We start from the raw sequence: 72,089 nt of genomic DNA, 5'->3' as shown, positions 1-72,089 counted from the left end.
AGGCAGAGGACAAACTAACAGTAATTCCAACATGTTAGGGTAATGAATTATAGTCACTGCTTACCTCTTGCCCAATCACTGATCCTACCTTTATTTTGCATGTTTTTTTAACAACAACAACAACAACAAAAGAGTAAGACACCTAGATTATTTTCTAGATGCCTTGGAGAAATCAAAACATCTACAATGTGTGGGGCAGTTTGATTTCCAGTTATGAAATGTGCATTTGGCTCTGAGCGCCTTGGAGTCTGAGTAAAGGTTAAAAATTCATAAATAATATTATTCCTGCAACTTTTGCAAAAATCTTTGAAAGATGAATTTAGCAATATGTGGCTTTTACTGGTATTACATTAAACAGCAGGATTTCCATATGGCGTGAATCTGCTGGATTGTATTGAAAATGGGGACTTTGTTCCAAATTTCTATGCCATTCTGTCAGTGTGTCATGAGCTACCCACAAGCCTTTGCTCCAAATGAATGTGCCAAGTAAAATAATCTTGAGTTTGCCTTCCAAAGGGACAATACTGGTACTGAGGTTTGAAATTTCCTAGCCCCCGACTCCTGGAAACATAGAGATTTGCAGCAAGTTCTTTTATCAACAAAGAGTTAAATGAAAATGTGTCATTTTCATACTAATAATGTGTTTTATATTGAAATTTGTTCTTCACATCTTTTCTTTTTAGTATAAGTGTTGGTGTGTATGAGTGATATGAGGATAAGTTTGCTAGGGCAATTACCCATTATTGTTGAGTAGCTGAGTAGTCCCTTGAGCAAACTCATGCATAATTTGTTTGTGCATAAGATATAGCAGAGCTGAGGCTGCAGTATCTTACATGCTGCAGCTTATGGGAAAATGTAAGTTTTTTTCTCACTATTATGCATTTCTTCCCCTATTGTTTGAACTCAGACCATCCTTCTTGCCCCCTTTATTCTGCACCCCACCATGGAGCAGGATTTTCATAATAAGCAGGTGAAGGTCAAAAATACATTATACGGAGTGGGGGGGTGAAAACAGTGAATTTCTCCTACAAGATACATTACAATATTCATGTCCAAAATCATCAACAGAGCCCTTAAAATAAGTCCTACTCTCATTCATTCATGGTGTCTCATCCTATCTGCATATCCGTGTTATCTAAGGAAAGCACTTTTGTCTGCAAAGGTGAGGTTACCTTTCTCAACACAAGTGTGGAATGGTCTTGGATTAGACAGGATTGGTCTGATATATAATCATTATGCAAAAAGAAAAGGAGTACTTGTGGCACCTTAGAGACTAACAAATTTATTAGAGCATAAGCTTTCGTGAGCTACAGCTCACTTCATCGGATGCATTTGGTGGAAAAAATTTGGTTTTTTTTTCCACCAAATGCATCCGATGAAGTGAGCTGTAGCTCACGAAAGCTTATGCTCTAATAAATTTGTTAGTCTCTAAGGTGCCACAAGTACTCCTTTTCTTTTTGCGAATACAGACTAACACGGCTGCTACTCTGAAACCTGTGATAATCATTATGTAAAATGATTTTTTTAAACTCTGACCTTTTGCTTTTTGACATTGCTACCCTTCCCTTACAAGCGGTGAGTTCTCTTTTCAGCTGTCCTTTGTTCAGATTCCCCCTGAAGAAGAATCCTGTACAGACAGCAGAAATTGCCCATTTGAAATCTTGGATACCTTCTGTGAGCGGGGTGAATCACTATGGCTGTGTGTCCATCACGTGGACCTAAGGTTGGGATTACTGAGGCCAGAGTCACCATCCTATACCTGTGAATGAAGGTGTTCAGCTATCTCTGGTCCAGAATAGGGAGCTAGCCCCCTTTCTTTTTGGGAATAAGAGAATATGAGTAAAATCCCTTTCCTCAAGTCATGATCTTGAGGTACTTCTTTCACTGGTCTGAAATTTAGAAGTGATTGCAACTTCTGACATAGCATGCACAAGTTGAAATTCAGTGATTAGCAACTCAAAGTCCTCCCTATTGTCTTGGGGAGTTGCAATTCAAATAATCCTATTTTGCCAACAGGGCCTGTTAACTGGTGATTCTTATTTGGAGCCTTGATGTAGAATAAATGTTTTCATCAAAATAAATCAATGTCAGGAACTGGGAAGTGGGTGGTTTGACTTAGTGGTTAGAGCCAGAGGCCAGCCCAGTGGTCAGATTCAGAGTCAGGAACTGGGCAAATGAACAGGGCTGGAACAAGACAGGAACCAGACTGGGAACAAGGCAGGCAAAGGAGAGACCTCAGCTGTAAGCATAACTGTTGAGCAACTGGCGACCTGCCACTGCAGATGAGCTTAAATACGGGCCTGTTGGCGCCTGGTAGCCAATCGGGCAGGCTGGCCAATCAGACGATTCTGTCACAGCCCTGCTGGGCTCATTAACTGGCCTGTGGGCTGGGCTTCCTAGCCCCAGGCCCTGCTGAGGAACTCAAGCCCATAATTCCTGACAACCTAGTTTTATGGGTTCCTTGTCTTTTGGTGTCGCTTTGTGTTTGCTCTGTCTTGATCTCTCATTCGCCTCAGAGACCACTAAAGACCTGGGTGTGGGATGCAAATAAAAATTGTTTGAAGCCCTGGAAGGCACTTGGTAGCAATGGCCTGCTCTCTTTGAGTTTGGTGCCAGAAAAGCAAGCATCTGCCAAAGCAACTTTTCCAGCTCTAAAAGCCCCTTGCTGACGGTCACTGCAAAAAATCCTGTTCTGGATGTGTGCAGGATGTCCAGGAACCTGAGAGATTTTTCCTGGATCACCTTGACTGGAGTCTCCAGTATGTCAGCCATTTCATGTAACAAGTCCTGGAACATCTCGTATCCTCTGGGCTCTAGATAGATGATGCAGGAACCACAGCCTCACCTGGAGATGATGATAATGATATGTGAGCCAGGATAGATTGTCTTCTGCTTGTGACAACTCATCAGAGCCATGACCAATCTGTTCAGCTGGCAGTAGAGCAGCGCAGTTCCAGCTGCAATCTGGGAGTGCCCTCACAGTGTGCTGTCTTTGGTACCACAGGTATGCTTGATAGCAGTGCAGGAATAGCAGTCTATACTGTAGAATTCACCTTCACTACTGCTAATCGTGGGGAGTCCAATAGGTCTTTTAATGCCAGATAGGACTCTGGTACCAAATACATTAGTGCCAAAAAACAGATGAGTAGGTGGCATAGATACCGAACAGGAGTACTGAGAGGCCAGTACTACAGAATTTATGCAGTACTGAGGGATCTGGTCTAGAGACATAGTGACTGGTGCCTGACTGGGTACCAGAGGGATCTTTATGCTACCCTTTTCATTTGAGGCTCTACAGGATTTATGGCTCCTCGAGGAAGGACCTGGTAAAGGAGACCTAGTTCTCTTCCCTCTGGTGACTCAGTAGGATGGTCTTTAGGATCAGGTACTTCATCTCCATTCACAGAGGAGCCAGCAGGAGAACTTTTAGATGACAAGTGCTCAGACTTTTCTGTCTCAGGTATCCCAGAGTCTAATGAGAGATGCATTGATTTCTCCAGAAGGAACATTTTCAACCAGACTCCCTAGCTCTCTGGGTTCTTTGAGATAAAGATTTACAGATGGCACATCTCTCAGTAATGTGCTCCTCACCCAGACACAGCACACATCTGGGATGCCCATCATTGAGAAGCATTAAAGTCTTGCATGAAGGGCAATTTTAAAGCCTGTAGACTTATGTTCAGTCATAATGACTGATCCTGGTACTGGTGCTAAAACTCAGGGAAAATAAACAAGTACATTTCCTTCTAAATGAAGAAAGGAAATGCTATCAAAAATCTCTATCACTAAACCTAATGACTAACTGCTAACTACCTACCTATCGACAAAGAATAGACCACACCTTGAGCAAAGACACTGCAAGTTCCAACTCATAGGACTGGGCAGTGAGAAGGGACAAAAGAATCTGAGCCAAAGTACACTGGGCACATGCGCACCAATGGAATATATATATACACCTAGACAAGTCCTTGAAGAAGAACCAAATTGTTATACAATATGAAGAAACAATTTGGTTATAGTTAGTATTAAAGGATTGATCCTGCACTATTGAAGTCAATGGGAAATTTTATAAGTGATGACAATGGAAGCTGGGCTAGGCCTTAGAGCTTGTTAGACATATGCTAGGAAAATACTCATTTAAAATGCTGTATATTAGTATTTATTTGCTAGTTGTCTTCACTATATATAAGAAAGAATATAAGAAAGCATTTGACTATATACTTAGGAGGATGGATACCTTTAGCCTATCAGATAATTATAGAATAGAGGTTATTATGCATTGCAAAAAGAAAAGACTCTGTAAAAACACAATAAAATTAAGATATAGTTCCTACTGCTTAGCTCAAAATCCTTTCCAGTAATTTAGAATAACAATATAGCTTTTACACCAAATTTCTGTAACCACAAGAGGTAAAAGAAGCAATGATTCTAGCCACTTGCAATGAGGAACCACTATTGGAGAAAATAGAATTTTAATGGGGCATAGAAGTTGTTTGGGTAACAATGGTTGAGTCCTTTTGGCTCTATTTTTCCTGAGAAAAAACACAGGCTAAACTATATAATGGCATAGCTGAATATGGAAAATTCCTCTGCTAAAAATATCCTGTGTAAAATTGTATGCAAATTAACATCTGGGTTTTTCAGCCATAAGGTGTGAAAAGCTAAAGGAGCTCTTGTACTGGCCGGTTTTGTATTTTTTTTGTTTTGTTTTGTAAGCAAAAAACTCATAAGAACAAACAGGACACTTGGGATTCACTTGGAAAATATGGCTTGCAGTTAAGTCCTTGATCAATCAGTCCAGTGAAAGGAGTAGTAAAGTTAATTAGATACTAAGAGTGCTGCTCTGGAAAACTTTGAGAGTGGATAGTGTAAATCATCAATATGTCTCAACTCTAATTTCCATTAATTATTAAGAATTTCTAGGCAAGCTAAGCTGATATTCTTGGATGCATACCTAAAAATTGTCCACCTATTAAAAAAAATAAAATTATAAGATAGGTTAGGCGGCCCAATGAGTTCCTTTAAAGGTCCCAGCCACATCTCACTGATGTCAAATGAAAAATTCCCATAGTCTTCAGTGGGGTTTAGGGCAGGTCCAAAAAAGACAAAAGGAAGGGGAGAGAGAGGAATGAAGGAGAAGGGAGACATTCTGCAGGAATTGGTTGGTTTGTTTTGGGTGAATGGAAAGGCAAGGGTGAAGCTTTTTTCCAGCTTGGATTTTTATGTTAGAAATTTAGGTCTTGTTTACCCTGTTTTTTCCTGATTCTATGGACAAGTGAAGAACAGAATGGATTCTGACACAAGAGATGCCATACAAATGAAAACAGCTTGAGAGCTTGATCCAGAGTCCATGAAAGTCAATGGGATTTTTTCCACTGACTTCAACGTTTTTCAGATTGGGACCTAAGTAACAGAGGAACCTATTTAGTCTGACTGTTTAAAACCCTTTGGCTTGGGCTAATTGTTTTAAGTCCTGTGTAATTCCAATTTCCCAATAAACAATTGGGAGAAGAGCTGTTTCTGTATTATTTTTTTTTGTTAGATTCAAGATTTCCAGCTCTTCCAGTTAAGGCTAAGAAAAGTTCCACAACCCATGAGACTTCAAAAGAGTGCTACACTAAAACTATGCAGCACCAATTAGACATTCCTGATTTTCCTAAGGTAAATTACAAGCAGCAAAAACAAACAAACAAACCCCCTACAGGCTCTGTACATTATAAAGAGGCAGTGGAGATGGCCAAAGGTCATTTTTTGTTTCCTTTGCAGGCCATCTTTCAACCTAGTTCATGGTGCGATCTCCTTTAGTTTTAAATAATTCTTAAGCTTCTTCTTTTGGTAGAAACGAAGAAAACCATAAAGACCAGCTGTCTAAATGTTTGAGGGAAAAGAGAGAGAATGGCAGACTATAGATTTGTATACAAACCTTTAGATGTGATGAAATGTACCCAAATAAAGCTTCTCAATTTTCTATTATTAAAAGCAAGATATAACAATATTTTGGACACTCAAGACTTTGAGCTGTTGATTCGTTTTCTTTCTTTATGCTTTTTTCCCCTGAGAAACCTAACAACTGAAATATAGCAAGAGTGCAGAATATTTATCAGGGAAAACAAGCACTTAACAGAATTGCAACATTCCAGCTTCTACACTGTCAGAGAGAAAAAGCAATAGACAATGACTCAACAAGCTGCTGATACTGTATTTACTCCTTAGAATACTGAGACACAAGAGAAATTATTTGCTTTAAAAAAAGAAAATTAAGTATATAGGAATAAAAATGATAAATCCAAGTTTTTCTTTCAAACTACACTCTTGAAGGGGCTTTAACCACAGATCTACAAACCTTCTTAAAAAGAAAAGGAGTACTTGTGGCATCTTAGAGACTAACAAATTTATTTGAGCATAAGCTTTCATGAGCTACAGCTCACTTCATCGGATGCATTCCGATGAAGTGAGCTGTAGCTCACGAAAGCTTATGCTCAAATAAATTTGTTAGTCTCTAAGGTGCCACAAGTACTCCTTTTCTTTTTGCGAATAGAGACTAACACGGCTGCTACTCTGAAACAAACCTTCATGTTCTCCCATTTTGATAATATTTGAAAATAAGGTCAATATTGAGAAGATCTATCTAAGGAAAGAACTAGTTCAACTGAGTTTCAAGTATTCCAAATATGGAGGGTATCCTTAGGCCCACAGGTACCACTTATACATCATCTTCCCACTACTTATTATGGCTGAGCAAATTAAAATGCTTCTGCACAGGACCAGGGCCAGGGCAGACACTGTGCTGACAGGAAATTAAGCAGACAGTCTGCTTCCTGCCTCTTTTGGGTCTGTATTAATCTCTTCTGTGCTTTAACGGTACAACTCCATACCAATCTCTAATATATTTTTTGTACCCAGCCTTCTGCCCTTTAGAGATTTAAATTATGATAATTTACACACAACTACAACCCTGCCAATATATAACTTAAATCATTTACCTCACATATGATTTTTGATCCATGAAGTGCTACATAAGCATATTGTATTGTCTGTCACAACACAAAATAATTGCAAAGCCTCTGCAGCAGATTTCATGAGATTTACTCTAAAACCTTGAACAAGTAATAGTTTGTTCTTTTAAACTCTATACTTTAGCAGCACTTGATCAATGCAGATTTGTGCTATTGTCTATGCAGGCGATAGTCTTCTGCAAATTTAGACAATTGGAATTTTTTACTACGATAATGTTAAGAAAAGAAAGTAGATGGTTCATTTATTTGATACCACTGAAGGAACCAAAAAATTGCTACATTTTATCTATTCAGTGAAATTTCTAATACCAACTAGCTGCTGGGAAAGAGTGGTTTTCAAAGGGACTAGTCACGGTAGTAAAGTTAAGCATGTGTTTGCAGGATAGAGGCCATAAGACGTAAAATTAAACTCAGGGCATACTTTCAAACTCCAGAACTGACTGGGGTTTTCCTCTGTTGTTGAAAGTGTTAGTATGCACCATCAATAATTAACTGCATGGTAGAGTAGAATGCTATTTAGGCCCCAATCCTGCAATGAAGTCTGCCTGCATGGAGCTCGTTTAAGAATCAGGGCCTAAGAATGCCTAAATGCAAGCTGGAAAAACGGGTATAGTAAATACTAGCTCCCTTACCAGGTTCCCACAATGTGCTAAGGTATATGTAAGCTTTAGTGGAACAAATGCAATAATACAATAAGCTTGGAGCTTCATTTACTATACCGTGAAATCAGATGTGACCAGTTTGCAGCAAAGGTAAAATAAGAACAGCAGCAGCCTGGAATTACATGGTGAGAAGGAGAGAGAGGCTGGAAATAACTAGTGTGTAGAAGGTAAAGTAGAATAGAAGTGAACTTGCTAGTAATATGCTGAATGTCATAATCAAGGCAAAGAGTAATCATGACAATTTCTGGGAAATAGGATGGGGAGCTACTTCGCTGAACAGCATTAAGAAATCTGCAAACCCATGACTCTCCCTCTGACACTCCATGGGATCAGAGTTGAGCTAATTGAACTTTGCTATGCGATGGCTTTATTTTTATTTTTTTAAAGCTCACTGTGCTGGGTTGTAATAGTTTGTATTAATAACTCAATATATATTTTTGGCTGTATGGACATCAAACCCAACTGTTTATATGTTAATGGGCCTAATCCTATTCCTTTTGAAGTCAATGGGTGTTTTGCCATTGACTTTAATGGAGTAAAATTGGACTCAGAATGTTATATATTTATACATTGTTATATATTCACTTTTTAACATTCTTGCTCTGCAGAATTCTAAGTAAGTAAACGTGACTTCTACCAGAATCAGTTAAGAAAAGGAGAGGACTGTAAATTTGCGTGTATTAAACAATATGAAGCGGTGTAAACCTACAGCAGAGAATCTCATGAGTATAAGATTAAAGAACATACTGGCATGTCTACTCTTACCTCCAGAGTGATCGATCCAGCAGGGGTCGATTTATCGCATCTAGTGAAAACACAATAAATTGACCGCCAAGCGCTCTTCCCTTGACTCTGGTACTCCACCGGAGCGAGAGGCCCAGGCAGAGTCGATGGGGGGACATCAGCAGTCGATTTATCGCAGTGATGACACCACAGTAAGTAGCTCTAAGTACGTCGACTTCAGCTACGCTATTTTCATAGCTGAAGTTCTGTAATTTAGACCAATTTTGCTCACCCCTCCACCCCCACCCCAGTGCAGACCAGTGCATTTTTGTTTAATGCCATATTTTGCCTTTGCCCTACCCCTTCATCAGTAATAAGGTACACATAGTACACATTAAGGGTCAGTGAAAGTGAAAGCAGTTTCCAGATGCAGGATTAAGGGTATGTCTTCACTGCAGAGTTAACTTGAGTTTCTACAGCTGAGTTTCTCCACTCAACCTAGGCTAGCTCAAGTGAGAGCATCCACACTGCAAAGGATAACTCATGCCATATTCTAGTTACTACATCCTCACATGCTGAACAAAGTAAGGAGCTGAGCCTTCTGGGAGGCTTATCCCTTGCTTTTTAGCACTGCATGAGTGTGAGATGCTCTTTGAAATCTTTCAGAGGGTACTTCAGAAAACGTTTTCTCTCTTTTTTAGGCACATGAGAGAAATGGTGTTAGACCAGCAGCTCATTATAGTACAACTACTTCTGATTTTGTGTTTGCAGCCTGCATTCTGGTGCTAAGGCATAGATCCCGCTCAGAATGATGACCTGTACCAAATGTTGGCATTAATGGAATTCTCATTTTGGGAACAGGAGGCAGATACAGGGCATGAGATGCAGAAGAGTCCTTTTGGCAGTGACTTCTTGCTATCAGAATAGGGTGACCAGACAGCAACTGTGAAAAATCTGGATGGGGGAGGGGGATAATGGGAGCCTATATAATTTAAAAAAATCCAAAAATCAGGATGGTCCCTATAAAATCGGGACATCTGGTCACCCTATCTCAGAAGGTGGCAATGTGTTTTATCTAGGACAGTGATACTCAGACCTCAGTGGTTCAGGAGCCTAATTAGCTATCAATATTATCCAAAGGAGCCACAGTAATGTGAATAAATTGTTCCATTTTTTTACTATTTTATATATATATTATAATTGATAAAATAATAATACTATAATAATATATATTATTCTCACAGCAGAAGACTGACCAAGTATTGTTATTTTATAAACTACAATAGGTTAATAACATAGTAAAAGCATCCTGACTGGTTAATAACTTAGATTGGTTAATAATTAAATCATACAGTTTTTTCATATCACGTGCTGCAAAGAGCGGCAGGAGTCACATTAACAAGCCACTTGCGGTTTGTGAGCCTCAGTCTGAGTATCACTGAGCTAGGAGATCATATAGGTGCATTTAGACATCACGGAAGTGGAGACAGCCCAGGCAGACTTTTATAGCTGAGAAATCTTTTTATGCTGATTGACGGTTGTGAATCAGACCACAAGCACAGAATGGTGGACTACATTGTCATGCAGACCTCAGATGATCAGCAATAAGGTGAGGAAGCAGGGACCAGGAACAAGGCAGGCTCTGTTTTAGCAGCAGGTCAGGAATCTGCCTTATTGTAAAGACAACTTCCTGGTGCTCCTTCCAGGCTTAAATAATAAGTTTGTGACAATCAGAGGTCACAGGAGGAGCTGCCAGTTACCTCTACTGTGGGCAGCACTTCCCACAGTGACTGATATCCCAGGATGTATGGTGTGTTGACCATAGCTCTGCCCAGGCTGCCTGATGGCAGCATGGAAGTGCTACTCATTCAGAGCCCTGCACACCCAGGTTCAAGGCCCATGAATCCTTACAGAGAGTTGCCTGTTGAGCCTGGCCCAAGACCTGTAATGAAGTGGACAAAGAGGCAGGTACAGTGATGGATTACTGAATTTACTTAATGTGCTAGACTCTCTTTTCCACTGATGTTTCCACTCTGTAAGAACAATGTTTTCAGTTCCCTGTGGGTGCTGATCCTCCATGCATGTTAAAGGGCCAGTGGTGTACCATAGTAACTGGAGATGCAATAAATTGGTTTAACCTGTCACAGCTCTCCAGGCAGATGTCACTGTAATGGCATCTCATTGAAGGTCTGATGGAACTATGTGTGCTAGCACATACAGACTAGAGGTTAGTCAAGCAGCTACTAGTAATATGAATGGCCAAATTCAGCTGAGCATGGTGGCTGGGACAGCAAACTGCACAACAGTATTCAGCTGGAGTAAACATCAGGGCCAATACAGATGCACGAAGGACCAAAGGGTTGGAAGGTTCCTGATTAATTTACATATCAAGGCAGTGCAAAAAGATCTTTATTTTCAGGTGTTTCAGGTGAAGCCAGTATGTGAGACTATGGTTGAGTTTTACTCCCAAGCATGTGACAACTGATTGGAATGGCAGTAGCGGTTCTTGTATATGGATGAAGATGCATTGATTGGCAGGATGATTGTTTAGATGGAAAATAGTTGCCATTGTCTTGGTTTCTTTGAAAATTAGTCTCCATTGCTGGAAGTAAAAGGTCAAAATATCCATGTCTTGGCTGAGATTCCCTTCAATCCTATGGAAGTCATTTCCTGTGTCAGGAATACAGATGTCGTCAGCATACACACACATCTCAGCCTTCGTGTCAGGAAGGTCCTATGTGTATACGCTGAAGAAAAGGGGAGCCAAAACTGGCCCTTGTGGAAAGCCATTACAGAGATGTTTAAGGCAACTGATTCCCCCCCCCACCCAATTTGCAGGATAAAGTGTTAGTTATTAATAATTTCTTGGATGAAAAGCACCAACTGCCTACAAGGAATAACTTGTAGCAGTTTGGCAGTCAGCCTAATATATCATACAGTGTCATAGGCTTCCATTAGATCAATAAGAACTGCACTAACTTTATTTTCTGACTCAAATGTGGTTTCTAGGTCTTGAGTCAGACACAGTACATGATCTTGGATGAATCGTCCTCACCTGAATCCAGCCAGAACTCAACAGGATTAGCCTATCATCTTATAGGTAACATACTGTGGAGAAATTGGTTGTGTCTGTCAGTGGTTTTTCTGGCTTGGGAAAAACCTATGACATTTGCTCTGCACCACACTTTTGCGATATTGCAATCCTGGGTATAACAAATCAGAAACTGAAGCAGCCAGCTTTCAATGACTGGGTGAAAGTAAGAGGCACACTTGTGGATGTTATATAGACCAGGAATCTTGTTAGGCTGAATCTGATGTATAACCAGATGGAGCTCTTGATTAGTAAAAGGGGCCATCAGGTTCGTCTCCACACTTGGAATCTGCAGTCTCTCAGCAACCATTTTAACTGCATGGTTGAAAACTTAGTCTGGGTTAGGTACTCTGCTGTTGGCACTAACTGGGATGTGATGGAGTTTTCTGTGAATGGGTATCTCTTTTGCCCAGACTAGAATTTCAGATCAATCTCTTAATAGTTCGATGGGCTTTGTGACTGGAATACATGAAGTTCAGTTTGTAAACAGATTCTTTCAATAACTCTTACTTGGTTTGGTCTGGAAGGTTAAGAAAGGTCTCTAATTTTGTAAAAAACTTCTTGTTAGTTCTTGGCAGATTTAAATTTGTGATATAGTGTGGTTGCATCAATGATATACAGGAATGAATTGTTGATTAAATAAATCCCCAAGGTATATATTTCTTTGTAGGAGCTAGAACTTTACCACATAAAGTTTGGTGGATGGCACTAATTTTGTTCCAAATAGCTGATTCCAAGTCTCTATCCACAAGAGACTCCCAACATGGATAGGAACAGATCCCACCTTGCTTTCTGGAAATTCCAATGAGGTTTGTGGAGGCTGCTAGTAATTGGAATTTGCATGACTGTTGTGATCAGGCATGACCAATGCTGGGATTGAGGAAATATATCAAGCACTTTATGCTTGATAACCATGGGAGGGTGTTGTTCAGTTGTAGAAAAGGTTAGGTTGGGAAAAGAATGTGAGGTCCATCCTTTGCTATGGAAAGTGGGTGGCTGTTAATGGTCATATAGAAGCTGCAGGTCCACCATCGACATCCACTCCTCTAGCCTTACTCTAGCCACATCATCATCAGGGTAGCTCCAATGGGAATGGTGTGAATTAAAATCTCCACAGTAGAGTGAAGGACCTGAGAAGATGGTATGCCAAAGTTCCTCCTCTGCCTTGGTGAATCCTGCGCTTATTGGCAGCTTTGCTCACCTGAGAAGTTCACAGCAGCCCTCAGTTTGGCCACTTTTGCTAGTGGCTCAAACCTGCCATTCACTCAGCTAACCTCATCAGTGGCCAGCATGGGGAAAACGAAGGAGAACAATTCCTGCAGTTTCTGCTGGTCCACCTAGTGAGTCGGGGAACAGACCAGGGACCTTCCCCTCTGGTGGGACCCACAGTCCAGGTCAACTCCTTTTATATCCAATAAGGAGAAGGGGATGGGGGGAACCCGGGCCCACCCTCTACTCCGGGTTCCAGCCCAGGACCCTGTGGATCCAGCTGTCTACTGTGTTTCTTGTAACAGCTGTGTGACAGCTACAACTTCCTGGGCTACTTCCCCATGGCCTTCCCCCAGCATCTTCTTTATCCTCACTGCAGGATCTTCCTCCTGAAGCCTGTTCATGCTTGTACTCTTCAGTCATCCAGCAGCACACCTTCTCACTTGCGTGCCCTCCCCACTAACTGATGGGAGGTCCTTTCTAAACCAGGTGTCCTGATTAGCCTGCCTGCCATAATTGACTCTAGTAAGTTCTTAATTGTCTCTAGGTGTCTTAATTAGCTTGCCTGTCTTAATTGGTTCTAGCAGGTTCCTGATTGCTCTAGGGCAGCCCTTGCTCTTGTCATTCAGGGAACAGAAAACTATTCATCCAATGGCAAGTATATTTGCCTTCTACCAGACTCGTGTACCCCACTGGTCTGGGTCTGTCACAATGAGTAAGACAAGAGTTGGCCAGTTGGCAGATGGAGTTTTGTAGATATTGATAAGTCATTTGCTTCACTTATATAGCCTGTCATCTGATAACATCATTTGGTCTGATGTTGAGACTGGAGTCACTGGAATACCTTCCCTGACATAGGATGCCATCCCGTATTGCCACTCCCCTGGCTCATGAAGCCCTGTAAGAAAAAGGTTTAATTATACACCACTAAGCAAGTGCAGGAGAATGGTGGGATCTGTCTTTGTTCAAATGGCACTCCCCACAAACCTGTTTGGACTGCAGCATGTATAATGCCATTCATGTTCTTGTGTCTGAAAAGTAGAAATCTCAAAAATATTAATAGGTTTCAGAGTAGCAGCCGTGTTATTAATGACTTGCTAATCTGAAAAACAGTTTAGATCAGGTCAACCAAACGTTTCATTTTTATAGTTTTGAAATGTTTCATTTCTATTTTTACCTTTCTATATTTATTTTTACTTTTCTATTTTAAATTGACTAAAAATTTAAATGAAAGTTGTTTCTAACTGAAAAAAACTTATTTAAATAATGTTAAAATGGTATTTTTGACAATTTTGAAACTTATTTCAAAAAAAATTTTGAATGGGAAAATTAATCAAAACTGACCCTTTCCTACAAATAATTTTAGTTGTGAGGAACTGGCATTTCTGAGGGAAAAAAAGTGTTGTTGATAAATTCCCAAGAAATTCTAGCAAGTGCACAGGCAGTGCAATACCATGTCACAGTACTGGAAGTGGACATCATTAGAGTAGCTGCTACCCCTCTACCACAACTGCACAGGGTTGGAATGAATAGGATACAGTTGATCATGTGCAAATCCATCCATGGACTGGCTAACGTCCCACACCGAGGTTACTGGTTTCAGGATGTGGTAGCATGGAGGGGATGCCATGATAGGAGGCTTGGGTGGAACACCTCTTGTGGCAGGGGGACCAGAAGTGGCCAAACCACAGAGTTTTAGGCTGGGACCATGAGGCAGAGTTTAGTCTCCTTGATATCATTGAAACATTCTGAGAACTGATGACATCTTCCATTATCTACCTATAGGAAATCAAAGACCTAGAATTGGTAACAAATATATTCAGCACCATTTTTTCTCCCATACAGCTGTAGTTGGTTTTATTTTTGACAAACGCTGATAGTTATGTAAAATTATTTTGTTTTGTATTAATTGTATTTGTATGTCTCATGGTTGTTTTTGAATTATGCGGCATCATACATTGAATCAGAAAATTCTGATCTTTCATCTACACTCCAGAGAATGAGCTGAACTTTTTAAAATGAAATTCTATAACATTTATGAATAAATGGTCCTAGTTTAAAGCTACAGACCCCCCTCCCCCCAGTTCTTCTGCTTTCCATTAATTTGGGGTTGTATTGGTATTCTGCTCCAGTTAGACTCTGTTAGTGCTTCAAAGCTTTATCTTATCTGCAGATAACATTAGAGATGAGAGCTTCCAGTTTTAAATTTGGTTTGTAATTATTTTAAAGATACAAAGGCATCATTTGTGAATAGCTGATCAAATGTTAGAATAAATATCTATTCTGAGATCCAAAAGGACCAGAAAACTATTTCCTTTTTTGAAGTTCAGTTTCATTTAAACACGGGCCTGATTTTCGGAAGTGCTGAATTCCCATAGCTCCTGTTAACTTCAGCGGGTATTGTAGGAGCTCAGTAACTCTGCAATCAAGCCATGTTTCTTTAAGGATGACTGGTGGAAAGTAGTTTACATAAAAGCAGTGGTGAGCTGGAGCCGGTTGTTAAAGGGGGTGGATAAAGTCCAGCCCACAGGACCGTCCTATCCGGCTCACCTGAGCTCTCAGCTGGGGAAGCTCCCCTTAGAATCCCTTTTTTAATTTTTACTCACCCGGCGGCACTCCAGGTCTTCGGTGGCACTTAAGCGGCAGGCCTTTCACTCGCTCCGGCTCTTCGTGGCACGTCCTTCAGCGACTGCAGGACCCGCTGCCGAAGTGCCGCCGAAGACCCGGAGCGACTGAAGGAACTGGTTCTTCAGCTTTTGGCAGCTCATCACTGCATAAAAGTGCAAAAAGTCAGTGGAGAGGGAAAATGCTTAGGTCTGATTTTCTTCCAGTTTAAAATCACAGTGCTTTCACTGAAACTAAGACATATGGTATGTCTTCACTTCAGAGCTGGCTCAAGTTATCTACACTCCAGCTAATTCCTCTTGAGTTAGTCGAGCTTGAGTGACAGCAGCCACACTGCAAAACACCACTCAACCTGAGTGGATTAACATCACAGACAGCTGTGTCCCCTCTGCATTGCTAACTTGAACAGCCATGTTCCAGCTTCAACCCATACCCCTATAAAGGTCAGTTAGCTTGGGTTTAAAGTGCCACCTAACTGAAGCTGAAGATTTTTGTGTTTGGATGGAAGTCAGATTGGGGGCAACACTCATGTTACACCTCAAGCTAACACTGCAGTAAAGAGAAGCCCATTGAGGTTAACTAGCCAGGAAGGAGATGGCTGGAAAATGTAGATGAAATAGACTGTGTTAGGAGAGAGGAAGAATAAGAAGGCCAGATAACAGAGAGATCAAGAAAGAACTAACACCTGAAAGAGCAGGCAGAGTTTACAGGTGGGTAGTTCACTGGACTCTTCGTTAGGACATCTCAGTTTCATTCCCATCTTGGCCACTGATCTGCTGTGTGACTTTGGGCAAACCGCTTCACATTTCTAAGCCTCTGTTTTTCCTCTTACCTCCTTTGTCTGTCATCTATACAGATTGCACACAGGTTGGGAGAGAAAGCTCTCTCTTGTGTAACTACAACACCCAGCACAGCTGGGCCCGGATCTCAGTTGGTGCCTCTAAGTACTACTGTGGTTCAAATGATAAGTAATAAAGGAGAAATGGACTTGGCGGCAAAGAAAACAAGGCTTAGCACTTGAAAAGACCTTCTGCTCTCATAGTTGCTGTTGCCTCTTGAGACACAAACACTTAGTTTGCATCAAGCTGGGATGTGACTACCCCATATTAACCAGTACACACTAACTGTCCATGTGGACCCTACTGACATGCACTAACAGTTCTCTGTTATAATGACCCACCTTCAAATGGGAGCAGATCAAAGCGCACTAAGGAATTGATAGTGCGTGTCATGCGGACACTCAGTGCATGGCAGGGGTTGATTTACATCCCAGCTTGCTGTAAACAAGCTGTTCATGTAGAAATTGGTATTTTTCTTTTTAATTTTACAGTGGGAATATGGGAGCATTTGGGGTATTTTTCTCCTACTGCTTCCTCTATGACATTAGTAACCTCTGGCTAAACTTCTAGTGCAAACCCCTACAAATGTCTATTCCCCATTTCCCCCTCTTTAAACACAGTACCACACGTCACCAGTTTGCTATGCAAGTGAGTAACAAAGTAAAACAAAGTTCCACAGCTCTCAATGAGGTACATAGAGTTTCTGCAAAACTCTACTGTATAGAAGATTGCTTCTCATTAGCTTTCTGAAGTTCTGCAAAGTCCTTATTTTCTTTGTACTGCTTAGAGTGGTTGCAATATATAGAACATTTGTTTGATATCTCAAATTTGAGGAGATCTATACAAACAAGCTATTTTGCATTTGAAACATTCACAAGACTGGATGGTGTGACTGAAAAGATCACACACGGTACATGAAGTCACCAGAATAATTTGGCTGTACATTTTTATATGCACACAATTTAATATTCTACCTACAGAAGTGTGATTAAGAAGAGAGTCCTTAACTCTGACAGGACACATTATACTATATATTATTGGAAATGATCATGGAAAAAAAGTAGCAGAGGAATGGAGCTTCTCATGCAAATTTACTGTAGCATGGGATTTTCCAAAGCTACAAAGCACCGCTTGCCAGCACACACTGAGCTGGCTACATGCTGTCAATATAAGGCAAAAGAGAAATATAACTGCTTGACCGAATGTGGTGCTTTGGACATTTCATGTGGTTGTTGATACAAATGTCACCATTTACATGACCTCTCTCGGAAACGAAACCACTAGGGATATACTTCATATATTCAGATAAAAGTCACAGAAATATAATGTTGACCTCTTTGCCATCTGGATATACCTAGGACTCTTAGACCTTTATTCCTCACTTAGATTCAGAGACTGAACATGGTCCTGGACTCTTGACCTAACATTAAGCATGTGAAGCAATCCTGACAGTTTGGAGATTTGATTGTGATTGAGATGAATTTTTTCTCTGGATTTGATGGATACTACAATCTATTAAAGGATCCTTTTCTATGAAGTCCTTGAATGCATTCCTAGTTGAACAGACCAGAAAAATAAACTCTTTTATACGGCTAAATTTCAACAAGCATTTGATGCAGTACATTTATCTGGCAACAGATTGATATCACATCTATTTTGGCATGATGATTATTTTTTTATCCTCCATATAAATGCCTTATTTCATAATCTGGAAGAAAAGGAACAAGTGATGGCCCATAGACATTTAATAGCTATAAAATAAAACCTATAAAATAAAAATGAAATGAACGATCAACCTATAAACTAAAGTTCAGCTGCTTAAAATGGGCCATGGCTTTAAAAATTCAATTACCATTTTAATAGAAACAAGTCTACTCAATATATTAACTACCTTCTTGCATAATGTTATTTTTTTCTCCTCTTCAAAGCCTAACACTGTTGAGAATGAATGACAGCCAGCCTTTCCTCTAACTATTTTAAGACTGATTAGGAAATGAAAATATTGATGCATTCATCCAAAATAATTAATTGATGCCAAAAATTGCACACAGGAACATGTCTCAGTTGAAAACTAGTTGACCAGGATAATAAAAGTTTTCAGTTAATGTTCCTGGATAGAAAACATATTAGGACCATTCATTGAAAGTCAGCAATGGAGAACACTTTGACCAGGAAATTCTTCTGACCTTCTTCTGAACCACTTCGGAGGTTCCTTCTTTTGCTACATATTAAACCATAACTTAAGTTTTGTGTCCTACGTATATTGCGCTATTATTTTGAAAGGGATCCTATAGCAAAGATCAGAGGAGACTTTTCTTTCTTCTGTTATAGAATACATGCCCCAATTTATTTAACTTTTTTTGACAAACAGAATCCTTACAGATGATGGGGGAGACATTTGCCAATGGAATGTCGATGACTGGCAACAATACATATATTTTGGATTCCAGAAGATAACGCCTGCCTGGGAATACTTTTGAGGTGTGGTAGTTCTGGGGGTTGTTTTGGTTTAAGGACTTTGACAAAATCCCTAGAAAAAAGCACAGCCTGAATGGATACATCTAAATGGGTCTGTTTCTAATATATTTTAAATCAACCAATCTCTTCATTTGACGTGGTACTTCCTGATAGAACACTAGCACCGGCCCTGATCCTGCAATCAGATCTATGTAGGCAGACCTATGCAAGTCTAATTGATTTCAGTGGAACTCTACACAGACACAGGAGTCTGCCTGCAACAATGTGGATCCAATTGCGGTATCAGCACCGCTGTTTGTAGATTCCAAGCACTTGCCTCTGTTCCCCACCCAAAGTCACAGGTGTAACCACATGAAAAAGATGTGTGCGTGTTGAAGAGGAAAGTCAGGGGGTGAGAACACTTGACTCCTGAAGTTCCACCCAGGATATTAAAATGCCAGTGTGGACATATCCCTTTATACCTCCCTGCCACCCAACCAGTGGTTGCAGTTATTCCCAAATTACCCTGTTTAAATTATTTTTTTAAACCAATGCGAGTCTCATCCTTGCATCATGCTGATATATAATAAGAACCTAATCTGCATTTCACAACTAGCTAAGGATGGTAGAAGAATCTCAGTCATGTTTGCAAAGGAGGTTTAAAAAGAGAAAGAAACAATATTTTCTCCTTGTTAGAAAGAATGACGTGATGGGAGAGGAGAAGAAGATATTGTCATAACAAAGGGAATGTGTATTATTTATTGGCCACACTTAAGCACTGGGATCTTGGATTACGGTATCTAGTTACAAATACTGCTTGAAATTTTGTAAATATTGCAAAAAGGTAAGATAACTGGATAACTCTGAATTTATTCCATAATTAATATTTTCAAAATTCAGCCCTGAAAATGAGTTTTCAGCTTTTTCTTTCTTGCTGCATATTACACATCTTTTTGTAAACAAGATCTTGTGGGCTTCTGAGCACCCTCAAATCCCACTAGCATTGGGCTTGATCCTGCTTCCAGTAATGTCAATGGGAATTTTGCTAATGACTCTGATGAGAGCATTATACAGCCCATTAATGAAAGCATACAGCACCTCACAAGATCAGGCCAGAGAGAGACAATAGCTCTGAACCTATGGGGCGCTGACTGTAAGCTCTTTGGGACAGGGACTGTCCCTGATTGAGGCCTTTAGGCACTACAATACAATTAATAATTATAAATAAATCCTACTTAATCCAGGCCTGCTCCCTTTGGCACCCTTGACTAGAATGACCCACTAAACTCACTGGGAGTTTGAAAGAGCATGGCACTTCACAGGATTAGGCTAGATCTTTCCTAAAGGGGCACTTCTGGACTAGTTTGCACATATCCATTATTATTTTAACTGGCATTTAGCCAAAACATTCTGGTATGTTCACCTGATTTGTTGCTATTAATTTCCCAGCTCTTTTCCCTTCTTTTACAGAGTCATTGAGTTATGAACTGCAACACTAATGTGTTTCCAAACAGTTCTTAATTTGGAAAGATGATGTTTTTATGCCACTCTGATAGGGCTGGGATGTTGTTCTCCGCCATCCCCCACCCCCAACACTCCACGTTTGATAGTGCATGAAAAAAAAAAAACAAAAAACCCCAAAAACCAACCCAGCAGTAAGTTGGCTGATTCTGGCAGCAAGACAAATCCAGCACCACACGTCAGGGAGGAAGAGAGCGCATTGCTCATCCTTTCAGTTTTGTCTGTGTAAGGGAATGCTGGACATCAACAGACAACAAAGGAGGCTGCAGGAAGAACTGCTGAACTGCTTCCAAACCCCACTACTTTTACCTCCTCTGATTGGAATATACAGGTAAAAATATTGAAATGCTTTAGCAACTGGACTTAGTGAAAAAGCAGTTAGAAGAAGACTAGACAGCCTAATTTTATTCCTAGCAAACAATGGAAGTAAACTACAATGTATGGTCTAATAGTTAATGTATATATAATACCCTCAGGTACTGTAACTTTGCATGCTTTGTGTTGAATGATTCTCGTTAGAGCAAATAAATTGCTGAAAGTGTTAGTAAAGATTTTATTGGTTACACTTTGCTAAAGTTACCTTTATAAATACTTTACTATTATTTATTTAATTATAGCTTACTTTGATAGCATTCTTTATACCTGCATTAAATAGGCAGAGTGGATATTTTTAGCCATAGTGGATCTATGATATGTGTTATAATGTACTTGTATTACCACCATGTTAAGAATTTATTATAAATGCATTTCATAATATAATTTATAACAACATTACTGAAGACTGCATCTACAATCAGCAATCATTTAATATTGATTTAGAAATGCTATATTAGTGTATTGTGTGAGAGATTATACAGTATATCAGGGATCAGAAAAAAAATAGTATATGTATTCATAGTTCATTACATGATATCAGCAATCTAAGAAGAGAATACACTTTTTGTTTGGAACCTTGGTTTAAAGAGGAACTTTTGACATCCCCAAATTCTTTTCTCCCAAATAGATGTCAGAAGACGAGACAGACAAGATAAAAATCAGAGCAACTGAAAGCTTTCAAAATGACAAGCAAAATATTCCTTGGTTGAATGAAGGTAGGTTGCATTGTTATTTATTACATTTCTATTTATATTCAGATATAATTCTTTTGGTTTATTAAAACTTACTGCAGCATAAAGACAAAAGAATGTGGATGAAACTCCCATTAACTTCAATAGGGCCCAGATTTAATCCCAAGAGTCCTCTAGCTGGAAGTCTCCAGTACATGCAAGTAATTTTGTTTAGTCTTCCAGATGGCCTAAGTTGTCAGAATTTAGAGCTGCTCAAAGGTTTGATTTCTTGATATAAATGAGCTTGCAATCATAGGGGAAGCTTTGTTATTTATTATTTTATTATTAATAATTATTATTATTTTGTAATTATTATTATAACTCTGCTACAGCCACAAAGCATTATGGACCAAACCCCCAGCTCCTTTCCAAGGTTTTACTACGTCAAACTACGAGTTAAGTGAATCAAAGTTTGTACGGGTTATACAGAGTTGGGTAACAATTAAGTAAGTACCTTGGAGTTTGGCCCTATATTATCTATGTTAGGGAAAGACAATATTATAATCTACTTCCAATATCCATCTGTTAGCATTGTTTTCTTTTTGCATATAAGGAAGATGACCAAATGTTAAGAAAAGTGAAGAGAAGTACCACAGTAGGAGATTGCAAAACTTTTCTTTCTGTAGGAAAGAAATTGCTAATAATTATTAAAAGAATTCAGATTTTATTCAAGTGCAAAATTTGTTTAAAAGCATTTAAGAGGAAAAATACATACAAGATTATGTTATTTATTTCATAATTGCACATAGCTACAATTATAAAGATGGAAGTTTCTTCAATATTTTACACTCTAAAAATTGATCTTCCAGTGTAATGCATAACAAATTACAAAATATAATCAGACACAAAGACTACCCTTGACTAGTGGAGTCACTGTATGTTATTTCACAATAGTTCATACAGTGTATATATGATAACTATATGCACTAAAGAGTGGAAATTCTAAAGGCAAAACATTACAAGATTTATGAAATGCATTTCTCACATACTCCATGCTCAAGAGTGTATTATGGTTTGTATTATATAAAATGACTTTTTAATTCTAACAATTTTTACGAGGGGTAAAAAGTGATCTGTTATTTTGAAATACTAGATGCATAGGTTTGCAAGAATGAAGAGCTCATTTATATTAATGATTATACTGTAATCTATAAAATGTGTTTTATTATATTTATGTTATTCCTACAGTATGTCAACTGAGTGGTAAGGTCTAGTCATTGGGAGTAATTCGCCCTGCAATTAAACAGAACAAGATTTTATTTTTTCTTGTTTTTCACTCCCTATGCTGACAGGATCATTGTAGAGTTGGCACTTCCAAGGAATGAAAATCATAGCATTGGGCAAATCTGATTGGTCAACATAGATTCTCTTTTTGGTTGAACAGTAACAACTTCCTTCCTTCTGTTCACAAATCCAGTGTCAGGGGGAACTCTGTGTATGCAAGGTTTGCAGGATGAGAGTCACAGAAGGCAATAGTTCCGATAGAGACAACCAAAGAAGTTTCTGATGCAACAAGACAATGTTGCACTCGCACTTGTAACATCAAAACTACATGAATGAGACCAAATCCATTCCAGCATAACACACAATTTGACATGATGCAAAAGGTGAATCATTATCATCATTTTATTGATGAGGAGACTAAAGCACAGGGAAGTTAAAAGACTAGCCTAACATCATAGAAAGTCCCCAGAGGGGTGGTGGGGAGCTTGGATCTCCTGACCCTAGTCATATCCATTTGTCGCATGGGTTCAAATAGGATTCAGCTTTATTGTGTCTCTTAGATCTGCAGATCCTTGCATTATAGGCTGATGATTCTCATCAACAGTATTTGTCAAAAGAACTTAGTATGTTTTTTGAAGCAATTATAAGCTTGGCTGATAAAGGTGTTAAAATAATATACTTAGACTTCTTTCAAAGGCATTTGACTTGATTGGTGTAACATGACATTTTGATAAAAAAAACTAGAATGATATAAAATGAACGTAGCACAAAGTAAATGGATTAAAAACTGGCTAACCAATAGGTCTTCCAACTATATAAATGGAATCATCATTGAGCAAGTGTATTTCTAGTTGGGTCACACAGGGATTGGTTCCTGGTCCTACGCTATTTAATATTTTTATCAATGACCTAGAAGAAAACAAAGTCATCATTGATAAAGTTTGCAGATGACACAAAAATGGGGGGAGTTCAATAATGAAGAGGATAGGTCAAAAAGATGCAGAGTGATCTGGATTGCTTGGTATGGAGGGTGCAAGCAAACAATATATGTTTAATATGGTGAATGTAAATGTATACATCTAGGAGCAAAGAATATAGTTCATACTGACAGGGTGATGGACTCTGTCCTAGGAAGAGTTACTCTGAAAAAGATTTGGGGGACATGATGGATAATCAGCTAAGCATGAGCTCCCAGTGGAATGTTGAGGCCAGAAAGGCTAATATGATATTTGGATGCATAAACTGGGAAATCTCCAGTAGGAGTAGATAGGTTATTTGGAACTTCTGTGACTACTGCTGGAATCCTGTGTCCAGTTCTGGTGTCCACAATTCAAGAAGGATTTTGATAAATTGGAGAGAGTTCAGAGAAGAGCCACGAGAACATTTACAGCAAATTCTTTCCCAGGTATCTGCCTGGTGGTCTTGCCCACACACTCAGGGTCTAATTGATCATCATACTTGGGGGCGGGAGGGAATTTCCCCCTGGGCAAGGTTGGCAGAGACCCTGGGGTTTTTTCGCCTTCCTCTGCAGAATGGGGCACAGGTCACATGCAGGTTTAAACTAGTGTAAATGGTGAATTCTCTGTAACTTGAAGTCTTTAAACCATGATTTGAGGACGTCAGTAAGTCAGTCAGAGGTTAGGAGTCTATTTTAGGCGTGAGTGGGTGAGGTTCTGGGGTCTGCAATGTGCAGGAAGCCAGACTAGATGATTATGAAGATCCCTTCTGACCTTAAAGTCTATGAGAATGATTAAAGGATTAGAAAACATGCCTTATGATAGGACTCAAGGAGCTCTATTTTCTTAGCTTAACAAAGTGGTTAAGAGGTGATTGATTACAGTCTATACGTACCTATATGGGGAACAGGCTCTTCAATCTAGCAGAGCAAGTTATAATAAGATCCAATGGCTGGAAGCTGGAGCTAGACAAATTCAGACTGGAAATAATGCATAAATTAGTTAACCATTGGACCAATTTACCAAGAGTCGGGGTGGATGCTCCATCACTGGCAACTTTTAAATCAAGATTGGCTCTTTTTCTAAAAGATATGCTCTAGGAATTATTTTGGGGGAAGTTCTGTGTTATATGGGTCGACTGGATGATTACAATGGTTCCTTCTGGCCTTGGAATCTATGAATCTGTTTCATTATGTAGGGAAACCAGACAGCAAGTATGAACAATTGGGATGGGAGTTGGGGGTAATAGGCACCTATCTAAGACAAAGCCCCAGAAAATCAGGACTGTCTCTATAAAATCGGGACATCTGGTCACCCTATCATTATGTATCTACTTCATTCTCTTGAGGAGTGTGTGTCAGGGATGCCTGATTGATGAAATGATAAGTAGAGCTGGGGTCCTATGTTTCGTTAGCATTAATAATATTTTTCTCACGTTATCAGTCTCTTCTGGAGGCTAAGAGCCAAATTCTACCCACTGATGACAATTTATTGTGAAATGCAACAGAGAGTAGAATTGGGCCTGAAAGATTTTCACAGTGACTGAGTTAATAAATGGTTGTGAAGTTTCTTGGAAGAGATAGACATTTTTATTTTTCCATTATTTCTATTGATTTTGTATGTTTTATTAATAATTTTTACAATATTTTTTGTGTGCAAACATTTTAAATACTTTGTGTATCGCTTCTGGCTTTCAAGCTAGGAGCAAACCAAACAGTCTGCAGCAGTAGCTTGACTTCTATGTTTAAACATTTTAAAAATAATAACATAGCTTTCAGCCATCCCAATAAACAACGAATTTTCTTTAGGCAGAGTAAAAAGCTGTATGTTCTTTTAGCATTCACTTTTAAAGACAAGTTATTTTTATTCATGGTTTTGTATTGATTATTTTTTCCTTCTGAAAAAACAATCATGAACCACATAGTAGCAGAAATATGCATAAGAAACATAGTATAGAATTTGATTTTATATAGTGTCTGTCATACTCTAGGTTTCCCAAAGTGCTCTATAAAGTAATAACTTATGTATTGTAGTGCAGTGACTCTGTATGCAAATGAGAGACCCATCATATACTCATCGGCCTTGAATATTATAACCTGTTTAACTGACAGAGGAAATGTTGACCCCAAATATCAGCTTTATTTATTCTCTACTCTTTTAAAAGGAATATTTAACTTCCACCTTGTCAGCACTAGCTGAAAGGACCTTAGTATTAAATTAGTTCCAAAGAATGGCACTGCTAACAGGAGTCTTTTTGACTCTGCCTTATAGCATCAGCATTGGATAAGAGACAAAGCCCTATAATGAGGGTGAAACTTCTGGCCAGAAAAACAAGAGAGCCATCAAATGGGCCTTAATGGCATTATAAAAATATATTATGTTCATTTGACAAACACAGTCAGCAGACCTGCAGACTTTGCTCACCAGTAACAACTTTGACTGATTGATACGTTTTAACCCTTTCCCTCATGCTTTGTTGGTTGCTCATCTTACACTTCAAAGCACCGACTGTCTCTTCCTATGTCTATATAGTATCTAGCATGTTGTGGGCACTATTGTAATTCAAATAAATAGAATAATTATAGAGATTTAAGCTAGAAAATGAGTGGCCCTGTCTTGCTAGCCTGTTAAAGGTCCTAGCACATTTATATACCTCTTGGGTCAAACTTGTAGACCTGGAACTAGATTACCATATGAGAGACTCTTTAGAACCATAATACTGCTGCAAGGGCTGCTGTAAGTTAAGTCAGCAATAATGGCCTCATTCCACCAGTTAGGGATCACTAGAGACTTCAGCCGCAAATCTTCTTGCCAGCAGTCCATTCCCAATACATTCACTTCACTGGAGAGCTGGAAGTAGAGTTTGGTATGTAGGCTTTTTGGCATCTCATGATGTCCCTCTCTTTCAGACTGGCTCACTTTCTACTGAAATAGGCCTGATAATAAGGAGGAGTGGACCTATATCCTAAGCACAAACAACTTTCACAATGAAACCATGTATTTTGTCCTATTGTAAAACTGGAGGCTGTGAAACTGCACAAGATCAAACAGTGAAGACATATATGTAACATCTCAACTCAAGTAAATGTTACCGCATAGGATCATTTACCTACTTCTCTCTAAAAAATATGATAGGCCAACTCTCTGCTAGCATAAATGGATACAGCTCTTCTAAATTAAGTGGAGTTTTGTCCAGTTATACCAACATAGAATTTGGATCAGTATCACCATCATTTTATTAGTGTACTAAATATGAATGAGTAAAGAGACACTGATGTAACTTGCAGGTAGTGTTAAAGAAATGTCCTTTGAGTGGATGTAACCCATCATTCCCACCAGTTTCACACTCCAGCCAGATATGCAACCACCAGACCATCACGCCCCAAGTAAGAAACAACACTAAGGGCTATTGAACACTCTTGAAATGTTTAATTCGAATCATGACAATATTAGAGCATCACAGAGAGTCTTCTGAAAATATGAATGCACAGTGGAAACTAACTGGGCAATAGCCCCCAACCTCTCACTTGCATCATTGTAGTGGTAACACAGTAGTGGTCAGAGCCTCAGCTGGGGTAAAGGGGAATCAATAGACCTATACCAATTTACACCAGCTGAAGATCTGGTTCAAAGTTCCAACTGGAAAGAAGTCCTCGGAGTTCTGTACAAACCCTAAATTTAGTCTCACAACATGAGTTAATTATATCTGTATGGATAAACTAAGGCAGAGAGAGATTACAAAACTTGCCTAAAGCAGTAAAGGGTGAAACTGATCCCTGTGCCAGGGGATCCCTGTGCCCTGTTGTAAGGGCTTCAGTGGGACTTGTGGGACATAAGAGATGAGTAGGCCTCCTGCTGGCCCGAACCACAGCAGTCGGTTTCATCCAAAGTGATTAGAGCAAGGACTATAACCCAGGAACTGACACTAGAACAATTTTATTTGTGTAAAATTCACATTTTGTTCCGTGACATTTTCACACAAAGGTCTACTGTTTCAGTCAGCTCAGCTCTGCACGCATGCATCCTCCTCCAAATGTAACTTCTGTGAAAACTGAATGAACTGGCTTCCTCGCTCCTCTACCGAAAGTGTGAAAAAATGCTAATCTCCAGCCTTTCCCCAAAATAGCCCCTTTCCACTCTAAAGTTCTTATACATTAGTAGCATTTTGGCAAAAAAAAAGAAAAAAAAAAAGCTTTTTTTGGTTCATTTTCTTACAAATAGTGTGTACATCTCTAGTCCTGACTTTTAATACCCTGCTCTAACCAATAGATCTTCCCTCTAGAGTGAAATTGAGCCCTGTGCAGTGGGCCAGAACAGTGTCAGCGCTTAACCACAAAATAGGGTTTAAGCAGTAGATAAAGACTTGTGCACAGGAGTGAATTTAACTCCCAAAGAAGGAAGTACATATTAAAAGTGAGTCTTGCTTATTTTATGGACCTGATTGTAATGATGATATTCACACCAACTAGTACCTTACTCCACAAATAGTCCCACGGGGTGAGGTTCTGTGCTGCATCTCTTAATGGCACAACACAGAACTATCAGCCTGGAGCAGGGATAATAAGATGGCTTTCTGGGCTGCTCTTGGAGTTTTAAGCAGCCCTTTCCATAATTTAGGGGGTCTAAGCATACGTGTACATTGTAAATTGGGTCCACTGACTTCCGATTCTTTAAAAGAGTCCAAACCTATTTAATTTACCTCCTGATGGGAGGCTATGCTACACTGCAAACTAAGGTGTGATTGTAATGTGGGTAGGCATACCCACACTAGCTTTAATCTAGCTAACAGAGGTAACGATATGAGTCAAGATGTCAGGACATGAACTTCATTGCAAATAGCAATCTGAGTGCACCCCCAATGAGCTTATACTAAGGTACTACGTCTCTACTGTTGTTACCCATGCTAGCTAGATTAAAGCTAGCGCAGGTATGCCTACCCACACTACAATCACACCTTATTTTGAGGTGTAGACATATCCTAAATTCAGGAGATTAATTAAACAGATTAGGACCCTGAAAGAAACCAGTGGACCCAAATCTGCTCTCACACCTAGAAACTGGCTTCCCAAATTAAGCTGAAGGCAGGGATTTGGTCCAGAAGTTTTCACTCTCTCTTTCCAGCATGAATTATTGTAATGGGTTTGGACAGTTTTATAAAAGACCGCTGGTGAAGTAGGACATTTCAGGCCTATTCATACAGCAACCAATAAAATAGCCAAATAACTACACAATGAATGCTGTAATCTTAGCTGATGCTGTCCAGCTAAGAATGACAAAAAAAAAAAGAAGACATGTAAAAACTGATGCTACTGATCCCAGAGGGTTAGAATTCCTGGAAGGTGCCATGTCAGCTTCAGGACTATGACCAAATGAATTAATTAAGACAACCCTTCCTTTAAGTTGTAAAACAGTAGATTTAAAGACTCTCCTCCAATGGAAATGGAGTATATGAAATGTAAAATGATTCCAGTTCAGTGCTCCTAATGGCAGTTTTATAAACTGAGTAGTGCTTGATCTCTGCACTGCAGACCCCTTGGAAATGAAAAAAAATCAACTATAGTCATATAGCGTGAATGTACAGTATCTGAACGAGAAGGCACACTATTCTCCAGCAACTGGAAGATATTTAAAAGTAAACTTCCACTCTGAAAGTCAACTGTAAAAATGGTTCCATATCTGTTAAGTCTCATTTCCTTTCCATTCAAATTTGCTCAGTTGCCAGGAAAAACTAGTTTTTCTAACAAGCATTTTGGTAAACAAGCCAAGATCTGAAAATAGGCTATGTTCTTTTTGTCTCATGCATCAGTAAAGATTCTGCAGGCCAAATTCTGCTCTCAGCTGTGCAACTTTATTATCTTTAAACTTTGCCCTTGGTGGCACAAGTATAAGCAACGGCAGAGTTCTGCACAATAGCTACAATTTAACTGGTGATGTGCAATCCAGAATAGATTCCAACTCACATTTCCTTAGTCCTCTTGGGTGTCAACAATTAAAGACTGCAGAATTTGGCTCAAGTGTGCTTACAAGCTGCTGGACCAAGAGCTTACTGAAGCAGTCACAAACATTCCATTCACAAGGTATCTCAAAGCATTTTACCATCTCACCTAGGTTAAGGACCTATTAAATGCAAAACAGGTCTGTTGTACTCCTATAGAAGCCAGAAAGATGCATGTGTGTGAATAGGCACAATAACTATACTGGATTATAAAGAACGTTTATTACCAATAAAAGTGGTGAATATTTTAGAAGACTCATAATAGAATTGTTAAAGATCCTGAATATAAATCTTCTCTCTAACAAGAATTTGTTGGTATTTGATTCTAGTACATCTATCATTTTCAGTAAGCTGTTTGCTTTTCTTTTAAGGTAAAGGGAAGCATACAGTTATTTTCCTTAACTAATGGAAACATTTTTGAAGGCTCAAAAAACAAATAATAACTGACACCAGTTGTACTCTGGGGTAATTGCACTGACTTCAGTTGGTAGCTTTTGATTTATACTGGTCTCAGAGGAGGATAAGGCCTGATGAAGCCACATATATAGTATATGTATCTGAAGGCTTATTACTATGAAAAAGCAGTCTGCACTCCTGTTAGTGAGAATTGTCCATGTCTCATTGAGGTTTTCCTAAAATTCATTTAGAAATCTTTTTTATTGCTTAAGAGATAACCCATCAGAAATAATCTGTTGTATAGGCCAGATTCTCAGCTGCACCCAGCCTGAAGGAGAGTTATAAATAAGCTGGTGGCAATCATACCAGCATAGGTTAGAGCAACTGCAGCCTGCTCTGAACTACTGTACCTGGTGATGGACCCCATTTCATGAATGAGTTTAGAGTCCTTCTGCAAATAAACTGGCTTCAGATGTATACATTCCAAAGTAACCTATGCAACTTTTCAAATGGAAGTACACTTTCATCCATTGGCAGGGAAGTATTTCAGTGCTACACCTGCACATATTTTACCATTTAAGATTCTTTTTCATAGTTCAGAAGTTTCTTTTTGCACAGCTACAATTTTCAGAAAATTGTTTTCAGTTTTTCCAGGTTATGTATTGATAAGTAGAATGAATCATTGTCAATCATTCTGAGGAGGGCCCCTGTGACAGTTAAAGTAACAAGACCTGATTGAATTCCTCAAAATGAAAAATAAATTGCAGCTGAGGCACTGATCAGTTTTTACGGAGGTTCAGAGGTCTCCCATTTTTCTTTTAATAAAGTAGGGCCTTATTCACTACAGGTGGAATTCATCCCCGTGCAAAGGACCAACATAAGATCTATGCATGACTTAAATACCACTTAAGTGGTGGGCAAGCTTTGGCTGGCCCTCTCCACAAGATGATTTTCACCCTACCTAAGGCAGCAGCTCTTCAGGTTTCTAAATTGCCCTTCTAGTTTCTGGATTTAATCCCATTGAACACATTCAAACAACGCGGAAAATTAGGTAAATGATAAATTCAGACAGATTGTTTATTATCTTCTTAATGCACCCATGACTGAACTGTCTAAGAAGATAATGTTATTTATTCTTACACACACATTCTATATAGACACACTCCAGAAATCTGTGTAACAAAAAATCTCTGCGTGAACATGTTGACAAGCTCCAGAGATAGAAAAGTAGATGAATTCTTCTCTGTTGAGCTCCTCCAGCCAAATAAAAATGTTTCAGTGCTGATGATGCATCTTTGAACTGATTACTAACACAAATTAAGCTTCCCTACATTGCTGCTGAAATATGCCCATAAGCAATTTGAAAAGAAATATTGTTCCAACATTCTCAGAAGATGCAGGTGCCAAGTTCTCTAAAGTTTTTAGAGATTAAATAGATGTGATGTGTACACAATTTAGCAGTATCACTGCATCCATAATGAAAAGGAAAATATGTACTCTGCTTCAATATAATCATGTAAGTAGGGTCTAGAGAGTAAAATAAAACAGGGCCTATTAATCTCTTCCCATTGAAGCAAACCAATCAGGAATAAAAATTAAGGTGAGAAAGGTCCTGTCTATTTGTAATTTATAGAAGGCAATGTTCTAAATAAAAAGTATTGGATCAAACAAAACACTGAAAAGCAGTTACAGAGGAAAAACAAAAACAAAATAGCTTTATGCCAATGGAAAACAGACAATGTGTGTGGGCAAAAAAAGAGATCACATAACCTACAGGAACCCACAGACATTTGGATGCCAAAACCAAAGTTTGAATCTGCAAATCTCCTTCCTATTCCTGTAGCATATATAAAACAAGTAAATTACATTACACACAATCACTGCATTAGCTGCATGCATATTTTTCAGTTAATTGCTATTCAGTCTTTACAACTAATGAGTAGGGTTTTTAAAAATGAATTTTCAGTGCAACGTGGGGGAGATTTTGGACCTGCATGCTTTCATTTAATTTAAAACAGAATATCCCTTTGGCCCAAAGCAGAATCATTTATCTTCCAACCTTTGCTTATTCCGATACAGAACCTCGGTTCCAACCACTCTTATTTTGCAAATTGAAAAAAATACCCAATGAGACTTTCCAAAGCCAAATGCAAAATCATACTGGTATTTCCCATCTCTGTTTTTCCAAGTATTATTCCAGTTGGTGAAATTTACCTCTGTGTGCTCAGAGCCAGCACAAAGTCCATGCATCAATTAACTCCCACATAAGCCTCCATGAAGGCCCTCTGCACGGAGGTGAATTTCAGCTACAGAGGGCTTAAATACCAAATGGATAGGTGCTGCATAAAAGCCTAGGATACACTCTCATGTTATTCCAATTATGCAAAGACAAGCCTGATTTATCTACATACACCCATTAGTTGCTTTTCCTGAGATCACCTTCACCGTTCCACCTTTGAGTTAACACTCATTTTGCATACCCATTGAATGCCAAACTGGAACAACTTACACTACTTTATTATTAACGGGCCACACCACCTTGAATGGTCCCATAGACTAAGTGCTAACTGCCTGCAGTAAACAATCTGTTCCATCTTGTATTGTGACTCTTGGAGTACCTTTCCCAGACCTGAGGAAGAGCTCTGTGTAGCTTGAAAACTTGTCTCACTCACCACAGAAGTTGGTCCAATAAAAGATATTACCTCACCCACCTTATCTCTCTAATACCTGGGACCAACACGGCTTCAACAACACTGCATACATATCGCTTGCAAACTGAATCTTTCTTTTCATCAGATTCTGACTAGCATTTGCAATCATCGCCAATACTCTTTCATTGTTTATGCAGTCCATTCTTATATTTTGAGAATTCTTCTATAACACCGTAATTAAAAGGATTGTATCTGATTTTAGGAGCCATGTATTGCTATCCATTATCAATAGTATCTGAGCATCTTCTGCGTTAAACAGATTAGCAATAGTGAAGTCCCTATGGGAGTTCAGGGAGTCTCTGTCTTTCTGTTTCAGGTTATAGAAAGATCTGCTTGAGGTAGTGATGATTTTAAGTGGCTAGTGTGAATGGGTTGTGGTTGACAACGTCACTCTATTTCTCGTGATAAAGTTTTATCAAATAGGAAGACTTTGCAGCATTTCCTAAAGGTGCTCAGACTCTGGATTTGTCTAATCTCCTCTGGAAGTTCATTCCACAGCTGGATCCCCTCAAATGAGAATGCTTTGTTCCTGGCTCCCATATGCTTTGCCCTGAGCAATGTGATGTGCACTCACCCAGAGGAGAATTTATGCACAAAAAAGATATAACATAAGCAGCAGTGAAAGCTTTCCACATTGTTCCAGGCCTGGCCTGCAGGGAACCACCAATAGTCATGAAAGGATAGTATAGTCTCCATGCCTTCAAATGTTTTCATGTAAAATAAATAAAATATAAAACTAAGCAGCGGTTTTACAGTATGACACAGCAGAATTACTTGCATTAGGACAATTTACCACTTATGATAGCAGTAATAGCACTAAAAGCCAATAAAAATGGTCTGTTCGTTCAGAGATTGGCTTTTATGGCTTATTATAAATATTATCAAGTGAATCAAAAGCTGTCATTATAGTGTCTAAAAAGCCTTCGTACCTTGTAAGCAAACAGTGTGACTTTGACAAATAATCATTAATATGCCTGTGTGAGGCCAAGGAAAAGAAAGAAAGAAAAAAGGAAAACCCAATATTTCACCTAATATAACTCATTAAGATCATTTCAGTTAGATTTTAAATAAGATAGTTTTATACATAAACTGCCACAATTTCCCCCAATTTTTTTATATGTAAATAATTTTCAGACAATCAGAAATGCTTAGATAGTGCAACAATGAGATGTTTAGCTGGATATAGTGACATATCTTCATCAGCTCTGGAAAATGCTTAGGGCAAGACTGTGCTTTTAGGCCCAACCCTGAGCAAGGGGTAGCATTCAACCCCAGGAGGCATTTTGTCTCACAAGCATTACACTGAGGCGCTCTTCCCCTGCACTCTTCTTACTCCAGGAGGGAAAGTATGCTACTGCCACCCTTGAAAGAGTATAGTTTATTTCCTCCCGTATATCTTCCCAGTTAAGATGCCCAGCAAGAAGGGAGAGAAGAGCTAAGGGTCCAACAACTACCAACCACTCTCCAGCCACTTTCTGCCAATTTGCTTTTAAGAGAGGAGTATCCCGAGAGCAGGGTTGAGTAGGCCTAGCAAAAGGATGAGAGATTTACTTTCCCATGCTGCCCTATGCAGCTGAATAAGACAAGCGATTACATATTTAATTGAAACTCCAACAGACCCAGTCTCAGCCATCTACAGCTGTCATTTCTAGCCTTCAAAGCCCTGACCACACTACAGCTCGAAGTTCAGTACCTATCTTGAAAATATGTATCATGGTCTGTGCTTGTAACTGACTTGCAAATACAACTGTCGCTAGCATGACTGCAGTGACTCTAGCACAATTTCTCTAACCAGTTTTGACAAGGAAAACAGCCATACTACTGCACTTCTACAGACCACCACAGCGTGGGACCATAGCATAGCTTCTTAACACGAGTGTATCACTGTGTAACCAGGTTAGGTGTGCACCCTTGTTAAGCCTGAAGTTTCAGAAATCTGGAGATTTTACTCACATGACTTGCTAGCTTAACATGGATCATCCTGTTTACACAGATGGCAGCAAATGTCCTGCTTACCAGAATGTAAGATGAATGAGGCTGCAGCCTGGAATGAGCTTTAAGGACACAGGAATTGCTGTGCTCCTGCTGACTTGCCTGGTGCCCTGGTAACTCTGGTGGCTCCAAGAGGCTCTGCCCCTGCTTGCTTTTTGTCCTAGAAGACCTGTGGTGGGGTTCTTAGGGGTGCTGCTTGCCCTGGGCTGGGGCGTGGAGGGGTAGGCTGGCTCCTGAAATCAGCAGGGGGAAGCTCTGGCTGGGCTGCTAGCTCCAGCTGAGTACCTAGGCCTGGCTGCTTAGGGGCTCTAGCTGTCCTGCCTATTGCTCCTAGCTATAGCTGGCAGGCCCCTGGGGTCAGGGAGAAATGGCTGCTCCATGTCACTGTAGCCATAGCTCCACTCTATGGTTAAAACCTTCAGGGGGAGACTTAGAGTCTAAAGTCCGTGAGGACTCTAATCATAGAGACCCTGTCTAGAGGAGCAGCCTAGAGTGTCTCCTCAGCTCTCCAGGCTGGGCGAGTGTTAAGTCCCTAGCCCCGGGACTCCCAGCCAAGCCCATAGCCTGAAGGGTCTAGGTCTAGGCCATGTTACCATAGCAACAGCCTTACCAGGCCAGAGGTCCTGGCGAGGGAGGCCCATCATTGCAGGTTCCTCTCTGGGCTCCCCTTCTTGTTTTGTTGGGTTTTTCCTCGTGACGGCCTTCTGCATGGAGGTGAATTTCAGCTTAAATACCAAACTGATAGGTGCTGGTTGGGGTCCCTCTCTATCCCAGTAAACACTTCCGTGATCCCAAGTGGCAAATCTATGCATGGGGACCAGTCCCCTTGGGTGCAACACATTATCTGTGATGCCCATGGAAAAGCAGGAATTCTCTCAGCCTCACTGAAGCTTGCAGGGGCTTTGGACATCTCGCATGTTCAACCAGATAAAGATACTGAGTACAGTTTAGATGCAGATGTCTGTGCAGAATGAACCAAGCTGAAGCCAGGATTAATCCATTTATTTTTTTGCTTCTGAACATTGTCATTCACATAGAGTCAGATTTCGTGGCCTAAAGGGACAATTACGTTCATCTAGTCTGACCTCCTACTGAATATAGACCATAGATTTCATTCAGAAATTCCTGCATCTGGTCCAACAAGAGCAGGTTGAACTACAGCATATCTTTTAGAAAGACATCCCATCCGATTTAAAGACTCCAAGAAACAGAGAATTTACCATGTCCTTTGTTAATCCGTTCAAGGGGGTAGTTACCCTCATTGTTAAAACTGAACTGCATAAGCTCTCAAGTACACTTCATGTCCCATAAATTCACTGGCAAATTGACATTGGCCCTTATTGACACACAATATCACAGTGGAGACCAATCTAGCTGCCCCATCTCACTTAGTCTTTCTCTGACTTGTGTGGTAAGAAGATCCAGGGCAGGTGCTTGCCTGATGGTAAAATAGTTAATTGTGCTCATTGTGGGTTCAGGGCAATCCAGGGAAAAACACTTCCCAGGATGGCTTGGTTTGGAGGTGACATGGGAAAGATTCTTACTCAGTGAGAGTGAGGCACAGCAGATGCAGGGTGCATCACTCCCAAGTACATCCCCGTGTCTGGTTTAAAAGAAGCCAACATACCTCTTACTCTTGGAGATGTGCTGTTAATACAGGCTTTGAAGGACTAGGCCCCATTGTCAGAGCTATATAGCTTGGTAGAGTCTGGATGGGAAGATGTAGTTTTCTGCCCAGTATCACTTTTTGTGGATTTGTGCCTCCTGAGTTCAAACAACTCCAGAAACAAAAAGCGAAACTCAGCTGAAACCACCACATTTCACTTCACTTTATTTCAGGGTTGGAGAGAGAATGGAAAAGGTGCAGGGAAGGAGGCAGGACTCCTCACAGGAAGACCGAGAGGAGGGGAAGTGCTAAAACAGAGTTTACTGATTCGTAAATAACAGTAAGGTGTATGATCCTTTTTAATGCTCTCTGAGTTCATGCAAATATCTCAAAGTACCTAGTAACCATTTATCCACATTACAAACGCTGCCCACAGACCGAACAACTGCTGTTCAGTGCCCAGGAATAAGATGGTCAGCAGAGGTTCAGTAATTCAGGACTGAGGAGTACAGGCTGCCTGTTGAAGATGGTAATATCAGTGTCACCTATCTGTCACTTTTAATAGCATTTTCCAATAGTGATTCATCACCCCTTCCTCTATCTCAAAAGTTACTACAAAGTTAAGAGGTAAGAGAAGAGTCTAATTCTGTGAAGGTTTCAGAGCTTGGGAACTTTGAATTTAATCTTATGAATTTGATGTATGTGTGTTGCTCAGATGACTAGCTCGTATTCAGCTATTAGTCACGCTTCTCTCTTTTAGGGTGAAACTCATCCCAGTGCAGAGGACCAACACAACTCCAATCCACACTTTTAAGCCCCATTTTAAGCTCTGTTTTGAAGACACTGTGCTAGGCACAATGGTGAATTTCATTCCTAGAACCAAAGCTGCATCACACCACGGCCACATGCAAAGCTCCAAATGCAGTGGAAATACAGAATTTTTGTTACAGTGGCAGAAAAAAGAGTCAGCACAAGACATTCAACTACCTGTTGCACACCATAAGGCAGTGGTCCATGGTGACTGGATGCAGGAGTGTTGAGAGAGGCATTGTGGGAGGGCCACATGAGTATGGAATATGATTTTAAGCAGAGTTTTATGACAGAGGCCCCAATTCAGCAAGATGCTTAATTCAGTGGGACTTGTGCATTTAAAATTAGGCACGTGCTTAAGTATTTTGTTGAATCTGGGCCAAATAGGATAGGAAGATGAGGAAGGCTCTGGGCATTATTTCTGCCAATAAGCTGTAATAGAGTCTGTGGCCCAGGTGCAATGTTACTTAGCACTGCCTTTCTGATTTTCTGAGGGGATAGGTACGAATCTGTCCTCCCCGCGACTCCACCTGCATAAATCCATTGTGGCTTTGCCTAACAGCCCGGGACTTGGCCATATTTTCCATTTTTCCTCTTTAGTGAGACATATTGATATTTTTACCTATGTGTATTTTGTTTTGTTAATGGGAACTTTTTCAAATACGGTGTGGTAATGGACTGTGGCATATGGGATTATACATTCATTATTCTCAAGAGCACTGTGTAGACTGTACCATTAAGACACGAGCAAAACGGCAGATCAGGGGCTTGGATTCTGGCAAATGAGCCCTTTTAAGCTCATTGCTCTGTGCCCATTAGGCTTGGTTTGGCACCCCTTTAAAGCTTTGTGCTGACTGAGTTCCGATTGCTCCAGCCGAATGTGTTAGAAAAAGGCTGAGATCACTGAGCACTCTGCTCTGGGTCAGTCAGATCAAATCAGGGTGAAGTCATGACATTACCTTGAAAAACAAAAAAGCACTAGAAGCAACTGGCCATTTGGTGTTTCAGTTGAATAGATAAACTGTTCTTGGGGTTCAGGAATGACAACTTACTAAATCAAGGTGGGGTTCTATTACTAGAGGAAGGACACTTATTATTTTATATCTGCTGATTTCAACTATACCTTTATCTTTCTTGGGTTTTTTGCTGGCTTTTACAAAAATGAGAGGCAATTTAACACAAGTAAAAGATTGCCATTTTACCATGAAAAAAACTGCTTCACACCCTGAGGGGCAAATTGGGGAGGCGGGGGGTTAGAGGATTCATGATTTTGCCCTTTGCGATACTTCACTTTATCTGCACCAAAAAAAGAGATGCCTTTGCTAATGGAAATAGACGCATTTCAGCTTCGATCAAATTCATGAGTAATTGTGAAAAAGAAAATCTCAGGTTGTGCCCATGAATACTCAGTGAGGGAGAACACCTAATAATTTTGCATAGTTCTGCTGACTGAACAGTTTACAGCGCTGCATAGAGAACTTTAAACAATTGACTTTTCCAATAAGACAGGTGAGACGACACTAGTAATGCTTTACACCTTCCACTATATGGTCAATGCACTTTGCTGACTTCAACATGTTAAGCCTCACACCTTTGTGAAGAAGGTTGGCCTGAACCAAAACTTTGGAAACTTGAGTGAAGGTCTGCTCCAGATCTGAACTTTGTGGCTGGATCCTATTTCTATAATGAACCAAGCCAAACCTTACAGCTGAACCTTCTTGAACCCTGAGGAAGTTCAGATCAAAACTTTGCAGACTGGGTTCATCCTTTCTATAACCTCTATATTATAGGTTGAGAGACTGAAGCACAGAAATGAACACATTGAAAAGTGGTCACTCATCTTATTTACCTCATTTTAGAGTGCCAATCTTGCACCTTATTTTCTGAGATGTCGAGAACTGCAACTCTCATGGACTTCATTTGGAGTTGTAAACTCTCCGACAGTTAGGCCCTCTATGTTTTAAGTTGGTCAACCAAAACTTGTGCCACCCAAAATCACTGGCCCGTTTTTGAAAAACGTGGCCCAACATCACAAGGAGCTAAAACTGCCACTGGCTTCAATGGGAGCAGGATCGAGCCCAAAGTGACCTAGTGTCAGTACTGCATTATTAGACTCTAGGTTTCCTGATTCTCAGTCTCGTATCTCAGTCAGGACTCCTATTTACTTCAATGGGCTTTGGATCAGGCCCTTAGTGCTTTCAGGAAGGAAAGTTTGGTTATTTTAACATGAACTGGATGAAAATACAGCCTTCTCTGGGTAGGGGATGTATACAGGTTAGGAAAAGTCAATTTCCAACCTCTGCTGTAGCTACACATTCTCCTCCTTGCTAATACCTCTCACTGTTTGTTTCTTTCTCTCTCTATTATTTAACCCTTGAATATTTTGTTATACAGGTTCCATGAAAAACACTATATAAAATAAGAGCCTAATCCTGCAAGAAGCTCAGCACTCATGCTTTGAATGCTGGGAAAACTGAGGGCACTCAACGTCAAGCAGGAAGGACCATGTAACTGTTTGCAGAAAGGACATTTGCCTTGCACATGCACACAAATATGCCCCATCAGTGAAACATACTTAACCTGCTGATTTTCAGTTACAGCATCTCTCTACATCCTCGATCCATAATGCTGTGCACTGTGTTTGCTCTGCAGCTAAGATTATTCTAGCAGTTGCTTTGGAGGAAGGCCATCGCCATCCTCGAGGCAGTGTAAGCTCTCCTGTATCCAATGCCAACTAGTATTATTAGCATGTCTCTTTTAACTGCTTATTCCCATTAATTTGTAATAATATACAAACCCATTCAAATAAATAATTGCACAGAGTGAATAAAAAAGCAATTTATACTGTTTTTTATCTGAGACAATTTTTACAAATAGTTCTTTTAAGTAGCCTTAATAGTATCTCTTTAATATTGCCATTACAATTCACCAGAGTTCAAGAGCAGAGCAAATTTACATCTGTTAAAATAATGGAATTGACACTGATATTACATCATTGCTATTTTAAATAATCATTCTTCATAATTCCAACCTATATGCCTCAAATTGAAAATAAAAGACTTGCTCGTGCTCCCACCAAAATCAATGACAAAACTATTGATTTCCAGGCAAGCAGGATCTAGCCCTAAATGTGGGGCCTAAATTGACCTTACAGTGTCTTTTTGGATTTGACAGTGTTCACTTATGTAGTAAAGAAGAAGAATTCTCTTCACTGAAAGAATTACTGGGTTAAATTCTATGGCTTGTATTGTGCCATGATAGATGATCAAGTGATCTCTTCCAGCCTTACAAATCTATGAAGCTAGGTAGACAAGTGTGAATTTCAAGAGAATAATAGGTTACAGAGTAGCAGCCATGTTAGTCTGTATTCGCAAAAAGAAAAGGAGTACTTGTGGCACCTTAGAGACTAACAAATTTATTAGAGCATAAGCTTTCGTGAGCTACAGCTCATTAGAGCATAAGCTTTCGTGAGCTACAGCTCACTTCATCCGATGAAGTGAGCTGTAGCTCACGAAAGCTTATGCTCTAATAAATTTGTTAGTCTCTAAGGTGCCACAAGTACTCCTTTTCTTTTTAAGAGAATAATAGTTATCTAATTTTATCCTTTTGTTTTAACACAGAAAAATAGTATTTTACAGCTGTATTTTGTTTTGATTTTAATGGAATTTTGTGATTTTGCTTCTTGGTGATCTCATTGGGATTTTGTTTTAACATGAGTATAGTCTGAAATTTCACAAATTCACCTTCTCTCAGTAAAATTTCAGGAGTGTCACTGGTCATTAAGAAAATATTTACCTGCAAAAATAAAAACTAAACTAAAAAGGGGCTGAAATGAAAGATAAGGTGATTTGTGAGGGTCTTCAGTAAACCATGAATGCAGTGTCACCGTAGACAGCATAGCTTGTAAGAGGCTAGTATTATTGCTGAAGATAATGAAATGAGTTTCCACCATTTTCAGACATAAATCATATATAGGATATGTAAAACCATAGCCCTTTCTCCGATCAGGGAAAAAAGTGAAATGATAACTTCAGGAAACCCAGTATAGGATGATGATAATTTTCAAGACTATGTGAAACTGGAGAATCATGGCTTGCGGTTAAGGTGCTGGCCTACAGGACAGATGAGCAACATGCAGTTCATGGCTCTGCCACTGACTTCCTGTGTGAGCTTGCACAAATGATTTGATCTCTCTGTGCTGCAGTTCCCATGTGTAAAGTCCTCAGACCTCCATAGTCTATTTAGATTGTAAGCTCTTTGGGACTGCCTCCATCTATGTGTATGTAGAGCACCTGGAGCTCCAATCATGGGGTCTCTAGCCTCTGTTGTTAATACTACTATTAATACAATGTCAGGTCACTGTATTTTACTAGAAAATCAAACCAATCAGGTGATTGCTGTAGTATGTACTTTAATACTGGGCATGTTAGATGTTTTTTGGGTGCCAGCTATTGAGTACCTTACAGAACTGTCTTATTAGAGCTAGTCTAATAACTAAAGTAATTTCAGTCTTATTTTATTACCACTGCATTGCCTAATATAAATAAAACAGCTACCATAGCTCAGCAACTTGGAGCCAAATTCAGATCTTATTTACATCAGTGTGAAACCGGAGTAACTCCCTTTGTGTCTTGATGCATTACTCCAGATTTAGGTAGATGTGAGAGAGAGAACAGAATTCAGCCATTAATATTTTAAAATAAATAAGTATATCCAGGAACGGGCAGGCTTCACTTTACTTCTTCACAATCCCTTCTGCCTCCCCCATGCTTCCCCCCAAAAACTATATTAAGGGTTTTTTTCTGTTTCCACAGCAGGACACCTGCCATGCTGCTTATTTAGGAAAAGGAAAAATTTAGCTTGGATGGTAGAACAATATCTTAACAGAAAAGATTATTAGGCAAGGGAATGAGCTGCCTAAAGAAGCGGTTGAGGCACTGTCACTAAGAGGTGTTTAAGAAGAGGTTAGAGAAAACACCTAAGGTATTAGCCGACAGGAAAATTTCACTCCATGCAAGGGATTTAGCTAGTTGACCCATGGGGTCTTTTCCAACTCCATCCACTGAGATTCTTGTTGGCATTGTTCTTCGGATTCAAAATTTGGGCTCATCCAGTTCACGCCTGTAGCATTAAGTCAACATGATGGCTAGTAGAAGCCAGCCTAGGGGCTGATGCTAACTCAGACTCAGTGAATCTGATTAGCAATGCACCTCTTAAACAGAAGCTACTACTATAAATGGCCTTTTTGACCAATTTGCCTGTCTATTGCTTCACAGTCACACGCATTGCATGCTAGTCAGAGAAAGGGGTGGGATAACTGATGGGGAAGGTGGATTATTGGCATAAATCCTTATCACTCCGAACATAGGACAATTAGCCATTGCTTCCTGGACCTCACCGGTGAGAGGAAGAGGAACGAAATAAGTACTTGAAATGATCTAAAAGGATGACTCTTCAGTCCTTGGTCCAAATTCTCCATTCATTCTGGCTATTTTGTGCAGTCTTCATGTCAGATTACATGAGGATTCCCCCTTCATACAGTTGTCTTCCCAGAAAAACTTCTGTGCCATCTGTACGCTTGGCTCCCAACTGGGGAGTAATGCCTTGGCATTCCTACACACCAGCAATCCCCTTTTAAACCCTTGCAGGGTCATCAGAGAATATACCCAGCAAAGCTCTGAGCGTAAAAACAGTTTTTAAATTAATGAGGGGAACAGAAATTGTGGAAAATGCTCACTTATTGAAGATGTATATTGCTGTTACTGACAACTGTGTTAAGAAAAAAATAGCATGCACTTAAAACAGCCTCCTTCTCGCTTGCTTGATTTTTTTTGGAGAGAGATGATTTTTAAGAGATTATTGAGACACATTATTTAAGATATGATTTTAAGAGCCTAGTTTTCCTCTCACATTGTCCATCTAATTCAGGAGTGACATAGAAATCAATGGGGTGAGGTTGGTGTGAAACCAGTTTAAATGTGACCCGTATCAAGCACCGAGACATTTATGAATAAAATGAATCATTCTTGTTTTGTGGGATGATGATGATATCCATGAAGAATCAGCATACAGGGCCTGATTCTCCTCTTACTTACTCCATTGTAGATCAGGAATAACTGCATGGAGATCAATGGAGTCACACTGGTATAAAATCAATGAAATGAAAGGAGGAGCAAGCCTATAGTGCCAGATCCTCAGCAGGTATAAATGGATTCACTTCTGCTGAGATCAATAGGAGCGGCACCCATTTGCACCAGTTGAGGATCTGGCCCTTTATCTTTAGTTTATTTACATCCTGAAGCCCTGCATGTATGTTGTTTTAAAGCATTTCCCTCATTTACAAATGATTGATTTGACAGTAGTTATGCTATAATCACAAAATACAGCATTCTGTTGACATCACAGCCAAGAAGTAAGATTTTTTTCCACTAGCATCCAGTGACAGCTATATGGATATCATCATCAAGTGTGTAAGGCCGAAGAGCCACATCATAAATTATATGAATTGTACAAATTTGACCACTTCACCTGAACTGTGCACACAAATCCATCTCCATAGGGACTCCTTAATATTCCAAACTCTGAACAGCTTCTAAGAGCTTCCATTTCAGAAAAGAATAACTTTATGCTATACCACCACACTATCATTATTATCTGCATACATATGCACACAATATGTGGTGATGATATAGCCACATGAACTGCAAGATGGGATCAGATTAGTGGTCCATCTAGTCTAACATCAAGTCTCTGACAATAGCCAGTATCAGCTGTTTCAGAAGAAGGTATAAGAAACTCTGGGATAGACAGCCATAATATCCCTGTCATAAATCATGGGAGGAGAAAAGGTGTTTAAAAAAAACCCCATCCATGAGAATTAACCTTTTGAAGTTTCTGAGAAATTCTTCCCTCAGGGCAAAGAAGTTTGTGGCTATATGGAGGAGGCATGTAAAATGCCAGCCTTAAAACCTGTCTGAACCTAAGGATTTAAAGGGGAATCTGGTCTCTGTGGTTCTCACTGGCCTCTTCCTACCAGAGGTGATGTCGCCCAGGCTCCCAGTATAACAGTACATTGCCCACTCCTGGGAATGGGGAGGGTGAAAGCCACTTTTAAAGAACAGTAAATTGTGCGCAGCTGCTCCCTGGCTCTAACCCAACAACCCCCAACAAACCTGCACTGCATTGACCAGCTTCATGTCATTTGTACAGAAGGGTTTCCACAGGCTGTGGGTGGGTGGGTGAATGTGTCATTTCCCTTTCTGTTGATTTCATAGCCATTCGTTGTTCCATTGCTCCCATCCATACCACATACCAGAGGACAGCATGTGACCTAAATTAATTTTTGTGTGATGCCTATTTTTTCTATTAGCACTCCTTGTTGTCACCCAGTCATGATATTTATATTGATTTAACCCTCAAGCACTGTGGTTCCTCAGTAGTGTAGTTGTTTTACACTATGCTTGTTACTATCATCTATAGATTCTGTGCACTAAATGTGCACTGTATATTGTACCCATTTCTGACAAAAAGGACACTTTGCCATTATAGGCATATCTGCAAGGCATCGCTTTTCATATCTGTGTCCTGTGGGATCCATGAGAAAATAGAGATTATATTTATTCAGAAATTAAATTAGATTAATAATATTTAAAGTAATTTACAAATAGCAATCAACCTCTGTAATGAAGGTCAAAAGAAAAAGGACATATTAACAATTGAGTATCTCTCCTCCCTTCCCCTTAAAAATTTTAATACTTCATACTTGTTAATAATCAGGAAAATAGCCCTTTCAAGAGTAGCATTTGCTGAAATTGGTAGGATCATTTTGCTAATTCTAATACTCTTTTAATGAAATAATTTGAAATAAAAAAGCATGGAGACTGAATGCCAATGGAAACATATTGCTGATACAATAAATTGTTAATGTATTTTCTAAATGAATGATTTAAAATAGCTATTAAAGTAAAGAGAATGAGCTTATGTTTTTAGTAATGACTTCTCTTCTTCAAAAAGAAATCTGTAAATCCCCGACTGCAATTTCACATCCCAAAAGGACCAGCAGTCCTGAGACCAGTGCTTATTGCCTTTATGTTTAATAGTAGTATACTTGATTTTATGTCATGGTTTTAAATATTTAGATTTATGGTTGTTTATGCTTTTCTATTTTAAATCAAATCCTGTTATTCTCTCTGACACTCAAAAACAATGCTCTCACTCAGTGAGGTCTATTTTTGTATATATAGATATATACATATACATATGCTATATAAGTACAATTTTATTCATAGGAGTGCATAATGATTTAGGCTGTGATTGTTAATAAAAATGCATTTCTAACCATCAAATTTGAGTCTATTATTCTGAGTTAATTGCATTTGCCCTAAAGAGACTTACAACTGGCTGTCAGCCTATTTGTGTCAGTTTCATTTTATTCATCAGTCAATCTTGTCTTCCCCTTTTTTGCATCCCATATATTGATCAAATAGATTTGTTAGAGTGCCTCTGCAGCTTTAAAAAAAAGTTTGTTATCCATCAGGTTTATTTGATTACTGCATTAGTTTGCATGTTATCTTAATTGATATTTCAATAGCAAAAAAATGCCCTTTTGATGGTCCCACAAAATTTCCATTACTCTAATCCAAGTAACTAACTTGTGGATGTAGTGAAGGTGGTGAGAAAAAATATAAACATAAAGCCTATTTTTTAAATGACTGTTAATCTGCAACAGTGCCATGTTTGAGCATTTTATATGACGGAAAGAGAAATAAGTATGGTATGAAACTTGATTTTTATAAACATCAGTGCTATACCAATATGTATTATGCTGCATATAAAACCCATTAACAAAACACACACAGTTGGTAATATAAATTAAGATGAAATCAGATCTGGAACAGAGTGTTTTAAGGGCAGTGGGGAAAATGAAACAAGATTATTTAAGGCATAACACCTTGAAAAAAACTGGGGAAGCTGAAATTGAAAAATGGAAGGGAAAACAGTGTGTTGCATGGGCCAAGTTGCTTGTAGTGGAGACAAAAATAGGTACAGATAATTACTAGAGCAAAAGGAAAGTGGCAAAATGGTGGCCCTTTCTTCTTCAATTAATAAGGATGTGATCCTGCTCCTAGTGAAGTCAATGGGAGTTCTGCAGTAAGTTATATAGAAAAAACTGAGTTGAAATTTTGACCCCAGGGAAATCAATGGGAGTTTTGCCATTAACTTAAATGGAGCCAAGATTTTAAACCCGTTCTTTTGCGAGGCAGAAGTAGTGCAGTCATTTTCCCATTATGAAAACCAGAGAAGCATTGTATACATTTTCAATATCGACTAGAGTGTGCAACTCTGGCTCATGTCAGTGAGCACTTAATCCCTGATCCTGAATCTGCACGGATGGACCCCGGAGTCTGCACGGATCCCTTGTAGCTTGCGGGGTTGTAGCCAGAAGCAATGCTCTGGGATTACTAGTATGAGTAAGTGCTCACTACTGCAAGCTGGGGTTACACAGTAAGTGCCATATTGGCAAGATTTTCCAAACATCAGCTCCCGCATTCAGATCCAGATTTTTCAGAAGGGCTCAGCTGTCATTTCAGATCAAACTAATTGGCCAATTTTCAAAAATGTGGTTCATGCTGAGAGGATCTGGTGGGGGTGGGGGGAAGATGTGACCATTTTAGCAAAAAATGCATTTTTATTGAAATTTTTTGGAATTTTTGTGGCCAGCTCTACAGCTAGTCAAAACATGGACTCAATTTTTCATGAAAACGTGTGTGAAAAACTTGTTTCTGGTTTTCAAAGAAAAATGTCAAATTTTTCAACCAACTTTTTTGCTGAGGTCTTTTGATAAGTTGGTCATAAGCATCACACTTTCAATGCGAGTTATTGGATGCAGAGCACTTTTGCAAACTTGGCCTACTTGAAAATCAGACCCAGATCTCTTTTGGAAATCTTTCTGGTTTCTTTGTATTTCTTCTCTTCAGTAGTCTTTTGTGGGAATCCTTTCATAACATTTCAGACTTTTCACTCAATCTTTTCTTAAAGTGACAACAGGGATTTTAAAACTCAATGTTCTCTAAACAAAAATCAGCTCTGCTACAGTACTAAGGCAGTTAGCAACATTTCTGAGATTCAGAATAGTGTGGAATGATAGAATAGCACAGTGTTTCAAGTCAAACTGTTACAACCAACCAGAACCAAATATAAACGGGAACAGATGAGAAAAATACAACCTCAACACCTTGGGACAACAGAGAAACAGGGAAATGATTACTACATAAAAGACATTTCAAAGACCTCCCAGAAAATTAGGCATAAAAATCCCCAATAAAAAAGCTCAGAAAGAAAACTGTCACACCCCCTAAGCCTCAACAGACTTTAACAAGATGTTCACATGAGCCAGAGATTGTCTCCTTCGGCAGAAGACAAAAGGCACAGAAAACAATACTGTCTAGTGTAGGATTAGGAGGCAAGAGATAGATAAAAAGGATTCCTTAACCTTACAATTAGAAATCCCAACTCTCCAGCCAAGAGGATAATCAGAAACATGCTGAAAACCTATGTCACAATAACTGTTGTACCTTTCTTTACTCTTTGAAAACATATATATATATATATTGCATCCCCTGAGAAATGCTTTGATGACTACTCGATTACAGGCAACTCCTGTTACCAAACCACAATCCAGCACATGTGGTAATAACATTTTGTTTCCCATAGTTCATATTTCCATCGCCACCCACCAGACTGAAATTAGATTACCAAAGCTCAGACCAACTTTCCAAACAGGACATTCCAGTAAATGTACTGCTAAAAGCAAAATTAAACATAATGCCGACAGACAATTGGCTTATCGTGGCCCAACCCAGATACAAATACAACTCCCTCATGCCAAATATACTAAATTAAATAGATTTTTCTCTGGTTAAAATGGAAACAACTTAGCTAATATACTGGGCACACTGAGCTTTATTGGCATTACTAATGCTCTGAAGTAAGAGGGGGAGTATTGGCAAGTGTAGAAATGAGACTGAGGAAAAAAACAGGAAACTTGCAGGCTGGAAAGACATTTGCGAGCCTGTCAAGTTTATCCTAGCTATTGGAGCTAACTAGTGGCCATAAACTGAATAGCTACAGAGATTTAATTATGTGCCACATAATTCACCACAGATTAAACTTTCTGGAGGTGAACTGGCATATCCAAAGTATCACTTTATAGACAGGAATTGTCCCCAGTTTACAGAAGATAAATCTGGACACAAAGAAATTGAATAAATAGCCAGGTTCGTTTAACCTAGGAGGAAATTTCAGAGTTTAAGACATCATAATTCTCAATTGTATTTTTAAGACAACTCTCAGTATCCATTTGAAAATGGACTTCACTACGTAATCCTTTGCTAGAGGCACTCTTGTTTAAACCATCTTGGAATCACTGAGGAAGGAAAGGGGAAGTCATCTTTTCACACTCATTCCTTACCTGCTGCTCATGGTGGTTCCTCTCTCCAGGTCCCTGCGATCCCAATGCATACACAGAGTATTAGAGCAGGTGCCCTGGGCACATATCATTTCATTCTGCTTAGCTATACTCCATCTCAAAAGGTACAACTGAGAAAGATATTCCTCTTGATGACCTGGCCTACATTTTTGTACAGTGTTGTAGTGTGGGGGGTTAAACACGTCCGCAAAGCTCTTTGTTTTCCACTGGTGGGTGAAATGATCCCTCTGTAGGTAAAGTGCTCTGGGACCAGCCTACAAAGTGCAATTGAGCACATTTTGATCAATGGGAATTCTGCACATACAGTATGCCAGTGGTACAAAAGAGGACTCTATCTCTTCAATTAAAATAGTAGGGCTTTAGGATACATACATTGGTTTTCCAAAATACTGATATCCAGGTCATACTAGTGCTGCTACAAAATCCAGCCTCACGATGCTTTTTGTTCAACTCTTGTTTTTCAGAATTGGCCAGTCCTATCTTACAGCCTCTTGGAGACTCAGGTAAGCTTCCCCACCTATCAGAGCTACCCCTTTCTGTGAGGAAAATTAAATGATGTTATGATAATTATAACTATATAGCACCTGTCATGCAGAAGAAAGAATTTAATTATATATAATTTAGTATTGTGTAGGGAACCTGGTCTCCATATTGTTTGGCTTTACTTATTGATTTGTCATCTGAGTCAGGTTTCAGCCCATCTCTAGAAGGTGTGTGCATATTTTACAGTTTAAGATGTGTAAAATAATATATCCAACTCAGAACTAAGAGGGGAATGTATGTAGGCCACCATACAGTGTATTTATGTCAGTTGTTTGCAATATTGTTGTAGCTATGTTGGTCCCAGGATATGAGAGAGACAAGGTAGGTGAGGTAACACCTTTTATTAGACCATTGGTCCAGTAAAAGATATTATCTCACCCACTTTACGTTAGTTGGGCACTTTGCTTGGATGCCGAGGTTAAACCCTCTTTCTCTTGTGAATATTGCAAAAGTACCTTTTGACAGATGGTTTGATAAATAGCCACAAGGATCAGAATGTGAGCTGCATGAAACGAGCGTGTTTCAGTTTGCAGAATTTCAGCTGCCAAAACCCAGCGGTTTACTTTGGGTTGATGCAAAGCTGAAAATTCCGGGCAACTATCACTGGCTGCCTAATGAATCTTGCTGGTTTCTTGCTTAAATCAGAATTTAACTACCTCTTATCCCAAAACATCTCACCTCTGCCCTACCTTTATCTATCTGCTGGAGTGGAAAGGATTGCAAAAGAAAGCGCTTAACATCTGGCCACTTCTTGCTGCTTTAGGGGACTCTTTACCCCTTTAATCCAATTTAAGGCCCCTTGAAGGAGTGGGATGTCTGCCTGCTTATCCTCTCTCCATTCAGCAGCAGCAAGATTGGGAATTGTCCATCCAATCCCCCTACTTCTGTAATAGCCTTTAGCATGAGATGCATCAGACAAAGCTGGTTATTGAGGCCTTTAAGATCACTGCAATGACTCACTCCACCCCACCCCTGACCTGACCTTCTCTGTGTTTCTGCATTAGATTGTGAGCTTATAAGATTCTGCACCAAGGACATCTGGGGATGTTATAACAACAAGCTGCTTACAGCAAGGACCACATCATCTAACATGTTTGTAAAGCATCAGGAACACTTCTGGCACTCAATAAACAAACCATACTAGTAATCATTGGAATTGGTCTCAGAATGTCCTGATATTGCATTGAACTGAGCTGAATACAATAGCTCTGTGCTGCATTTTTTATTGTTCCCCTCAACCCCCACTGATTGAGGTTGCTTTGATCAGAAACTAATTAGCAGGAAGCTCATTGAGGGTTAGTTGGGCAAGGTCAAGACGACATTAATCTGTGCCGCTAAACCACGATGAGGCAAATCATTCAGTGTAACTAAGAAGTAATTCAGACTGCACTTTTGGCATTTTTTCCCCCTCTTTTGTTCTGTCAGTCTGAAGAGAACAGCTCGTGTGCTGTAATTTAGAATAGAGCTTTTTTAAAGCTTTCACTCAGGAAAAGCTTCTGGAGCTCTGGGGGTATAGCTTAGCTCAGAGAAATAGAAAGAAAGCAAGTTTGCATTGACAGCTTGATCCCAGAGAGAGGTGGCTGCCTGCTTGTCTAACAGGTCCTTTGGGTCTGGATGAGGCAGAGACAGAGGAGCAGTCATATTAAGTGAACGTGTGCTGCCAATGTTAAAGGAACAATTACCATTATTCTGCATAGTTCACTGTTTGCTTCTGCTATTTCCTTCAATAAAACCTCTTTTCACTTGCCAATTGGAGCTTGTCATGTAACAATATTTCTCATGCACAATACACATACTGAAATGCCCTTGTGTTTTTAATACATTTATAGTGGTTAACAATAGGGGTATAGTGACAGAAAAAACGTACTTGCTTTGAATACAGAATAGATTCAAAGAGGAATAAACCAAGGGCCCTGTTCTGAAAGGATTAATGCCAGAATTAGGGCTGGATATTTGCCTGATTTTGGTGTAAAAGTGGTGGCACCTCTTTCATTTAGTTGATGTCTAAATATTCATCTCCAAGGTCCAGGCTATGACTTTCTTACTCCCACTGGGAAGGAGTTACTCACATGAGTCTTCAGTGGTGACTTCAGTGCAATTACTCATGTGAATCATCGATTCATGGTTAGATTCACAGTTAGGTTCCAGATTGGATTATATCTTTCACACATAGTCTTATAATACATCCATAAAATGGTGAACAAGTCCTAAGGGTGACAGAGGAAGATTGGCATCAATATAAGTGAACAAGGAATACCAATGCTGGGATGCATGTTGACAAACTTGAGTGTGCCTGATTCTGTTCTGTACAGGTATCTAAGATGTAGAATAGGCTTCAGAGGAAGATTGTGAAATCCTCATCTTTGGAGATTTTTAAGAACAGGTTGGACAAACACCTGTGTGGGATGGACTAGGTTTACTTGGTCCTACTGCAGCTAGGAGAGGCTGGACTTGATGACAACTCAAGATCCCTTTCAACCCGATATTTCTATGATTATGTTTATATGGTGGAGACTTGCCCTTAGTAATAGTATCAATGTATTAATAAAACATTGTCCATTTTTGGCTCCTCTATTCTGATCAGAAATTTTGTTTTGGAAACTTGATCATATTGGTAGATCGTCTAACTTGGGGTGAACAATGAACCCTGAGAGGAATGCAGGAAAATTGAATTAACATAGCTTTTGCTTCTGCAGCATTGCTACAATTTCAAGGAATTTTTTTAAAAACAAAACAAGCTGAACAATACAGATAGAAAGATGCATTGTACTCTTAAGCTTCACAAGCTGCAGTGAAGAATACTGTGAATGAGACATTTTCAATTATTCTTTAACTGTAATAAATAACAACAACAACGGCTCACTGGTGGCTTTGCCACAAGCTCCAGGTGTGGGACAGCACATAGCTGCACTACTGCAGGAGTAGCCAGGGAAGCATATTGTGACTCCAAATCTAACTCTTGGTTTTCCTCGCTTCAAAAAGGAGACCTACCTAGCCTCAGCCCTATATTCAGTGCAGTATATGTCCCTTGGCATATTGGTGTAGCGGTGCTGTCTGGTAGATTTATGGGGCGGTGCCTGCCAGCTCACTCCTCAACCCACTTATGTGCTGGCGTAACAGTGGTTTTGACCACGCTGCTGCCCACAATATGGGTAGCCAGGTCCGGAGAGTGAGGACTGCTTCATGACCTCTTTCTCCACTGCGCTGGTGCCCAGGATAGGCCACAACGTGCCCCATTAATAAGAATAAATATAAATCCAAAACCTCAGTTCTCTGTTCAGAAGAGGGAGGATGGTGTTGTGGTTTCAGACAAAGGCTCAGGTTGATACGTACTTGATCTGAACTGGTTCAATCATCCCTAGAGGCAAAAAGATCAAAAAAGTGCACTGTAAAAAAAACAACACTAACCACAACAATAACAGGACAGCTTCTTTACAAAAGCCCTGGGGGGCTACTGCCCAGAACATAGCAGCTATGCCATTTAGGAGATCCAAGCTGCAGCTTAACTTCAGGCTCCGAAACAGAGACATACCTTCTAGGAGTCTCACTTTCTCAAGTGCAGAAAGAGTCACGGCATGATGCCAGTGTGCCTTGGCCACAGACAGGAGGGAATTAATTAAAAAGAGGGGGGAAAAGATTAGCTATCACAAAGGTGAAATGCCACAAAGAACTGCTGCTCTCTGCACCAGCCCCAAATTTGAATTATTTGCTTATTTTTTAAAGTGAAAGAAAGATAGATGTTGCTTAATAGACAAATTGGAGAACAAGATCCCTACCCAAAAGACCAAGCAAGATAGTTTTAATTAATTATTAATTATTATTATTGTGTACTATGGTAGCACCTGGAGCCCCAGTCAAGGACCAGGGCTCCATTGTGCTAGGCCCTGTACAATCATGGAATAGAAAGACTGTCCCTGCCCCAAAGAGCTTATCTGCTTCTCAAGACTTAGCAAATAGAAAAGTTCACCCAGATTTTCTTGCCACCAGCTGAACCAAACAGAATATAAAGTAAAAAAATAGAGGGGGTCTTGAGGTGGCCAGATACATTGTTATGAGGAAAAGCTTATAGTCAGAAACCTCAGGCCACCACCACAACCACCAAAATGTACAATGCAAACCAAAAAGAAATCTGGTAGGAATTGGAGATGGGCCTGAACCAGAATTCTGGACTAGAACCTCCACACAGTGTAGAGGTTCTGATCCAAAAACAAAACTCTGTGGCTCAGGCCAAAATATATGTGATTGCATAATGGATTCAAACAACCAACTTTTCAAACATGATCACCACTGATGTAGTTTCAACCCCCACCCCACCCCCAAATTGGCATACATAATTGAATGACTGTCTGCATGAGCCACTTCCCTGATTGCATGGAATATCTGGCCACTTATTTTGGTGCAAGCCTGGGAACTAAATACTTTGAAAATCTGACCCATATTGTGAGTGCTGAGCATTTCAAAATGTGGCCCTCTGAATACACACATGCACGTAGACAGATTCACACACTGCAAATGCATTTGACTGTTTTGCCCAGATCTTTATTCTGAAGACAAATTACACCTAAAAACTGAACTGTATAAGCTAGGTAATGTAATAGGAGTGTTTTTGGATTAACACATCCAAAAATATTCTATAAAAAGCTTGGTCAAACTTCTTTCAAGGTCCATTACAACTACAGTTCTCTTTTATGTAAGAAAACAAAATAGACACACATTGTTCCTTCCAAGCATGGTTCGAAGCATCGTTAAATTCAGCTTTTTTTTTTTTCAGGATGAGCAGCCATACTTTTTATAGTTAAAAGTAATTTTAAAGCAAAAAAGGAACATAAACAATATACACTGACTCTTGACACTCCATTGCTTTCTTAACCTAGGATAATAAAAATTTGCAAATGAACAAAAGAGTGGGAGGAAGATATCTAATTTACAATGTTTTTGAGATAAAGAACACTACAAAAAAAGATCAATGTGAATAATAAAGCATTGTTAACTGAGTCATGACATTTCTATTCTCAGTGAAGATTTGAACATTAGAACTCTGCAAATGAGCACCTTATGCCATTTTCAAAGTGGGAGGAAGACGTATAATTATAATTTTTAAAGTGAAGAGAATTAAAAAAAAACTCTGTGAAAAAGTTTATTGAAAAACATATCGACATATCAATATGACATAAATTACTTTAATTTTATTAAACTAGGAGGGGGAAAAACGCTCTCTCTCTTTTTTTTCTTTTTTTAAGACTGGTTGCAGAATATGTTCCTTGAAAAGAAATTGCTTTATGAAAAAACTATTTTGCTAAGATGAAACAGCACAGCACTGAATGTCAGCACTACCATATATTTATTCTATAACTCTTCCAACAGCTGAGATCTATAAAAGAAACATATTTTCAAAACAGTTTTAACCTCCATTGTCTTGATCACTTGCATTAACATTTTTCATGTCACCTACTGAAATCCCTAAAAGGAACCTTTTATTCAGTCAAAATTAACAAATCTATTTTTAAAAAACAGCCACTGAAGCGTCAGAAAGACATAAGGTTGTGTATTTTATTTGACATATATTTTCAGCTGTCTCTCTCGTTTGTGGGACGAGAGCAACATTTTATACTGATGTTATCAACTCTGAGGAGGAGGGTGATTTTGAGAGTGAGGAAAACAAAGTCTGCTCCCACTGCATCTGTGCCTTAAATTAAGAATAAAAGTATAGTGTTGATCAGATCACTCGGATGGAGCCTTTTACTGTCTTGGCATTCATGAAGCTGGGAGCCAATTGTAAAATGATAGTTTGGGCCTAATTTTATGCTTAGATATATGCACGTGGCTCCCATTTACATCAAAGGGAGTTGCACACATGACCAGAATTTGACCTTCACCTCTTCCATCTTTAAGACTGCACAGAGCCAGAGTAAATAGGCTAAGTGCAGGCAATTTAATGGAGTTAGGGACATAGGCCAGGATTTTCGAAGTGACTAGTGATTTTGGGTGCTCAACTGGAGAAATCTCAGCGGATGGGTGCGCAGCACTTTCTGAAAATCAGACCCCTTTGATGTATGATTTTGGACACTCAAAATCACGAATCACTTTGAAAATCTGGGACATAGAATCTATTCCCAATACAAGAGCAAGGTGCAAGGAAACCACTTCCAGACTATTAGTTCCAATCCCTGGACTGGCTTGGCAGCCCTGCCAAATCCCTATTAACTGGCTCCTTCGGCCCACTGTAACTGTATATGCCACCATGCCAGCATAGGCAGAGCTAGTGTGGAGTACAGTGCAGTAGCCCCCCATTGTATCGTAGCTCTCATTGTGACTCCTGCATGGTATCGTGTGCCAATTGGTGAATTTCACTCTTTGGACCAGATTCTGCCACCTTTACTCACTAAGAATTGTACATTATTCCTTGATTAGTCCCTTTGACTTCAGGATAGCAGTAAGTCAATATTACCGTAAGGATAGCAGAATAAATATTCATATAGCATGGATAGCCATGAAGGTATATGACAGGGGTGGCCAAACGGTGGCTCGCAAGCCATATTTGGCTCTTTTACCATTGAAGTGTGGCTCACAGAGCCTTCCCCCCACCCCCATTCTCCACCTACCAGACGAGGGAGAAGCTCAGGACCTCTGCCTTGCAGTGGGGTAGGCCTGATCCTGCAAAGACCTTGTCACGAAATCACACTGCATAAAATTAAGCACATGCATAATACACCTCTGCTAAATAAGGGCCAGGGAGAGGGGAAAAGGATATATTATGGAGAGCGATCCATCTGACCCATGGTGCACAAGTATTTTGGTACTAACCCAGTTGACTTTCCTCTTTATTTTCTATCTATATCCATCTATTCCTCACACATTTTTTGCATTCTGCATTTGCCTCCCTCCCTGTTTCTGTGCCTAGCTATTCTCGCTTCCTGAATCTACGTTGGTAAAGGGAAGTAAATGAAACCTTTCATTGAACAGATTTCAATATTTAAAAAAATCCCAAACCCTCAATTTCATTCATCACATTAAAATTCAAAATGAATAAAAAATGTCAAAGGTGGAAAAATGTTGACGGGGGAGGGGGCGTATTTTTCTTATTTCAAAACCAGTTAAAGTTACATACATGTATTGGCTTAATTAATTTTTAAAATATCTGTTTGTAAGAAGTATTAATGGAACTGGATGGGATGTGGTCAATCAACACATTCCTGTCAGACTTTAGGATCTGGGCCAAAATGTTTAGGCCAGCCCTATGATAGACTTATAATGAGTCAATAGAGGACTTTACAGTCTATTGGGTCACTGATTCATGAACTAAGAATTTACGTGATGGGGTCAAAAATCCCCCCTATAGAGATCGCACTATTAGCTTTGCCCTTCCAACAGCAAAAAGCAGTCAACCCAAAGCTTCTGTGAATTACTAATCCACCATCATAAATCAGAAGAGAGTAGCTCACTCAATTTCATGATGTCATGAGAAGCCCAACGTGTATTTACAGCCTTGCTTCCATGCTGCAAAAATAAGCCATTTCTAAATCCCTTGTATCCTAAAGCCTGAGCCCAGTAAAATATGGTCGGCATGAGACACTAAAAATGGCCATGAATATACTTTTCTCTAATAGATGGGTTTAGAACAGTTGTAGCTCTCTCTCCCACCTTCTTTGAAATTAATCAGAACAGTTCTATTAAGGTGTGTTCCTTCAAAGTATTCACAGTGGCAATGAGTAAACAGGGAATGATCTTGGGCAAGATATGGAATTTCAGAGTTCTTAATGCACCAAAATACTGAGAGATTTAAAGGACCATAACAACAGGACGTCCTCACCAAAGGTCTTGTTGCTGAGGGGGAGTTTGCTTGCTAGCCAGCCTTTAGACTGCACTGGGGGTGATGATGCCCATCCAGCACAGAGGGGGAGGAGTTCCATACAACTGCCCCTGCAGTGACTGGCCCCTGAAAGACTTCAGAGATAATGGGCCTGCTCCTCTAGACCCACAGAAGACCTGGCACAGTAAGTAAGATACGGAGGCAGGGGGCTTGGTGGCAGAATTTCAGGACTTCCCCCATCTCCCCTGAAAGGCTTCTTTGCTGAACATTTCAGAACCGCAAGTGAAGTTCACTAGTGTTTGGTACTGGGTATTTGTGATGTTTAGATTCTTGGTAAAACTCCATAGCCTTCCCATATTCTCATTGTAATTCTGTGGACTCTCCTCCTTTCCCAGCCTTCAAATTCCCTGTACCTCTGTAAGGCAGCGGCGTGCCTGCTTCCTACAATCCTCTATACCCACGCTTCATTTTGAATTCTTTTCCTTATTATTATGGGGTTGGTTTTGCTTCCTTTCCAAACAAGAAAAGCAGAAAGATAGGATAACAAAACAGGATGCACTTTCCTTTTAAAAATCCCCCAACAAGCACACTTGCTTCCTCCCACCTTGACATAACAACCTTCAGAATAAACTATTGGCATTAAGCAACTTGACTGATTCATGTGCTGAACCACATTTTATTATGGTGTCTCTCTGTGCTGTGTTGCGTTTTTTCCCCGACCAAGACAGCTGCACAAGTTCCCTCCCTCTCTCAGCTCTTCCCATTGTAATTCTGAACCCTGCTAACCATCCAGGTAAGATTCAGCCCTCGAAACAGTATGACACTGAACAAAATTACTGCCTAAATTTCACCTCCCACTTTCATCACAACACAAACCATGTGTGTTAGACTTGTGGGAAAACTGACCCAACTGAAGTCAGTTAAAAGATCTAGAAAGTTCCATCTTTTCATATGGCAACACAAAACTTGGCTTTTGGTTTTACTTTTGCTGTGATTCTAATCCAGACAAGTGAGCTGAGTTCAAAACATTAAAAATACAAGAGGTATTTTCCTTCAGGTCCAATGTAGTCCTGCCTACTTCATCAAGGGATTGAATGGACATGGCACATAGCTATTACAGTGATGGGTGCATGATAAATTAGACAGACAGAATTACAGAGGTATATGAAATAATGGGATAAAGAAGATCAGCTAGGCATTCCCTTTTTACCTTTTCTCCTGATACAAAAACGTGGTGACTCTCGATAAAATTAAGAAGCAATATTTTTTAAATTGATGGAAAGTTTTTCACATAATACATAATTAACCAGTGGAACTCTTTGCCACATGATATTAAGGCAAAGATCTTAGTCCTATTCTAAAAAGGATTGAACATTCATAGGGATATTAAAAATAACATCAGCTTTAATATTAAAAATGTATGAGAGATTTCAACCCTTATGCGTCAGGACTTAGGTCAACCACTAACTTCCTGGGCTTAGGAAGAAATTTGCTCCATAGGGATGTTATTGCAAGATTGTACATTGGTGGTGGGGGCAGTTAACACCTTCCTCTGAAGCTTCTGGTACAGTCTATGGCTGCACAGACTGACCTGAGGAGGTATATGAGTAAACAGAAAATTCTTCATTAGGGTGCATTTTTCCCCCTCTCCCCCTTGATTTGTTTCAGTGGATAGTTTGTTGAAGTCGATTTGACTGTTAAAAACACAGGCATATATGGATATATGATAGCTATGCTACACACATATTTAGAAGATGGCAATGGGGTTTGACCCTCCTGCCAATCTCTAATTGTAAGGATTTTTTCATATTCACACACCAAATTGATAATAAATAATATCCACTGTACATAATGTATTTTAAAGATTATTTGGCTTCATTTATTTTTCCAAGCACTAAACCTATTACTGACCATTATAGTATCAAACTATTAAAAAAATGCTAACACCTTTTTTATGCTGGCCTAGCATAATCTTTATTTCTTTAGACACTTTGTGCAAACATTAAATTGATAAAAGACATAATGCAGATAGACCCATGGCTGAACTTAAGGTAATTACATAAAAATGAAATGGAGACCTATAACGGTACACTGCATTCTCCCCTATTGCACTGTTTTCTGGAAGCAAGGATCCTGTTTGTCATAGCAAGTTGTTTGCTATGGTGATTGCGCCAGGACTCGATCTAGCTGTACAAGACAAGTATAATATTACTTAAGGGGAGATTTTCAAACTAAGAGTCTGACCCCCAAAATGTACTGTATTTTCAAAGATGTAGTATTCTTCAAAAAACAGAGGAGTCCATACATGGTATCTTTTGTTACTCTTTTGTTTGACAGTGTTGTTCTGAGAAATTCAGGTTGCATCTATGCCTTTATATTTCTAGTTTTGATTTCTCTTCAACAGCACTTCAAGAATAAAACTTGACTTGAAGCATGAATACTAGCCGTCTGTGGATACAATAAATGTTAAACTAGCACTTATTGACTATTTCCATCTGAATTTTCAGTCTAGTTCCATTGAAGGAATAAGTGTATTGAGAGGGTGACTGCATTGTTACATAACTTGGCAAAGTGAGCACTTGACATATTTGTTAATTATTAAAAGTAAAATCCTGCTCAGATTTTAGGGGCAAATTTTGAAAGGGTCCAATTCTCAACCTGGCCTCTATATTTGCAGTCAAACACTAGTTTGTGATCACCAACAAATGCTGGTGCAAATGATAGAAATCAAAATTCTAACGAGGCTGAGTCTTGCAAGCAGCTCTGCAGAGGATGGACTCCTGGATCTGCACATTCTGAAATCAGTGGGTCTCAGAGTGAGTACGGAGGGATCTGCCCATATGGAACTGTTTGCAGGGTTGGAGCCTGAGGGACCTGTGAGAGTGAATGTCTTTTACACCCACAAATGAGGTCGTTGTCTAAATTCTATCCCTTGTGCCTGCAACTGGTCATGCCCATCAACTGAGGGGGAAACATTGATGGTGTCTGATTACAGGCCTTCTTTTGAAAACCGGGATTTCAAGTGAGAATTTGTTTTAGAAGATGCCATGGATTCAAATGAAACAAAATGTACTTTAATGTAAGAGAGTCAATATTTGTTCAGTTGTAGGTGGGCCTATCATCAGCAACTCATACAAATATAATTTAATGATATCTAGCTGGATGGATAGATAGATAGATACACATGCATATGTACCTACATCCACATTTTCATATCTATATCTGCACACCTACATTATAGTTTGAACAAGATGTATATGGTAGTAAACCAACCTGTTTCTTGAACTACTTGTAACTGGGATTAACATATCAGTTGAAACAAAATATGACCTGAGGGAAAAAGTCACTGATTCTAAGTTTGATTTAAATCAATGGGAGTGTTGCCTTTAACTTTTGTGGAAGCACAATCAGGCTGCTGATGTAGAGACTTCCATATTTGCCTGCAACACTTCCACTTTCCTGAAAAATGTTCTAACAGTTCAGGACATGTCTGTAACTCACAGAAAGCTAAATTCTGCCCTCAGATACACCCCTGCAACTCCAGTTTAAGTCAACACACTGGACACCAGAGAGTACTTAGCATGGTACTTATCAACTAATATTGAGATTAACATCCCTGGGGGACTAACATGAAAGGGAAGGGAGTCCAGGAGAGCTGGCTGTATTTCAAGCAATCCCTGTTGAGGTTACAGGGACAAACCATCCCGATGAGTCGAAAGAATAGTAAATATGGCAGGCGACCAGCTTGGCTTAATGGTGAAATCCTAGCGGATCTTAAACATAAAAAAGAAGCTTACAAGAAGTGGAAGGTTGGACATATGACCAGGGAAGAGTATAAAAATATTGCTCGGGCATGTAGGAAAGATATCAGGAGGGCCAAATCGCACCTGGAGCTGCAGCTAGCAAGAGATGTCAAGAGTAACAAGAAGGGTTTCTTCAGGTATGTTGGCAACAAGAAGAAAGCCAAGGAAAGTGTGGGCCCCTTACTGAATGAGGGAGGCAAGCTAGTGACAGAGGATGTGGAAAAAGCTAATGTACTCAATGCTTTTTTTGCCTCTGTTTTCACTAACAAGGTCAGCTCCCAGACTGCTGTGCTGGGCATCACAAAATGGGGAAGAGATGGCCAGCCCTCTGTAGAGATAGAGGTGGTTAGGGACTATTTAGAAAAGCTGGACGTGCACAAGTCCATGGGGCCGGACGAATTGCATCCGAGAGTGCTGAAGGAATTGGCGGCTGTGATTGCAGAGCCCTTGGCCATTATCTTTGAAAACTCGTGGCGAACGGGGGAAGTCCCGGATGACTGGAAAAAGGCTAATGTAGTGCCCATCTTTAAAAAAGGGAAGAAGGAGGATCCTGGGAACTACAGGCCAGTCAGCCTCACCTCAGTCCCTGGAAAAATCATGGAGCAGGTCCTCAAAGAATCAATCCTGAAGCACTTAGAGGAGAGGAAAGTGATCAGGAACAGTCAGCATGGATTCACCAAGGGAAGGTCATGCCTGACTAATCTAATCGCCTTTTATGATGAGATTACTGGTTCTGTGGATGAAGGGAAAGCAGTGGATGTATTGTTTCTTGACTTTAGCAAAGCTTTTGACACGGTCTCCCACAGCATTCTTGTCAGCAAGTTAAGGAAGTATGGGCTGGATGAATGCACTATAAGGTGGGTAGAAAGCTGGCTAGATTGTCGGGCTCAACGGGTAGTGATCAATGGCTCCATGTCTAGTTGGCAGCCGGTGTCAAGTGGAGTGCCCCAGGGGTCGGTCCTGGGGCCCGTTTTGTTCAATATCTTCATAAATGATCTGGAGGATGGTGTGGATTGCACTCTCAGCAAATTTGCGGATGATACTAAACTGGGAGGAGTGGTAGATACGCTGGAGGGGAGGGATAGGATACAGAAGGACCTAGACAAATTGGAGGATTGGGCCAAAAGAAATCTAATGAGGTTCAATAAGGATAAGTGCAGGGTCCTGCACTTAGGATGGAAGAATCCAATGCACCGCTACAGACTAGGGACCGAATGGCTCGGCAGCAGTTCTGCGGAAAAGGACCTAGGGGTGACAGTGGACGAGAAGCTGGATATGAGTCAGCAGTGTGCCCTTGTTGCCAAGAAGGCCAATGGCATTTTGGGATGTATAAGTAGGGGCATAGCGAGCAGATCGAGGGACGTGATCGTTCCCCTCTATTCGACACTGGTGAGGCCTCATCTGGAGTACTGTGTCCAGTTTTGGGCCCCACACTACAGGAAGGATGTGGATAAATTGGAAAGAGTACAACGAAGGGCAACAAAAATGATTAGGGGTCTAGAGCACATGACTTATAAGGAGAGGCTGAGGGAGCTGGGATTGTTTAGTCTGCAGAAGAGAAGAATGAGGGGGGATTTGATAGCTGCTTTCAACTACCTGAAAGGGGGTTTCAAAGAGGATGGCTCTAGACTGTTCTCAATGGTAGCAGATGACAGAACGAGGAGTAATGGTCTCAAGTTGCAATGGGGGAGGTTTAGATTGGATATTAGGAAAAACTTTTTCACTAAGAGGGTGGTGAAACACTGGAATGCGTTACCTAGGGAGGTGGTAGAATCTCCTTCCTTAGAGGTTTTTAAGGTCAGGCTTGACAAAGCCCTGGCTGGGATGATTTAACTGGGACTTGGTCCTGCTTTGAGCAGGGGGTTGGACTAGATGACCTTCTGGGGTCCCTTCCAACCCTGATATTCTATGATTCTATGATTCTATGATCTTTTATTTGCTTTGCCAGATAACTATGGAGTGGACTATGCAATAAAACCCGTACCAGAGAAAAGTTTACCAATACGTTCGAAGTAAATTGCTTCTTCCAGAGATCTGATACCTCTATTTGTGCATCCTCTTTTTTCTTAAGCCTATCCTACTTGGAGATGCTACATAGTACAGTGTCATCAAATACAAATGGCAGAGAAATTTGTGATTAGTCCCTCATCTATGTAAGGTGGAAAATGCCAGTTCATGCTCTTGTAAATACACTCCAAGATTGACAATTTTACTGCATTCTGGGCTGGACAATGAATCAATATATGTTTGATTTTATGCAGCTGATGTGAAAGAGATAGTTACCTTCAGGAAGGATATATTATTAAACTAGCAAAATCCCACTTCTGCTCTGCCAATGATGCAGTCTTCATTGCCCACTTGTTACATTTTCAAACAAGCCCTCCCCTGTGCTGCCCCTCACACTTCGGGAGAAGCTCCCCCTAAACACCTGCAAAGCTATCATTGTCCTTCCTCAAATCCCTCCTTAAAGTTTTCTTTTGCCCTGGTGCCTACAAAAAACTTGACAACAGCTTAGCAGCGGGTGTGCTGCAAGCACTCTCTAGTATGCTGATCAATACTACCTTATTGTTTCTTTGTGCTCCTTTGTCTGGCTGTATTCACCAGTTGTCTCGTTTTTTGTTTGAATTGTAAGCCCTTTGGAATAGAGAGCGTCTTTTTGTTCTGTGTTTCTACGGTGCCTAGCGTGATGGAATAGGGGTGCACAGCAGGAAAGAGAGGAATAGGGGTTAACATGAAGTCATGGGGGGAAAATGGGGGATATGGGAATGGGTGAAGGAGAGAATAAGGGAAACAAAGAACCTCTGGGGGGAGGGAGACTGGGGGAACATGGTATGGGGAAAGGGGGGCACACAGAGCCTATGGCATGGAGGGAAGTGGGAATGAGGTACACACAGAGCAGCTGGTATGGGGGGAGAATGGGGGATCCTGGGTAGCTCAGGAGGGGGCAATGAGGGGCACATGGAAACTCTGGCAGAGAGGATATGGGGGGGAGTTGCAGGAAGTTCCTGAAATGGAGGGGGATGGGAGGGTGACATATGGGAAACTTGGTGGGGGGAATGAAAGGAAGCCAGGAGCTACAGAAGCTATGGAGTGTGCACCCCCTAGTAATAATAAAAATAGTTTTACTAACAATAGCTCTCTTCCCTTAGAAGCCTACATGGACACAGGAGGGATTTCCACTCCAGCATTTCTTCGTAGCATCCCTTGTCTTCTTTTAAAAAAAGAACTCTTTAAAAAATGGCTGAAAGTTAAAACTTTATATTCTTCCCATGTTCTTATACTTCACTAACCTCTAGCCAACTTTTTGGTCTCTGCGAATTACTTTGTGTACAGGCAATTTAAATTACATGCAGTCTGACTATGTGTGATAATTTAAACTGATTGTTAATTAATTCTGTAAGTAAATAGCTACTGCAATCTCTATAATCATCAAGGTTTCTCTAGCTATCAACCTTTTTCTTAGCTGCTCTTTATTATACAGTACGGAGCAAAAGTATGTGGGGGGAAAATGATATGCATGATCTCTTTCTGGGTCCTTGCCACAGAAGGCAGCCCCGCTTCTTGAAAACCTTTATGGCTCTTCTTAGAATTAAATGTTTGCAAAACTACGCTGTTTGTAAAGATTGATTTTCTGTATATAGCTTAAGAGGAAGCATATCATGAGATTTAGGTTAGATAAAAAGTAACGGTCTGTGTGATGTGAGGTGCCAGTGTTAATCAACTGGAGATAAGAGTTGATGAGGTTATATCATCCCAGTACCAGTGAGACTGGCTATTAGTTATGTTTCTTGGCCTCTCAGTCACTTTGGAGAGCACGTTTACTAGTGCTTGAGAGATTCCTCAAGGTTAGACTGAGCTCAAAATTCTCTTAAACCATTCCCTAATTGGTCCTTAAAATTAAGATCCATTTGGAAAGTAATAATTTCCCCCCTGGTTTTTAGGCTGCATCTCTCACATTACTATAGCATGTGAATCAAACTATCTTTTAGTCACTATAACTAGGACATCCAAGGCCAACACCGCAAATGAAAATGAAGTCCTGAAACAAGGTGTAAGGGTTCTAACCAGAGACCATCTGGCTCTTTTGCAACAAAATTGTGAGCCATTGCGAAAGAACAATCATAGAATCATAGAATATCAGGGTTGGAAGGGAGATCATCTAATCCAACCCCCTGCTCAAAGCAGGACCAATCCCCAATTTTTGCTCCAGATCCCTAAATAGCCCCCTCAAGGATTGAACTCACAACCCTGGGTTGTGATCCATGCTGTCCCACCTGCACACAGGTACCACCTACATGCAGTTGTACATCTTGTAGCTGGCTGCCAGTTTAAAAAAAACAGTGATGCAATTGAAAAATGGTAAGATAACTTTTTTGCCTCCTAGTCTACTACCAAGAATTATAGTAGCAATGGCTAGCATGCCACTCCAATTTGGTTCCATTTGAATAAAAGTCTCCGCTGTATAGCCTCGTTTGATCATGCCCCATTGAAGTCAATGGTAGTTTTTCCACTGAATTCTCTGGGTGTAGGAAAATACCTTTAACTGAAAGCCTGCACACCTTTACTTTTTGAATACACCTATCTCAGGCAAATAGTCCCATTTAAGTCATTGGGACAACTATGATGAGTAAGGCCAAGGCTGGGAAGTAAGGTTTTATAGGATTGGGCCCACAGGTTGGGAAAATATGAAAATGTCATTCCTTTGGTCCACTGGCTTAGTACTACATGTAGACCTTTTATTTCCTTCCCCCAGATAACCAGCTTACAAGTGAAAAACAAAAAGACAAGAAACCTATGAAAGGTATTATGAGTTCAGTGTCAGAATTCAGCATCACAGACGCTGCATCCAAGGACACCAAAAATGAGAAGAAATTGTCAGACTCTAGTACATCATCATTATCTTCCCTTGAGAAGTGCAGGACACAATTCACCTACATCGAAAATGATGCATCAGTTCATCAGAGAGACAGTGATGGTATGTTTTGTAAAACAGATTAAGTGTAAGCAGATTTCTAAATAATATCTGTTTAAAGAATGCCCTATTTCAGTTGAAACACCTGCTTAAACATTGGTCAGGAAGTTCAAGAATCTAAACTAAGCAATCATGAGATGTCCTAGAGATTGTTTACACTAGAGTTGGGAATCTAAAGAAGATTGCTTTAAAGTGGCCATGACATGAGGGTTCTTATTGGTGGGCCACAATACGAGCATTTAAGTCCAGTGGGGACATGTCTGTGCTTGTGCATAGGGTGACCAGATGTCCTGATTTTGGGGTCATTTTCTTATATAGGCTCCTATTACACCCCACCCCTGTCCCGATTTTTCACATTTGTTGTCTGTCACCTGTGCATAGATCTTAGGAAATAGTCTTTGCATAAGGATGGTCAGTAGGCATTGGAGGAACAGACTCCTTCTCCCCAGGCAGAAGAATGGCATTGTTATTGCTACTGTAGCAGCGCCTATGAGCACGGAAGACCCCTTATGCACAGTGGCTTGCCTGCTGGATCCATATAGTTATAGGTCCATTACCCACAAATCTACCTTTCCCCCACCCAGTCCTAATCCTGACTCTGTGAGCCTGCTGCAAAGACTCACAGAGGACCACACTGAAGAGGCCTTTTCGTATTCTGCCCCTACTTACGCAGAATACAGCATCCTGCTTATGCTGCTTTTAAGCCCTGATACAACAAGGTACTTAAACATTTGCCTAACTTTAAGCATGGTAGTAGCACTACTGACTTCAATGTGCTTAAATATAGGCATATGCTACTGAACCGAGGTGAAGCATGGCCTTGAGGCTTTTGATTCTGGCCTGCCTTTGCTAGCCAATATGACCCCATATATGCAAAATACTAATGTTATAGCGGTACGTCACATGACTGGGGTTTTTAAAAATTTGTTTTCTACCAACTTGAAAGCAAAATGCTGTATAAGGCTGTTAAAATACAGAATTTGCATGGCTTTTGCATACTTTGTGAGAAGACCCCTAACCCAAAGAAATGTTTGCACTGTCTAAAAGGAAATATATTTGGCTGCTAATCCAAAATTTGCATGTGGCTACTATTTGGGGTTGTTTTTCTTTTACATAAACAAAACAAGTTATTTCTTTCTCGTTCATTATTACACAAGTCATTAATGTGCCGACACAATCTTTGGTTTTCATAAGAATTTCACTATCCATCATGTATCCATGCACCAAAGCAGAACACCCAGGTTCTGTAACTTAGTACAGACTACATCTTGTGTGAACCACCATGACTACACTGAAGTCAACGAAGTTACACTGATTTACAGCAGCTGAGGTTCTAGCCCTAAATATTCTCATAGACATGATACATCCCAATGAAATATCTGTGATGCTCTTGTTCCATAGACTAAATTTCCTTATGTGGGCATTTTATAATAAAGCATTGGAGAGGATTTTATTCAATATAGCTGAAACATGTCAGCTATATCATGTTAATGATCCTTGAATTAAGAACTACTAAGTACAGATCAACACAATAAACCACAATGCTCCAAAGGAGCCATTATGATATATTGTATCACTGATTCTGTAATAATTGTAGTGCTTCATATACTTCTAGCGATATCAGAGTGCATTCAATCTTCTTTAAAGAGGTGAAGTAGTTATTCCATTAAGGGGGACTGATCCAGCAGTTCGAACACAAATGGGTGTTTTACCTGTGTAGTGATTACAGGATTGGTCTCATAAATTGTTACTGGTACACAGGAGTAGTACATATGCGAAGTAAATAACAGATTTCACACAGTTAAAAAACGAAAAGCAAAGGAAATTAACGAAAACAATCTGTGCTCAATTAAGAATGTTAAGAATTGGACGTAAGCCAAGAAAATCAAGGAAACTCAAGATTTGTGTTTGTCACTGAACACTTCATTCAATCTATTCTGACTAGTTATTGTAGCTGATTATTAGGCACACATATGGCCAAATCCTATTCTCTGATACAGCCATGGAAAAACCCTAAAGCCAGTGAACCCCATTGAAGCCAGCAGTGTTACCTGGCTATAACTGAGAAAAGAATTTGGCTCACTTTGTAGAAACTGCTTTAGAAGAGTCTGATTCATAGTCCACTGATGTCAATGGAGAAGACACCCATGACTTCAATGAGATTTGGATCAGGCCCATACCGAGACTCAGCAGTATGAATTAAAGATGGATTGACACCCACAAGCCACGAAGAGCAAGAAAATGTAGAGCAAAGGCAAACCCAGAACACTATTAAAAATAGTTATTTTGTGGTAATTAATCTAATAATGTAGAAATTGAGAGCTGAGGTCATTGTTCCCACTGAGATAAATGCAATAATGCCTTTCAAAAGGAGCAGAAAAAACAGGAGAGAAAACAGGAGATTGCATGTTCTTTTGTGCAGTTTGTGGCTAATTTATTTTCAAATATATGAATGAATACATAGGAATGGATGCTTAATTGCTAATATCTATTATTTATATACATTACCACTTAAAACAGGACAAAAAGCCTCACACATGCAGATTTTGCAAGATGTGTTACATCCATTAGCACAGTTCATGGTGTGTGCTCTGATGGGAATTTAAAAGCATCTTTACTGCACATCACAGACTTTGTACTGAAACATTACTTTATTATTAAAGTCTTGTGCTTTTTGTGTGGTCCATTTCCTGGGTAGACCCTTAAGAACTATTATCTATTCTCATAAGATTATGTGAGCACCACTAAGGTTAATAAATTCAGGAAAATCTGTGTTATTAGAAAACAGATCTTATTTTTTTTATTTTAGAAAAAACTGAAAAGATCCCTAATTGCTGTATTATTTTGAATTTGATATATCTTATCAAGGTGCAAGGGGGAAATTTCATAAATATAAGATACCTAAAAAGAATAGTCTTAATTATACCATGGACTACTGGATAAAATGATTACATTTTCTACACTGTAAATTTCATACAATTAAATGCAGCAGTGTCACCTTATAAAATGTTTCAATTTTCTAATTATTTCAGTTCATTTACTCAGAAAAAAATATAAGCATGAATTTACTAAGTATCACCAAAATCTAGTCATTCTCATTCTACAGAACTGACTAGAAAGTTAGTTGTGCTTGTCTGAACTTAAATAGATCTTGACATATTGAAATAAGTATTAAAATTGATAATATTGCCAATGATATGCTACTTACGGAAAGAATTTCAATCACATGCTATTTATTCTTTATTCTACCTGCTGAATAGATTTTTTTTAAAAAAATAAAGAAGTTGGAGTGATTTTTTTTTTTATCATCAAGGAAGTTTTAAAAAAAATCTTCTGGAAAGTTTTCAGTTGTGAACTTCTCAGTTAACTTCATTGGTCATGTTGCATTATGTTACATGATATATCTCATGCCACAACTGAACAAATGCAGCTGAATAAGATATCTGTTTGTCATACTAGAGCAAGAAATGTCATAACATCCAATATTTTTTCCTGAAAGTATCGGTAAAACAATTCTCACTGTTGAAACATATTTTCCTTAAAAAAAAGAAAGAAAAAACCCAACAGTTGAAAAGATTTGGGCCTGATAATTAATGGTGTTGATCCTTCTGGGGAAAAAAAGGAAGACAAAAACCTTTGTTGATAGGCATTACAAGGTGCAGTAAAGTGTGGCTTCTGACATGATATCACCACAAGTATAGTTTAGGAATAACAACCAACAGAGAAAGAGAAACAAAAAGCTGAATGTCCAAGGGAAAAGGTCATGTTATGGTTTCTGAAATAAGTGAATGCATAGGAAGTGCTAATCTTTGGCAGAATCCACCACACTTCAAACTGCATCTCTGCCAATTTCCAAATAGTTCAGATTTGCCTCTAAACACCTTATCTTGCTTCAACACTAACAAATGGGAGCTGAGCTGTTTGGAAAATCTGACTCTAATTGTAGGGGCCGAGCACAGGGAAATCAAAGCCTGGGTGAGCACATTAAGGCAACCTTCTAGGGCATGTTATATATACTGTAAGGATGAAGTGGCTGCCAAAGCACCTGCAACATTACAGGACAATTAATCTAGTCATGAACTGGTCCTTCTGGAGCTGATGCTTGCTGATATGTAAGAGTGACTCCCTTACACAATGCTGGAAAGGAAATGACTTCCCTTTAAAATGTACCTTTCCAAGTTGATACTCTTTTACCACATTTTTTCCCCTTTTAAAAATTAACAAGCATGTGAATTAGAAGGTGAAAAGCCTATTTAAGAGAGAGGGTGAACTGTGATCCTGGGCAGAGCGTAGAACACCAAACTGCAATGTGTTAACTGTACTACTCTGTACTGTTCCTTTTCCGCCCCCCTTTTGGTAAGTGTTGCAAGCTAGCATTCACTGAACTTCACTGGAAGTTGAAGCTAGACAAACTCAGACTGGAAATAAGACATATTTTGTTTACAGTAAGCGTAATTAGCCATTGGAACAACTTGCCAAGGGTTGTACTGGAGTCTGCATCACTGACAATTGTTAACTCAAAACTGGATGTTTTTCCAAAAGATCTGCTCTAGGAGTTATTCTGGGGAAGTTCATGGTCTGTTTTATACAGGAGGTCAGACTAGGTGATCACAATGGTCCCTTCTGCTGTTAGAATCTGTGAATCTATTAAATCAGACCACTTATAAAAATCAGACTAGAAGCATGTGATTAATCTGTGCTGCTTTACACCACTCCACAAATGAGTTCTGCTCTCACCCATAAATTCATCTAAATCCTCATCCATCTGCCATGTCTAATTCTGTGATTCGGCTATACAGCATCGTATGCATCCTAACTGACCTTTTCCATCTAAACAACTAATAACTAAGCTTTTAGTAGACATTAAGGGCCTGATCCAACTCTCACTGAAGTCAGTGGAACTCTTTCTGTTGGCTTTAGTGAGCATTAGATCAAACCCTAAAATGCTTTGATGGGCTGACAGCCCATAAAAATATTATTTCAACAGCAAGAGCCCAATCCTCAAATCTTTATATGCAGGCAAAATCCCCACTGGAAGTTTTGCCTGCATAAGGGGTGCAAGATTGGGACTGAGGATTTCTACACTGAATTACAAATTCCTATCTGAAAAATAAAATCTATTCTATAGCCTATGGCTGATGCTGTGTTTGAGTGGAATTACTGGCATCACACTAGAGATACGTTTACGTAATAATGTAGTACAATGGAGAGTATCCTCACTGAGTGAAACTGATGCCTATTCAGAGGGCCAGCCCAGGGCATCAGCACTATTTACATCCTCTGTACAAAGGTGAGTTTCACTCATATGGAATACTTTCATCCAAAGCATGGGGGTGGGGGGGTTTCTATCCAGACCAAACAACACAGGACATCATTTTATGTAATATGTTTTACTGCTGTAATTTTTTAAAATTATATTTTAAGCTTAGCTTGTAGTCTGCAGGGATCTCTGACTTCTGTGTCTCATTTAAATGACTTCTGTGTCTCCACAGCTGCCTAAATTTGGAGTACTACGATAGTGAATCAAGCCCTCTCTCTTTCCTGTATCTCACTCTTTTTCTTTTTTCTTAGATGAATGTGCATCACTTATCCTGGCCTGCTTGTTCTGCCAATTTTGGGACTTTCTTATAATGCTGCCTAATACCTGTGAAAATTGGTTGATAAATATGTGCTGTCCATCCTATAGATATCACCATACCTCCAGTGAAAACCACTCCAACAATGACTGCAACTGTGAGTGTGACATTGATTGCAGCATTTTTGAATCCTGTCACGAAACCAGTGAATGTCTGGAACTTGCCTTGGAGATTTCTGAAGTCTGTTATCGCTAATAGGAAACAATTGACAGAATTCCCACAAACTGTCTGAATGGAAACTGACACAGTAAAAAGGATATACGATTTTTTTAAATAATTGGAGTGTTTGCTAACCAGGGCTGTGTGTATTCTCTGATGTCCCTTTGGAAGAACTGTATAGCATTACCAAAGAAAATTTTGTTTGTATGATTTCACAAATCACTGAAGCCAATAAAGAATGAAACCCTGTTTCCTACCTTGCAATAGATGAAAACAAAATTCCTAAGTGCCAGCTGTGCTAATTGCTTTGCCCAGGATCAGTCTCACACTTTTATAAATCTCTCTGTTGCGTTCAACATGGATTTCCCTGCATCCACAGACATAAGACAAATTAGGATATTCTTTTAGGAATGATATATATTAAGTCATCTTCCTAATGGATTCAGACAAAAATATGTATTATACATTGTTGAGTATTATTAATAATGTATGCTATAACATCATTTTATAATTAAAAATGTATTTATACAATCTCTTAAAATACACTTATATGCTCAGTTTAAGTAGAAAAGAAAATTAAATGAATTAGAAACCATGCTAGATGTAATTACAATAAAGGTCTCTAAAAAATCTCCAGTGAGTTTTGAAGAGGATGCATTTTAACAGGGTACTGCAGTTCAACAGTGTATTAATATGTGTGCCTATCATTATGTAATATCAGGTTATGCCTATTGTTCAT

General features: G+C 39.6%; 1 protein-coding gene across 1 annotated transcript; it reads left to right on the top strand.

The window, feature by feature from the left end:
• Window positions 1-19,565: 19,565 nt before the first annotated feature.
• MDFIC2 (MyoD family inhibitor domain containing 2) lies at window positions 19,566-71,386 on the top strand. The gene is made up of 5 exons (XM_038411731.2): window positions 19,566-20,474; window positions 21,147-21,234; window positions 48,892-48,930; window positions 65,337-65,558; window positions 71,127-71,386. The coding sequence occupies exons 2-5, from the start codon at window positions 21,147-21,149 to the stop codon at window positions 71,384-71,386; spliced, it is 609 nt and encodes a 202-aa protein (XP_038267659.1). The 5' UTR covers window positions 19,566-20,474.
• The last annotated feature ends 703 nt before the right edge of the window (window positions 71,387-72,089 follow it).

This window comes from Dermochelys coriacea, chromosome 7 (assembly GCF_009764565.3).
Source record: "Dermochelys coriacea isolate rDerCor1 chromosome 7, rDerCor1.pri.v4, whole genome shotgun sequence".
NCBI classification, from domain to species: domain Eukaryota; kingdom Metazoa; phylum Chordata; order Testudines; family Dermochelyidae; genus Dermochelys; species Dermochelys coriacea.
This window is presented reverse-complemented; position numbering and strand designations above follow the sequence as displayed.

Bases quoted from the DNA above. Each gene is read 5' to 3' on its own strand.
- MDFIC2 (XM_038411731.2), top strand. From the start codon at position 21,147: ATGTCAGAAGACGAGACAGACAAGATAAAAATCAGAGCAACTGAAAGC. The intron at 21,235-48,891 runs GTAGGTTGCATT...CTTGTTTTTCAG, and splicing joins TATTCCTTGGTTGAATGAAG to AATTGGCCAGTCCTATCTTA. The intron at 48,931-65,336 runs GTAAGCTTCCCC...TCCTTCCCCCAG, and splicing joins ACAGCCTCTTGGAGACTCAG to ATAACCAGCTTACAAGTGAA.